Genomic DNA, 72,089 nt, shown 5'->3' on the forward strand with positions numbered 1-72,089 from the left:
ACTTGCCAAGGGAATGGAGGTACGCACATGGATACCCTACAGACTTAATCATTGGTGATCCATCTCAAGGGATAAGAACTCGATCCTCTCTTAGAAATTTAAATGACTATCTTGCTTTTGTTTCACAAATAGAACCTAAGACTTATGAAGAAGCTGAGAATGACATAAATTGGATTAATGCTATGTAAGAAGAATTAAATCAATTCAAGAGAAGCAATGTATAGACATTAACTGAGAGACCAAAGTATAATTCTGTAATTGGAACAAAATGGGTTTTTAGAAATAAACTAGATGAAAATGGAGTAGTTATAAGAAATAAAGCTAGACTCGTAGCTAAGGGATACAATCAAGAAAAAGAGATAGACTTTGAAGAAATATTTGCTCCCGTGGCTAGATTAGAAGCTATTAGATTACTTCTAGCTTTTGCATGCTTCATGGATTTCAAATTATATCAAATGGATGTAAAAAGTGCCTTCTTAAATGGTTATATAAAAGAAGAAGTGTATGTAGAGCAACCCCCTGGTTTTGAGAATCATGAATTTTCTGATCATGTATTTAGATTACATAAGGCACTATATGGATTGAAACAAGCACCTAGGGCATGGTATGATCGACTAAACAAATTTCTATTAAATAATGATTTCAGTAGAGGAAATGTAGATAAAACACTTTTTCTCAAGAAAAAAGATAAAAATTTGCTAGTTGTACAAATATATGTAGATGACATAATTTTCAGTGCCACTAATGATAGTCTTTGCAAAGAATTTGCTGAATTAATGCAAGAAGAATTCGAGATGAGTATGATGGGAGAAATAAATTTCTTTCTCGAATTGCAAATCAAGCAAACTAAGGAAAGCATCTTTATTCATCAAACTAAGTACACAAAGAAAATATTAAAGAAGTTTAGAAATAAAAATCACAAGGGAATAGGCACCCCAATGAACCCCACTAATAAACTAGATAAAGATTAAAAAGGGAAAAGTGTAGATATGAAGCTCTATAGAGGCTTAATTGGATCTTTGCTTTACCTCACTGCTAGTAGGCCAGACATAGTATTTAGTGTGGGAATATGTGCTAGATACCAATCAGATCCTAAGGAGTCACATCTAAGTGTTGTCAAAAGAATCCTTAGATATTTGAGAGGAACCATAAACATAGGATTATGGTACTCTAGAGACTCTTGTTTAGACTTGCTTGCATAATCTGATGCAGATTTTGCTGGATGCAAATTAGATAGGAAGAGCACTAGTGGAACATGTCAATTCTTAGGAAATAACATAGTATCATGGTTTAGCAAAAGCAGAATTCAATAGCATTGTCAACGGCTAAGGCCGAATATATAGCTGCCGGAAGTTGTTGTGCTCAAGTACTATGGCTCAAGCAACAACTAGATACTATGGCTCAAGCAACAACTAGAGGACTATGGAATCAAACTAGACAACATTCCTATAGAGTGTGATAACACTAGTGCCATTAACCTTACCAAAAATCTGGTTCAGCACTCTAATGCTAAGTATATTGAAATAAGATATCATTTCATTAGAGATCATGTGCAAAATGGGAATGTATGTATTGAGCATGTATGTACCGAGAAATAATTAGTTGACATATTTACAAAATCTTTAAGTGAAGATAGATTCTGCATGCTTAGAACGGAACTAGGCATATATGATCCCTTTGATTAAACAAAAAAAAAGAAACAAGTTGTCTCATGATACTCTCCTCCCATTTTGAAAATTCCATGAAACATTAGTAAAATCATTTATTTATGGATTTTTACTCACATATCAATGTCCCATAAAGATTTGGTAAGGATCAGAAAAAAGGAAGAATTAAAAAAAAAAAATAGCCTGAACTGGTGCCGACCCGAGCCAGAATAGGGTCGACCCCTCCTTGAGTTGACCCAAGAAAGATCTGGGATCGACCCAACGGTGGGACTCCATTTTTAAAAAGAGGACCCGTAAGCCATTCTAGGGCATTCTTTCCCCTTGCCCTCTTCCTAAAATCCTATTTTTCACTTTTCAATCCCTTTCAATCGTCTCCAAATAGTACTATATTGCTTCCCTAAGCCGTTAGATCAAGACCTAAGGAAGCACTTGGTGAAAATGGGACCCAAGCGAGCCATTGCTAAGAGATCTGGGAGAGTCTCACGGCCAACCATTATAGAAAGGCATGCTAGAGATTCTTCTACAGTGCCTCCACAAGGTGAGACACGTGTAGGGCCTCCTCCACCTCCTTCCCCTTTAGTTCAACTTGCTAAATATGCGGAGAGACCGGTAACCACGGGAAGAAGGATCCATTCTGAATTTTTGGATCAAGAAGGGTTCTGGTTGGGTGGTTGGATCTGAAGGCAAGGATGGGAGTATCTTTGCTCCCTAGATTTGGTGACCTACCCGGGCTTAGTTCGTGAGTTCTATACCTTCCTAAAAGTTAGACGGGAGGGCTTGTGTCTGAGATCCGAGGAGTGCGGGTTCGTGTTTCAGAAGAAAGCCTAAGTGAGTTGCTTCATCTCCCCTGCGAAGGAGCCACACTAGAAAGACCGAGAACAAGTTGAGGGCTCTACAGATAATTTTTGAGAGAGATGACTTTGACTATTCAGAAAACTTAGTAGCTAGCTCTCTATCAGCTGAGATGAGGTTATTGCATAACTTCATAGGTCGGATATTATTTCTGAAGAGTGGAAGATTCGATCACATATCTGAGGGAGACATGGTCATTATGGAGCATGTCATTTAGGGCATTCCTGATAAGTGCTGAATAATTTATAATTTAGTTATCTTTCCATAGCACTTATCAATATTCTTAAACGGATAAATACTTATTTTACCATGAAATTAAATAATCATTGAAATAAATTTAATATATGTTAAGAAATAAATAATTTCTTTCTTAAGCTAAGTGCAAGTAATCCTAGAGACTCAATAACATTGGGTTTGAGCCCAATGCCAAGCTGCCATGCATGCACCCAACTTCAGCCAACTAGATTGAGATCAAGCATTGACCACTGTCCGTGGCTCTTCCAGGCAATCCAACGGTTCAGAAATTTCCATCTCCGCATCACGTTTCCAAACTAAGCAAAACAGGGGAGACCTTTGCTTTAAATCCACATATTCCCATTTTCATGTCAAAATAGAGCAAGAAATGATTTTTTTTGCTTTTCTCTTTCCCAGCGCTGAAATAGGGGAGACTCTTTGATGCCGATGATTCGAATCCTCCCCCACCGAAGCAACTCGATCCTCCATCCTCTCTTCAAAACAACGGGACCTCGTATCAGCCGCATGCCAGATCCACCTACGAGGCATCTTCATCCTCGGGTATTCCGCCATCAGCCGCAAGTCCTGGCCGCTCGTGAAATCAGCCGGGCGTCTTCCGCACCCAAGCATCTACAGCATCTCCTCTTTCGGATTCCCAGCTCCAAGCTGTGATCAGCTCCTCCCAGCATCGCGTCCCAGCCGCTCGTGAAGTCAGCCATCCTTCCGCATCAGGCATCCGAGGATCCCACGTCCGTTCCTTCCGCGGTCCAAAGAAGGAAGTCGTCCGGAGCGATCCGCCCAGCAATCCCACAACCAAATCTCTTCCGTGATCAACGCTCCCAGCATCCCGTGAGACCAGGCGTGAGCCCAAGCATCTAGCCATCCCCTTCTGCCAGATTTGAGCCGTTCCAGCCATCCACGATTTGTCCTCCGCTTCTTCTCCCGCGATGCATTCCGCAAAGTTTCCGAAGCCAGCCATCACATTGATCCCGTGGCCAGCTCCCATCGAATGAGCATCCCGGATTCGCATCCCCACCAGCGCGATCCCAGGGGATCCATCACCGGGTGAGAGTTGTCTATATGAAGAAGCCATCGGCAAGGGAGAAAAGGAGGGAGAGAGAGGAAGAGCTCGGTTCAAAAAGAAAGAAAGGAAGAACAGAGCATGCTCTGTTCTGAAGAGAAAGGAAGAAAAAAAATAAAAAAATGGAGAGGGTTTGAGACGGATGGCAGAGGAGTTTTTCAGCATACCAATGGAGATGATGAGCACCATGAGCAGCTAAACCTCGGTTTAGGGGTTTGATGAAGCTATGGAGGAGTATTCATTTCGTTTTTATCGACTTGAGTTTGTATTGTAAGATTGTTGCATGATGGAGAATTTATCAATTGATCTTATGATTTATTCAATTTATGTGAATCGTTTATCTTGCATAAAATATTTTACATAGATTGGTCTATTTCATCAAATCCAACACCTGTGATTTGGAGGAGATATTCATGTGACATTGATTTCATGTTTAATGATTTAATGATCAGATGCATCATGCTAGGTTAGATAGGTCATGCTTATCATTAGAGTAGATGGTTTGTGCTAGACTTAGATGATTCATGCTGAGAATTAGTTATAATTTTATAAGATTGCTTTGGCTTGTAGTCGGAAGCAATCAAGTCTTAAATACAACTCAATCATTGAAAGCGTCACGGATATAAATCTATCAGTGGATTCTAGCGCTAAACACCTCTCTCCATAGATAATTCATACTATTACATCCATATTAATTCTTAGTTTTTATCATTTACTCTAACTTTTACCCTTTGAAGTAATTATTTAAGAAAAATAACTTGTCTCCAGTCCCTGTGGACCGACATCCGTAATCACTATCTTACAGGATACGTACTATTGCGTGGTTTATTTTTGAAATTGAAAGAACCGACCAATTTTTGGCGCCGTTGCCGGGGATTGCTAGCATAGTTGTTTTTCTTTTCATTTAAAAAAAACTTTCAAATATATATATATCTCTAAAATAAAATAAAATTATTTTCTATTTTTGTTACTTTTTTTATCTTCTTTTTCTTTCTTACTAATTTTTAATTTTTCTTTTGGTATTATTTGATCAGAAATCGAAGAGAAAATCTGGGACTATCAAAAAGGAATGCTTTAGAGGTTTGCTTAAAAAAAAAAATTGCTGGGAAAATTTTCTTTGGTAACCTCTAAACCTTTTTTGTTTAAATTGATTCCCAATTAGCTTGAAATTTTGTGGTGATTGTTTAATTTTAATTTCAGCAAAAGTGTGAATGCATGCTTGATACACATACACCAATTAATCCGTACATAGTAAGGGCAATCACCCCAACAAGATAAGAGCCGGATTTCATCATCGGATTCTTGCCCAACTTAGGTGAACTCAATCTCACATAGTGTCAGCTTAATTAAAATTAATTAGACATTGGCTCCTAGGGACATTCAAGCTCAATAGGACGAAGATCACCGAAAGTTGCACCAATTTCGCTCTATGGCTCAGTTGATGTCTAGGCAAGCTTTGTCCCTATAAGGGAGACAGTTCATCTGTTCGAGGCAAGTGGTTTTAAGTGGGACCTTTACGAAGGCATCATAACCCCCCCACTTACCTGGAAGCTTACCTGGTCAACTTAGTTCATTAGACCGGATTGGAGGCTTAGGTGCCCTCTTCAAACCAGTTAGGAGCTGTCCAGTGATTTTAGGGCAAATACAAGGATTCGATGTGTTTTTCTTTTATTGCATGCTTGACTAATCAAGTACTAGTTTATGCAAGGGAGTCGTTCTAGAGTGCGTGACCTATTGCCCTTTGACCCTGAAATAGAATGGACCCTTAGGAATATTCGAGCTGAGATCAGAATATTAGAATCATCCCCACCTCCTGAGATGGCTGAAGAACAACCCAAACTCCTGAGGGAGTACTTTACTCCCACCATTTACACTTCTCCATCTTGCATTCGATTACTTGAGGTAGCAGCTGTACAATATAAAATAAAGTCTAGTATGATCCAAATGCTCCCATCTTTTTATGGGCTCACCAACGAAGACCCATATAAACACTTAGATGAATTTCTTGAGATTTGCACCACTGTCAAGATTCAGAACTTCACTGATGATGCTCTGAAGCTTAGATTATTCCCCTTCTCCCTTAAAGATAGATCCAAGCAATGGCTGAATTCTTTAGAAGCCGATTCGATTCGTTTCTGGGATCAAATGTAACAAGAATTTCTTAAAAAATACTTTTTCATAGAAAAAATGAAACAGTTTAGACGTGCCATCACGATCTTCTCCCAAACTGAGGGAGAAGAATTTCATGAAACTTGGGAGAGATTTCGGGACCTAATCCGTAAATGCCCACATCATCAAATACCTAAATGGCAGCTAGTGCAATGTTTCTATGACGGATTGACTGAACGAAACCGTCAGATGATCGATGCCGCATGTGGGGGGACTTTCATGCTTCAAAATGAGCATGAAGCATGGCAATTATTTGAAAATCTCAATAAAAACTCCCTCCACCATGCCTCCTATGTTGGGATTTGTATCCTAAATATCAATCGTCAGCATATTGATGATTGAATTTTGTAAATGAATTGACAAATTAATAAAGTGTTATTTGGCATTATTCATCATTTCATCTTCAAATAAACTCTTATATGATGAAGTCCTTAGGACTTATGTTATGATAAAGGAGGATTTATCTTTGAGTCCTTAAACTTGTTCGCGACCAAATGATATGTTGTTACTAGGACGACAGCATTATCGAGATTAGGTCGTTGTGTGGCATATATGTTGGTTGTCCTCTTAACCAAGGAGTGTGGAGACACTGGTATGCCACACAGGTGAAGTGTAGGAGTACATTTCACTGAACGTGACCAATTCCGGAACGCTCTACTATCGAGAGATGTTCCGAGTGGATATGGGTATAAGTTTGTTCCTCTGACCTGAGACCGCAACCTGTGACTAGCAAGCAACTCACTGTACTTTGGTACCGAACTATCTGAATTTCTAATTCAGTGATGGAAGGTCACTGGGTGCAGTCAAATACTTGCGTAGTCAGTTGTGAGTCAAGATGGAATTGACCCCTCCTGAAAATAGAAGATAATGTCTTGTGATTAATTTAGCAAAACCTTGGCCAGGATAATCCCAGTGAGGAGTCACGGGATATCTAAAGTTAATCATATAATGGATGTACTAATTATAGGGTTGACAGTGAGCTCTAAGTCATTCTGGCATTAGGAGTCAAAGGGATTATACAGTAACCATAGTTCAGGGTTCCAGAATATTTGCTTCGCATATATTCGGCCTATCCGGACGTCGGTACTATTGCTAGATGGTCACATCGATTAGTGTAGGAAATTATTCCTACACTATCGGCTTAGGTTCGAACCTATGAGGTCACGCGCATAGAAGATTCCTGATTGATCAAGAAAGCTGATGAATGATTAAGAATCATTCAGGGGTAATTTGGTCAATTTGATTGGCAAATTATCTTATAAAATAATTAAAGTAATTATTGAAGGATTAATTAGTAATTAAATTACTAATAAACTCAATTTGATTGAGTAATTATGCTAAGGATGAGCCAAATTGAATTGGATTCAAGTTTAGGCTCAATCAGGGTTTTGACCTGATTGGATTAGGTCAGAACCAAAAAGGACTTAAGCTGATCAAATTAATTTTAAATTAATTTGATCTTAATTGGGGATTGACCTAATTAGATTAGGTCCAACACAAAGTAATTAATTCAATTTGATTGAGTTTGGATGAGCCAAAAATTGAATTGGATTCAATTTGAGCTCAATCAGGGTCTGACCTGATTAGATTGGGTTCAACCAAATTGCTTTGTTTTAATCCGGGTTTGACCAAATTTGATTAGGTGCAATCCAAGAGGATTAGGCTCAGATGATGTGGCAATTAGTGGTGACATGGAATTGGATTTCATGAATTTTAAATAAACCAAAATTATTGCATGGCGCATGGACCCATTGCTTGACACATGGCGACATTGTTTGTTGTTTGAATTTGAATTCAAACATTAAGCAATATATTAAATGATTTCATACATCAAATAACTTCCCTAGCTGGCGTGTGAACCTCTGAATCATTTAAATTCAAAATTCAAATGAAATATATGCGACAAGAGGTAGGAAAATGCGACAAGAGGTAGCAATATATGTACTTCTCGTAGAGGCCATTCGTGTGCGTGGCTGCGAAGTCAAGAATCAGATTCATAACTTTCATCCATCATAAAAGGTATTAATCTAACATTAATAATTTATTATGGTGTCAAGGTCTAGGTCCGATTCTCCGAGGTTTTACCCTCTTTTGGGGCTCCTCACGGAGATATCTCCAGAAACCATTCGATGGATATTCAAAGATTAATTGGAATAGAGTTTTTAAGTTTCAGATCTGATAGTTAATCATGCATAAAAGTTTTAGCATAATTGTTTAAACGATTTCGGCATAATCCTATGTGTTCTTAATGTGCTGATTTCTAGATTTGATCTTGTAAGCATGCATGAATTAAATTATTTGATTTATTTTTCCGCTATATTTTTGAAACTTTAAAAGAACTATGTGTGGCTTGATTCTCCTTGTGAAGGAGTACGTAGGCAACCCAATCAGGTTCAGCCATGGTTTTCAAAAAAAAAAAAAATTCAGCATGCTAAACACCGAAGAACCTAAGAATAACTTTCAGTGGTATCAGAGCCAGGTTTATGTTTAAACTTTTATATTTTAGTTCTTGCAATTAAATCTGAAATCATTAACATGTTTAGATTAGATCTAAAGTACTTTTTATGATTGATTTAATTGCTGATTATGCATGATTAAGTAGATCTGAAATTTTGGATGCATATGATGCATGTTTGTGTTAGGATTAGTAACATGAATAATTCTGAAATCATAATATTGTTTAGATTAGATCTAAATAAAGTTTATGATTCATATGATCTTTGATTTTAATGAACAAATCAAATCTGAAAATAAAAGTGAAAAAATAAATACATAAGATGTATGTTGTTTGTTTTAATTCATATTGTTATGTATATGTGATGCATGACCATAAAACATATTGACTTAAACATGAATTAAATCTGATTACATGTGATTAATTACAAAAACTCAGATCTGAAAATGTGTTTTAAGAACTGAAAGATTGTAATTAATATGTAATTAAAAAGAAATATGCAATGATCAAAACTTTCATAAGTCTAAACTTAATTGAGAATTAAGTGTTATGAAATAGAATTGTAACTCAATTAATTGACATTACATAATTCTTTGGGCATATGGGTTAGCTTGAATCAAGTTCTTAGGATTGGGTTAGACCTAAGGTTAGAATCAAACATGGTCTAATTAGAGTTAATTGATCAAATCTAATTAAGTAGTAACTAGATTAGGTCAGGAAAACTCTAGGTTAAATACAATAGTTGTAGATTGATCAATTCCATGTCTTTGATTAGACCAAGATGGAACTTGATTTAGGCTCAAAGGTGTAGCTCGAGTCATTTGAGTAATCAAATCGAAATTGATTAACCAGTCGGTGTCTAAGGTAAGTTTGGCAGTTTTAACCGGTGGTTTTTAATTGGGAGCTACTCGCACTGATTCGTCTTTGTTGAGTTAATGGCATATCCCTTCCACCGATCTTACTTACCTGGCCGACATGGTCAATCACATTTTGATTGGATCACTTAATGATTCGAGTTAGCCCATGCCTTAAGGAAAATCAGTATGACTGATTTAGGTGTCTCCTTAACCGGTTTGAGTCTAATCTGATTTGGTGAAGTCAGTGGGAGAAATTAGACTAACCGGATCTTCTCATCTATCCTAATTATGAAATCCTCTAAAATTATTAGGTCCTTAAAATGAAATGGTTATGGGGATAACTAGGTCATAGCCTCCCATTAAGTTGGGTGATAATGGGTTCAATGTTTTGATAATTATTGGAGGCGCCACACGCCTAGTACTTATCAAGCATTGGAATTATCATTCAATATATGATGAGTTAAGTGTACCTTCAATAGGCGGTCAGGTGAGCCGAGCCACACTCGGGCTTGGTCGTCTATTAGTTGATTAGACTTAACCCTATCATTTAATGGTTGGATTTGACTAGGATATTCGGTGGAGGCGCCACACGCCTGCTGGAAAACCTAGGGCAAAATCATCACTAGAAGTTGCTTGGTGAAGCAAGTGGTTAAGAACCTACGAATAGGTGCATATGGGTTGGCCGAGCCACACTCAGGCCTATATGTGTTCTATTGGGTTCTAGTGCCCACTAAAGAATTAGGAGTAATTTTTCGAATTAGAGGTAGAGGCTACCAATTTGTATAAAATAGTGGAAATACCTTTAGACTAAAGTCCAAGTCTATTGAGTTTAGTCAATTCATGTACTAATAGCCAAATTTTTTTTTAATGCAGAAATGACCACTAATTTGTCACTTCGCTCATTGTTGGACAATGACAAGTTGACTGATCCAAATTTCAATAATTGGCATAGGAAACTGAAAATAGTGCTAGAGCATGAGAGGATTCTTTATGTGATAACGGATCAAGCACCCGAGCAGCCCGCTGCTAATGCATCAAGATCGGCCAGAGACACTTATCAGAAGTGGCTCAATGACCGGATCACTGTTTGATGCATCATGTTGGCAGCAATGAGTGATGAGTTTAGTAGGCGTTTTGAGAATACGCAGCCGGAAGATATCATTCAAGTGTTGAATGAATCATTCGGCGTTCCTGACGACGTTGAGAGGCACAAAACTAGTTGTGCTATCTTCAGCGCCCGAATGAAAGATGGAACCTCAGTAACTGACCATGTACTGTACATGATTGAGTTGATCGAGTGTCTAAGCTCTCTTGACTTTCCCCTTCATGATCAATTGGGGAAGGATGCCATACTAAACTCATTGCCTGGATCATACCGTCCATTTCTCACTCATTTTTGTATGACAAAACCTGTAGTGAATTATCACCAATTGTTGGGGTTACTACAGTCGTTTGAGAATGATCACCAACTTCTTAAGAAGACGGTGAACTTAGTGGGAGGTTCATCCAAGGGTCGCTTCTTTAAGAAAGGGAAAAAGAAAAATAAAATCCAAAAGAAACAGGTGCACCATGCTCAGCCTAGTCAGAAAAAGAATAAAAAGGCTGATCAGAGCAAGGCGGAGTGCTTCTTCTGCAAGAAGCAAGGACATTGAAAGAGGAATTGTCCTCTTTACATTGCATCCCTTGATCCGAACCGGCCTAAGAAAAGTGGGCAACCAGTTGCCAATCAAGGTACTTATATGATAACACCTTGCAATTTTTCTATTTGTGATAATTCGACCTGGGTATTGGATACCGGTAGTCCTTTTAATATTTACAATTCGTTGCAGCGGCTACAAGTCAGTAAGAGGTTTGAAGAAGGAGAAAGGTTCCTGAATGTTGGAGATAGAAGACCAGTTCCAGTTCTAGCTTTAGGAATTCTTAAACTTGAATTCAGCTCTTATGTAAATGTCCTTAGTGATTGTCACTATTGTCCAAGTTTTCTATTGAATATCATTTCTGTAGACCTTTTGGCCAAAAATGGTTATGAAATATCAATAAAAAAGGATTATTGCAATGTCATTTGGAATGGTGTTGTTGTAATGAATGGAATTCTGAGTAATGGCATTTACATTTTGTCACAGCCTGTTCATGTAATGTATAAATCCAATAAGCGCCCTAGAATAGATAATGTCATGGATGTCTACCTTTGGCATCATAGGCTAGGTCATATTAACAAGAACAGGATGAACAGGTTAAGTAAAGAGGAAATCCTTGATGTTAATGATTGTGAATCATTGACAACCTGTGAATCATGTCTTCTTGGTAAAATGACCAAATCATCTTTTACCGGAAAAGGTGAACGAGCCAGTGATCTATTGACCTTTGTACATTCTGATGTATGTGGGCCAATGAGCACAGATGCTAGAGGTGGGTATTCATATTTCATTATGTTTACAGACGACCTTTCTAGGTATGGTTATGTCTATTTAATGAGACATAAATCTGAATCATTTGAAATATTCAAATTATATCGTAATGAAGTAGAAAAACAAACTGGAAAGAGTATTAAAACTCTTCGATCAGATCGAGGAGGTGAATACCTCTCCAGTGAATTTTTGACATATCTAGGAGAAAATGGGATTCTCTCCCAATGGACACCTCCTGGTACACCACAATATAATGGTGTGTCAGAAAGGAGAAATCAAACTCTGTTAGACATGGTTCGATCCATGATGGGGTTTGCTAATCTGCCCATATCCTTTTGGGGATATGCTCTTGAGTCAGCCTGCTATATTCTAAATAAGGTTCCAAGTAAGTCTGTAAATAAAACACCACATGAGATGTGGACTGGACGCAAGCCGATGCTCTCTCACCTTAGGATTTGGGGGTGTCCGGCATACGTCAAACGTTTGAAGACAGACAAACTTGAACCCAAGTCTGACAAATGTTTCTTTGTTGTTACCCTAAAAAAACTAAAGGATATTACTTCTACATTGCTGAAGAACAAAAGTTGTTCGTAAGCAATAGAGCAATATTTTCTTAGAAAAGGAATTCCTTGGTGAAAGAACAAATAGCTCTAATGTTGAGCCTAGAGAAGTTCAACATGTAGAAGATCCGACACCATCTACTAAACCAGTTGAGTCAGATTTGATTAGATCAGATCCAGAACCCATATTAGATGCACCATTAAGACGATCGGGTAGAGTACCACGTCAGCCGGACAGATACTACGGTTTCTTGGTCCGGGATGGGGATCCTATCGAACTTGATGAAAACGATGAGGATCCGATCACATATATGGATGCAATGCAGAGGTATGACTCTGATAAATGGCTTGGAGCCATGCAATCCGAAATGGAATCCATGAAGGTCAATGATGTTTGGACATTAGTTAACCTACCAAAGGAATTAAATCCATAGGGTGTAAGTGGATATTCAAAAGGAAACGGGGTGCAGACGGAAAGGTAGAGACCTATAAAGCCCGTCTGGTTGCCAAGGGTTATCGTCAACGTTATGGCATTGACTATGACGAGACATTTTCTCCTGTGGCAATGCTCAAGTCCATTCGGATTGTGCTTGCGATAGCAGCACATTTAGACTATGAAATCTGGCAAATGGATGTAAAGACCATATTTCTAAATGGAGATTTAGAAGAGGAAGTGTATATGATACAACCTGAAGGTTTTACATCTGCAGATGAGTCTAAAATGTGCAAGCTTCAAAAATCCATTTATGGATTAAAGCAAGCTTCACGGAGTTGGAATATACGTTTTGATAAGGTAATCAAAACATATGGCTTCATTAAGAATGAAGAGGAACCTTGCATTTATAAATGGGCAAATGGTTCAGTTATTATATTCCTTATTTTGTATGTGGATGACATTCTTTTAATCGGGAATGACATTCCTGCATTACAAGGAATAAAGGTTTGGCTATCATCTCAATTTGCCATGAAGGATTTGGGAGAAGCATCTTACATCCTAGGGATGAAGATCTATAGAGATAGATCTAGAAGATTGCTTGGATTATCCCAATCCACATACATTGATACTATACTGAAGAGGTTCAGTATGATTAATTCCAAGAAAGGCTATCTTCCGATGGGCCATGGAATTAACCTCTCTAAAAGGGATTGTCCGACAACCCCTCAAGAAAGAGAGAGTATGGATAGAATTCCATATGCTTCGGCAGTGGGATCTATAATGTATGCCATGACATGTACTAGACCAGACGTGGCATACTCACTAGGAGTAGTGAGCAGATACCAGTCTGATCCAGGTAGTAACCACTGGAAGGTTATAAAAACCATCCTTAAGTATTTAAGAAATACTAAAGATCAGTGGCTTGTCTATGATGATTCTGACTTAAAACTTGAGGGATATACTGATTCAAATTTTCAGTCAGATCAAGATGATAGCAAGAGCGTGTCAGGATATATCTTCACTCTTAAGGGTGGGGTCATCTGCTGGAAGAGTTCCAAGCAGCATACAGTGGCAGATTCTACATGTGAAGCAGAATATATCGCAGCATCTGATGCCGCCAAGGAAGCTGTATGGTTGCGGAAGTTCATCACCGAGCTTGGAGTGACACCCTCCATTGATGGTCCAGTGCCTGTATTTTGTGACAATACTGGGGCCATAGCTCAAGCAAGAGAACCCAAAGCACATCAGCGGACCAAGTATATTCTACGTCGCTACCACCTGGTTCGAGAGATCATCGATCGAGCTGATATTGATCTTCAGAAGATTGACACAAAAGAAAATCTGGCTGACCCATTTACCAAAATCCTCGGCATCAAAGAGTTCGACGAACACAAGTCGAAGATGGGTATTAGATACTGTGCCGATTGGCATTAGGCTAAGTGGGAATTGTTAGGATTTGTATCCTAAATGTCAATCGTCAGCATATTGATGATTGAATTTTGTAAATGAATTGACAAATTAATAAGTGTTATTTGGCATTATTCATCATTTCATCTTCAAATAAACTCTTATATGATGAAGTCCTTAGGACTTATGTTATGATAAAGGAGGATTTATCTTTGAGTCCTTAAACTTGTTCGCGACCAAATGATATGTTGTTACTAGGACGATAGCATTATCGAGATTAGGTCGTTGTGTGACATATACGTTGGTTGTCCTCTTAACCAAGGAGTGTGGAGACACTGGTATGCCACACAGGTGAAGTGTAGGAGTACATTTTACTGAACGTGACCAATTCCGAAATGCACTACTGTCGAGAGATGTTCCGAGTGGATATGGGTATAAGTTTGGCTCTCTGACCTGAGACCGCAATCTGTGACTAGCAAGCAACTCACTATACTTTGGTACCGGACTACCTGAATTTCTAATTCAGTGATGGAAAGTCACTGGGTGCAGTCAAATACTTGCGTAGTCAGTTGTGAGTCAAGATGGAATTGACCCCTCCTGAAAACAGAAGGTAATGTCTTGTGATTAATTTAGCAAAACCTTGGCCAGGATAATCCCAGTGAGGAGTCATGTGATATCTAAAGTTAATCACATAATGGATGTACTAATTATAGGGTTGACAGTGAGCTCTAAGTCATCCTGGCATTAGGAGTCAAAGGGTTTGAATTATACAGTAACCATAGTTCAGGGTTCCAGAATATTTGCTTCGCATATATTCGGCCTATCCGGACGTCGGGTACCATTGCTAGATGGTCACATCGATTAGTGTAGGAAATTGTTCCTACACTACCGGCTTAGGTTCGAACCTATGAGGTCACACGCATAGAAGATTCCTGATTGATCAAGAAAGCTGATGAATGATTAAGAATCATTCAGGGGTAATTTGGTCAATTTGATTGGCAAATTATCTTATAAAATAATTAAAGTAATTATTGAAGAATTAATTAGTAATGAAATTACTAATAAACTCAATTTGATTGAGTAATTGTGCTAGGGATGAGCCAAATTGAATTGGATTCAAGTTTGGGCTCAATCAGGGTTTTGACCTGATTGGATTAAGTCAGAACCAAAAAGGACTTAAGCTGATCAAATTAATTTTAAATTAATTTGATCTTAATTGGGGATTGACCTAATTGGATTAGGTCCAACACAAAGTAATTAATTCAATTTGATTGAGTTTGGATGAGCCAAAAATTGAATTGGATTCAATTTGAGCTCAATCAGGGTCTGACCTGATTAGATTGGGTTCAACCAAATTGCTTTGTTTTAATCCGGGTTTGACCAAATTTGATCAGGTGCAACCCAAGAGGATTAGGCTCAGATGATGTGGCAATTAGTGGTGACATGGAATTGGATTTCATGAATTTTAAATAAACCAAAATTATTGCATGGCGCATGGACCCATTGCTTGACACATGGCGACATTGTTTGTTGTTTGAATTTGAATTCAAACATTAAGCAATATATTAAATGATTTCATACATCAAATAACTTTCCTAGCTGGCATGTGAACCTCTGAATCATGTAAATTCGAAATTCAAATGAAATATATGCGACAAGAGGTAGGAAAATTCTGCAGCTGCTAGCACTGTTGCGGAAGAAGATCCTTTAGGACTTCGCGTGTACTTATCGTAGAGGCCATTTGTGTGCGTGGCTGCGAAGTCAAGAATCAGATTCACAACTTTCATCCATCATAAAAGGTATTAAGGTCCGATTCTCCGAGGTTTTACCCTTTTTTGGGGCTCCTCACGGAGATATCTCCAGAATCTATTCGATGGATATTCGGAGATTAATTGGAATAGAGTTCTTAATTTTCAGATCTGATAGTTAATCATGCATAAAAGTTTTAGCATAATTGTTTAAACAATTCCGGCATAATCCTATGTGTTCTTAATGTGCTGATTTCTAGATTTGATCTTGTAAGCATGCATGAATTAAATTGTTTGATTCATTTTTCTGCTGTATTTTTGAAACTTTAAAAGAACTACGTGTGGCTTGATTCTCCTTGTGAAGGGGTACGTAGGCAACCCGATCAGGTTCAGCCATGGTTTTCAAAAAAAAAAAATAATTCAGTATGCTAAACACCGAAGAACCTAGGAATAACTTTCATCCTATTCTCATCAAGCACCCCCGAGTTCTCAAAGAAAAGGGACCATTTGTGAAATAAGTCATTCTAAGGACCTATCTAGTAAGGGAGATGCATTGTCTCATAAGATTGACCAACTGATGATAGGAGGATATTTCATTAACTCTTCCCAAGCACAAGTATGTGCTATCTGTTCTAGCCCATCCCACCCTATTCATGAGTGCCCCTCAGCACCCCAATTCTCTGAACTCGTGCAAAAATACGTCAATGCTGCTCAAAACACAGCCCAGACCGGGTAATGACCCATTTTCCAATACATATAACCCGGGATGGCAGAATCATCCAAACTTTTTTTGAAAGCAGCAAGCTTCGAATACTGCCCAACCCTACTCCCAAAATTTTCAAAATTCTTAGAATTTTCAAACCCCACAAAATATTCATCCCTACCGTCCCTCGACTCAATTTCAACACACTCCTCCTCCACCCCATAGAAACACTGCCTTTGAGGAGAAAGTGTTGACTGCCCTTCAAGGTTTGGAAACCATTACACAATTAGTGCACTCTCACACACAATCCATCGCCAAGCTAGAATCCTAAATGGGGCAACTAGCTAATGCACTAAACAAGCAAGAGGAAGGAAAGCTTCCAAGCTAACCACTAAGTAATCCTAGGGGACAATACATGGCTCAAGAAAATCAACTAAATACAATTCATCATGAACAAGCCAATGCTTTGATTACCCTAAGGAGTGGACGTGTACTAGACAATAAGATTGGGGAGGATAACAATAAGGAAGGTGAAGAAAAGGATAGAAATGTGTCAAATAAAAATCTAAAACCTTCTTCTTCTTCTTCAGCTAGTCCACCTTCTGCCAAAACTCACACCCCAAAGGCCCCATTTCCTGAAGCTCTTAATTCACCCTCTCCCTTTGGCAAAAAGAGAACTTCACTAGAGAAGATGATGGAGGTTTTCAAACAAGTCAAAATCAACCTTCCGCTTCTTGATGCTATTAGACAAGTTCCCTCCTATGCCAAATTTCTCAAAGTCCTTTGTACCCAAAAGCGAAAACCTAGGACACATGTGCCTAAAAAGGTCTTCCTAACTGAGCAAGTGAGTTCTATTCTCCAACACAACACCCCTTCGAAATTCAAAGATCCTGGTGCTCCCACCATCTCCTGTGTCTTAGGAAATAATTTCATTGATTGAGCACTCTTAGATCTTGGGGCAAGTGTCAACCTTTTACCTTACTCAGTTTATGAGAAACTTGGGTTAGGTAAGTTAAAACCAACCTCGGTATCCCTTCAATTGGCTGATCAATCTGTAAAAATACCACGTGGGATAATTGAAGATGTTCTTGTCAAGGTAGACAAATTCTATTTTTCAGTAGATTTCATCGTCCTTGATATGGAACATGAGCCTAATCCTAAGAAACAAATCCCCGTGATCCTTGGGCGCCCCTTTTTAGCAATAGCCAATGCATGCATCAATTGTAGAACGGGGGTAATGAACATATCATTTGGGAACATGAAGGTAAAATTAAATGTGTTCAATACAGCCGACCAACCCGCAAGGAAAGTTGAGTGTTTTATAATAAACAAAATAGATGTCCTCATAGAAGGATATGCAAAAACCATCCCATTGTGTCTGGTTGAAGACAATAAAATTAGCGCTTGTTGGGAGGCAACCCAATTCTCTTAGATTTCTTTAACATTGAGGACAATGTTAGGTTTAGGTTTGGAAGTATTTTTAAGTATTTTTAAGCATTTTTATTTTGTTTGTATCTCTTGCATTCGTTTTCACTTCACAATGTCATGTTTAGGTTTGGAGGTTTTCATCTGTATTTTCATCATAAAAAAATAAAAAAATTTAAAAAAATCTTTTTTTTAAAAAAAATTGTGTTCATTTTCATTTTTATAAATTGAAAAAAAGATAATAATAAAAAAGGGAGGTTTTAAAATCTAATTTCTATACATTAATGTGAGAATGATAAACACACAAAGTATATAAAATCTAAGCCCAATGACTAGTCGAAAGTAATGCAAAATTGAGTTCTTTCTATTAAGTCTCTCTTAGTAAGTTATAAGCTAATTTTATTACACCCTGGCCGACACTTCTAAGGTCTAGGTTCGACATTATGTTGATAGTATAGTAGCAACCTTGGACCCTGATGAATCATACTTATCTAATCCAAAAAAAAAATATTCATCAATAAAAATAGACTTAGTCAGGAACATCGAAAAGGGCTACCTATTGTCAAAGATCAAGTGGGTTTGTGATGAGGACTCCGAGCATAAGTCTGTAGGGAAGTCTTGATGCCCGACACCTTATACCAGCTGGTGTGAGAGTTGTCGACTGATTGCTCGTTACACGGAGAAATCACCACAAGAGTAAAAGTGCACAATTTATACATCTTTTATATAAAAAAATATTTATTGACCTTGAAAAAGACAATAGTGTGAAAGCCATCGTTGTAAAAAATTCGAGTAAACTGGAATATTACAGATAAAGCCCGTAAGGTCCTAAAGTAAATATCCACGACTCTCAAAATCCTGCAGATAAGATGATTTTGAATCAGTAAGCAGGTCCCTTCGACCAATCCTTAGAAACTACTAGTCTTAGCAATATTTTGGAGATCCGAATCCTTAGCTTGTGTACGGTCCAGATTTCACCGAGCACTCCAGTATGAATAAGTCTTACAACTTCCTAAATGGAAACTTAATGACTTCAACTTAGATTGCATACTAACTTAGAATTCGGGCTGACTTAGTAAATAAAATCGTGTGTGCTTTAAAATTCTTATCATTTATGTATCTTAAATTAGATGATAATAATAATAATAATAAAGGAGACTTATTTTAAGATTGAAGTTTGTGAGTATCTTCACTGAAAACCGTCACGAGACTATAACTCGTCCACTAGGGTAACCTAGGGGTTTAAAGCCTCATTGCATATGGTAAATGCAATCGTGATGCCTGTGAAAGTGAGTTAGAATTTTTCTTTTCTAATTTTATTTTGCTCGAGGACTAGCAAAATATAGATTTGGGGGTGTGATAAGTGCTGAATAATTTATAATTTAGTTATCTTTCTATAGCACTTATCAATGTTCTTAAACGGATAAATACTTATTTTACCATAAACTTAAATAATCATTGAAATAAATTTAATATATGTTAAGAAATAAATAATTTCTTTCTTAAGCTAAGTGCGAGTAATCCTAGAGACTCAATAACATTGGGTTTGAGCCCAATGCCCAGCTGCCATGCATGCACCCAACTTCAGCCAACTAGATTGAGATCAAGCACTGACCACTGTCCGTGGCTCCCCCAAGCAATCCAACGGTTCAGAAATTTCCATCTCCGCATCATGTTTCCAAACTAAGCGAAACAGGGGAGACCTTTGCTTTAAATTCATATATTCCCATTTTCACGTCAAAATAGAGCAAAAAATGATTTTTTTTGCTTTTCTCTTTCCCAGCGCTGAAACAGGGGAGACTCTTTGATGCCGATGATTCGAATCCTCCCCCACCGAAGCAACCCGATCCTCCATCCTCGCTTCAAAACAACGGGACCTTGTATCAGCCGCGTGCCAGATCCACCTACGAGGCACCTTCATCCCTGGGTATTCCGCCATCAGCCGCAAGTCCTGGCTGCTCATGAAATCAGCCGGGCATCTTCCGCACCCAAGCATCTGCAGCATCTCCTCTTCCAGATTCCCAGCTCCAAGACGTGAACAGCTCCTCCCAGCATCGCATCCCAGCCGCTCGTGAAGTCAGCCATCCTTCCGCATCAGGCGTCTGACGATCCCACGTCCGTTCCTTCCGCGATCCAAAGAAGGAAGTCGTCCAGAGCGATCCGCCCAGCAATTTCACAACCAAATCTCTTCCGTGATCAACGCTCCCAGCATCCCGTGAGACCAGGCGTGAGCCCAAGCATCTAGCCATCCCCTTCTGCCGGATTTGAGCCGTTCCAGCCATCCGCGATCTGTCCTCCGCTTCTTCTCCCACGATGCATTCCATAAAGTTTTCGGAGCCAGCCATCACATTGATCCCGCGGCCAGCTCCCATCGAATGAGCATCCCGGATTCGCATCCCCACCAGCGCGATCCCAGGGGATCCATCATCGGGTGAGAGTTGTCTATATGAAGAAGCCATCGACAAGGGAGAAAAGGAGGGAGAGAGGGGAAGAGCTCGGTTCAAAAAGAAAGAAAGGAAGAACAGAGCATGCTCTGTTCTGAAGAGAAAGGAAGAAAAAAATAAAAAAATAGAGAGGGTTTGAGACGGATGGCAGAGGAGTTTTTTCGCATACCAATGGAGATGACGAGCACCATGAGCAGCTAAACCTCGGTTTAGGGATTTGATGAAGCCATAGAGGAGTATTCGTTTTGTTTTTATTGACTTGAGTTTGTATTGTAAGATTGTTGCATGATGAAGAATTTATCAATTGATCTAATGATTTATTCAGTTTATGTGAATCATTTATCTTGCATAAAATATTTTATATAGATTGGTCTATTTCATCAAATCCAACACCTGTGATTTGGAGGAGATATTCATGTGACATTGATTTCATGTTTAATGATTTAATGATCAGATGCATCATGCTAGGTTAGACAGGTCATGCTTATCGTTAGGGTAGATGGTTTGTGCTAGACCTAGATGATTCATGCTGGAAATTAGTTATAATTTTTTTATGATTGCTTTGGCTTGTAGTCGGAAGCAATCAAGTCATAAATACAACTCAATCATTGAAAGTGTCATGGATATAAATCTATCGATGGATTCTAGCCCTAAACACCTCTCTCCATAGATAATTCATACTATTACATCCATATTAATTCTTAGTTTTTATCATTTACTCTAACTTTTACCCTTTGAAGTAATTATTTAAGAAAAATAACTTGTCTCCAATCCCTATGGACCGACACCCATAATCACTATCTTACAGGATACGTGCTATTGCGTGGTTTATTTTTGAAATTGAAAGAACCGACCAATTTCCCTGAATCTTCTAGCTATGATGATCAGGCAGATGCGAGAAGCCATATGCAAATCGAGAGTTTCTTTGCCCTACGGTATGATACTCATCCTGACATTCAGGCAGCATGACATATGTGTGGAGGGAGAGATATCCAGACATCTGCTATTTACCGACACCTACACTGCACGGTCCTTAGTTCGCTTGGGTTATGAGAAGGTGGACGGTCAGTGGGTACGTGGAGGTGCAGGGATATATGCACCAGAGGGTGATGTACCAGAGATTGAAGACTCTATCCCTAAGCCTGAGATATCTGCGGATTATCCTACAGCACCTTCAGAGGCTGGACCTTCGTTATTCACACCTACAGGATGTACATAGGAGTTTTGGAGTAGGATGACATAGCTTGTGTCAGCTCAGGTGAGGACCCTCTCTGATGGCATGATGCGTAGGATGGACAGTATGACTGCTGAGATTAGAGACCTCAGAGACCAGGTGACAACATTAGAGAGAAAGAGAGGCTCATGGTCCATCTGTGCCCCGAGCAGCTGAGTCAGAGGTTTCGGTACAGAGTCACCCAGCTCACCGAGGTCCACGACAGACTCAGTCCCATCAGGCCAGACCTCCCCTCGCCACTTATGCTACGAGAATGAGGACTATATCACAACCCTTAGATTCCTCCTAGGCCCGAAGATAGTACTACAGGAGTCCATCATGATTAGTGCCTAGGATTTATCTAATTCTCATATGCATTTTGCTTTCTTGATGTACTTTGCACCTTAATTAAAAAACATTGTACTTTTGGCATTAGTGTACTATAATGTTTTCTTTTGATCAATGAAATTTGGATTTTATCGTTTATTGCTTCTACCTATCTATTGCTATACATTCTTTTGATGATAACAAAAAGGGGGAGAAGTAAGAAAAGAAAGAAGCTGCGATATAGGGAGAGAAATAAATTTGCAAATTATAGGAAGAGATGATATACACATAAGGGGGAGCAATATGTAACAATGAAAATTTTCAAAACAAGAAATCTGAATTTTCAATCAAAATTTCTGAATTTGGCACATACTTCTTATGCCTCATACATAACCTGAAACTCTTGCTTAATCTCAAATTTTTGAAATTTCATCTTTAATGAAATACAAAAGAAAGGGGGAGAAAATCAAAAGTTCAAATTGGCAATATTTGTATGAAAGAGGGGAAGTCTTCACTTTCAAATTTGAAAAGCTAAAATTCAGCAATTTGAGCTCTTTCTAAAACAAAACTCCTAATTTTAATATAAGTGTCAATCTACTCATGCTCAATGTTTCGTAATCATCAAAAAGGGGAAGATTGAGGATGATAGTGTTATTTCAATGATTAACACAACCATTGAAGGAATATCAAATTAATAATACAATTTAACGTGATACATCACTAATGAATATGACACCCTCAATACATTCATAATATATTAAGAGAATGAGATCAAGACGTCTTCCAATGATTAACAACAAGATAAAATTTGTAGTAGAAAAGGGATAGAGAACTCTTAATTCTAATTCAGCAAAGTTTCAAGTGAAATATACTCTTAAGGGCAAAACAATGATTTTCATTGTTAAGAGTATGTAGCTCTATCGTGGCACACACTCAAAATTGCTTGAAATATGTTTCATTGATTGTATGAATTAGTCTAACCTAAAGATGCAGGAAAGTGTGGATTGAGTCGACCCCAAGCTAAGTGGAGTCGACCCTGGCACACCATGGAACCATCTGGCACACCCATGCAAAAATGGCTCAGATGAACAGTAAGTGGAGTTGACCCCATATATCTTTGAGCCGACCTCAAGTGAGGAGCCGACCCCAAAGAACCTTGAGCCGACCCTAGTTTGAAGCCTTAAGAAAACAACTCTCTGGAATTCACTGAGAGGGCCAACCCCAAGATTCCTTGAGCCGACCCCAGCTGGAGCCGACCCCAGGAACACTTGAGTCGACCCCAATGGAGCCGACCCCAACTGAACATGAGTCGACCCCAAGGTTATGTGTTCAAAACCATGTCTCTGGAATCCCTGAGAGGGTCGACCCCAATGGAACTTGAGTCGACCCCACTGTAGCATGGGTCGACCCCAAGAAAGCTTGGGTCGACCCCAAGAAAGCTTGAGTCGATCCCAGTGAAAACAGCCGAAAATACAAGATTTTGTGATTCCTTAGAAGGCCGACCCCACTGTAGCAGGGGTCGACCCTAGAAAAAATTTGGTCGACCCCAGAGGAAGTTGAGTCGATCCCAAGTCTGATGAACAATAAGTTGAGTCGACCCCAGAAAAGTTTGGGTCGATCCCAGCACGAGCAAAGGCATAACGGCTAGTTCTGCAGAAGTACTTTTTGACCTCCCAACGGCTAGTAATAGATAGTTTTTCAAATCTAACCAATGAGGAGTGACCAATAGAGGTGGGCAAGTATTTAAAGTGATACTATTCATCAGAGGAAGGATCTTTTGCAAAGAAATCAAAGTTCATTCAAGAAAAAGCAAGCCCTATCATTCTTCATCAAGGTTTTCCATTTAAGTCTCAAAAAGGAGGTGGTTGAGCAATCTGAGTGTGCATTCAAAAGCTCCACCAAACCATTATAAAGTGAAGGAACCTTGGGAAAGAAGAGAAGAGCATCCTCAAAGCGATAACTATTTTTTCATCTTTTCTATTAGTGTAAAATTGTTATATTTGCTCTTCTAGGAGTTTCAAACTCTTTCTTCTTTATTACTTTGTAAGGTTTGTTGGTGAGCCCATAAAACCAACGGTGAAGGTTTGTTGGTGAGCCCGTAAAACCAACATAGATTTTTGGTGATCCCGAAAAACCAAAGTGTAAAAGTTTTTGAATTGTGAGCCCGGAAAATAATCCAACTGTAATCCGCGGAATTATAGTGAATTCCTAAGGGAACGCTTGGGGAGTGGACGCAGGTGCTTAGAAGAGCACCGAATCACTATACTTCTTGTGTGTTTATATTGTGTAATTTTTTTAACTTCACTACACGCACTCAATTAATATTAACTAAACCACTCACTCATCAATTGATTTAATTAAAGGATTAAAAAATTTAGAAAAACCAATTCACCTCTTCCTCTTAGCTTGTCACCTTGGGCAACATAAATGAGTGTTCTAGACACATGTTAAAGAATGAAACTTAAAATGTGATTAAGAAAAGCAATTAAAATAGAAGAGAAATATTCAAAATACTTCATCTCTCTATGTTATACTTTACTTATTAATGGATAATTTACTAATGATTAATCAATTTTCGTTGAATATCTTTTTGAGTCCTCTATATGCTTGATTGAGAGTTTTAATATCCATGTCATCATTTTTTACTAAATATAAGCATGAATATGTGTATGTTCTTGAAAAATATGCATTATAAATACCAAGATTAAAGAAATTTTTTTTTAGCATATAAAATTAACTCATGCTAGAATGGACCTAATTCTAAAAGATCTTGTCATTGGCTTACTTAGATTATTTTCTGCAAGTTCAAAATTTGCTATGCATGTTAACTAAGGAAAAAAAATAAGATTCAATTTCTAAATCTAAAGATGTTGTTTCCATCACTAAGTTTTCAAAAGCTTACATTGGATTTATTCTTGGCAAATAAAATTGAAGTATTTTCTGTATTTGCTAAAAATTCAAATGGAAAAGGTTTGCAAACTGTGAAGATAAAGTCATGACACAATGTTGAAAACCAAAATTCTGATAAGGTTGATATAGAAAATAAAATTGAACAGAATATTTTTTGCATCAAGCACACCATAAGTAAAATAGGATTAATAGAATCCTTGAAGAAATAAAAAAGACAATGTAGTATGATAGTCATCTGCTTAAATAATTTTTGTTAAAAACTATCATCACTGCTTGTCATACATATGGTTTTTATTAGATCTATTTTTGATAAAAACTCCTTTTGGTCTTCTGAAAAATAGAAAATGAACAATTACATATTTCTCATGTTTTTCAGTCATACATGTTATGCTTGATATGTCTTTATAAAAAGAATGCCAAATCTGATAAAAATATTCTTGTCATTGGGTATCATTCATCAAGCAATGCATATATAATATTCAATAAAAAGATTCTAGTTGTAGAAATATCAATTCATTTTATTCTTTATGAGACACCAAAATCAGATTATATGATATGTATATGATTAATCTTTTTACTTACATATGACAATCTGAAACTAAAACACCTTAAGAAAAATGAACAAGATTATAATTGGTGAAGTTAAACTAAATCATTTTTAAAAGAGATAGAATTTGAAATCTTGCTGATAAAATCTGAAAACTTATTAATAATTAGAACCAAATTGAGTTTTTCAGAAATGCACTTAATGAAGAAAAATTGGTGACTACTAAAAGATTCAATCAAGAAAAGATGAAATAGATCTTGATGAAATTCTTGCGTGATTAGAAGTAAAGATCACCATTATCATTTGCTTGTTTTATGAGCTTTATATTCTGTGTAGAATGCACTTCTATGTGGTTATTTCATTAAAAAAGATCTATGTAGAATAACCACCTTATTTGAAAACACTTATTACAAATATGATAAAGTAATATATGATTTAGAACAGGCACCAAAAGCATGATATGAAAGCTTGAGTAACTTTTTGATAGAAAGCAATATTGATAAATCTATGCATCAAAAAGAAAAATTTGCAATATCTTATCTGCTTAAAGTATACATTGATGACATCATTTGTGGTGCTACTAATGAAGCTTTATGTGAAATTTTTATTGAGCTCATGTAGGATGAGTTCGAAATGGGTAAAATGGATGAACTAACCTTTTCTCTCGAACTCCAAACTATGACAAACAAGGTAGGGGATCTTCACTGGCCAAAGTAAGTTCACAAGAATATTCTTATAGAAGTTTGGCATGAAGAAAAGTATGCATATGACCCCATGTTGCAGAATTTGAAAAAGATGAGCAAAGTAATTCTATTGTCTGAACCTGTATTATTATAGATCAAATTTTATGCTTATATGCAAAGATATCAAATTAATTCTAATGAATCATATTTAATTGATATCAAAAGACTCATAAAAATCTATTAAAAAAATAAAATTTAAGATTATGAATTAATGAAGTACTTAAGAATTTTGACATCAAGCAAGATTCTCATAAGATGTAATGATTCTAATGTTAAAAATTTAATGAAGAATCCAATTCTGCTCTTTAATTACATGAAAATAAGATATTATTTCATAAAAGATCACACTCAAACTGAAAGGATCATAATTGGATCAATTAATATTGAAGTTACATATTTAAATAGGAGGAGCTTAATTGAAAAGAATTGATTTTGATCCTTGACATGATTATTCCTAATGCTTTAATACATTATGTTATGATTTAATGCATATTATGTTTTGCATATAACATGTGACATTCAAAATTTGAAATATGTTTTTAACTCTGCACACAAGTTTTTACTTCATTTTTATCTTTGAAGTAACTTGTGTTCCAAAGCTTAATGAAAATCATTTTCACTTGCAAAACATACTCCTCAATGATATGTATTTCTGGATTCATTGATTCTCCTTGTACTTTTCTAATTTTAATGAATATCTTCTTAAAAATAAAAAGAAAGAATAGACCGAATTTGCAATTTAGGTAAAATGAATTGATTTTGAATTATCTTTCAACTTGCCTAACTTTGGTACATAATGTTCTAATACTTGTTAAAATATCCTCCATTTTGTACCGAAACTCAATATTAAATACAAAGATTCTGAATGTGCTCTAATGTGTTTGAAATACGTATTTTCAATCGTAATGATTTAAGAGGAGCTACAATGTGGAAGATACATATCTCAATTTATAATTTTAAAAGTCTTCTTGAAAATCTTTATGAAATTCACAATCTGATTTTGTATAAAAACTTAAACTTAATTTAAAAATGCTTATATCATTACATCTTTATAACTTTAGTTATATGCTTCAATGATCGCATTATTCAGAAAAATAACTCAATATGATTCCTAGATGAAAATTATAACTTAAGAAAAATAGAATTAATTTTGATGCCTTGGTTGATTGCTCCGATACACATCCGAAACATATCATTTTATAAGTGTACTAAAATTGGTCTAAATGATGTGTCTTTCAATGATCTTGATTACGAACAAATGTTTCTAAATATATATTTTTATTTTGAAATTAAGAAGATTTATTGTGTCTCATATACACATTGCTGTGAATCTATGAGTAAGAAATTAAATTCTATAAACATTCACTTGAATGATCTTATATATCCCTTTTTGCATGATTATTTGCTTCCATCACTAAAAAAAAAAGCTATCTTTAAAAGAGAGTGAATGCTCCTAAAGCTAGAAATATTTTAACTCACTCAAATGACTCTTAAAAGAAAGAAAATATTATTGCTTTTGAAAGAAATTAAGCTTCAAAAGAATTATTTTCTGATTAATATTTCAGTACATTTTCTCAAAGATTAAGAGGAAGCATAACTTGTTCTTGAAAGATTAAAAAGAGTGATTGCTATAAATTTTGAATAATTCTAGATCACTCTACATTCTTGATATCATAGAATTTCAGTTTTATTCACACTTATCATTAAAATCTAAAACTCAACAAAAAGAAAAGAATGATTAGAGAAGAATGCATCTTTTGAGAGAGAGCTTTAGATATTCAATCTAAATGCATTCTGTATCTTATCCAAAAGTTACGTTCATTTGATGAATACCTTGAATGTTTTATGGACTGATTTTGATGAACATCTTTATATTGCCTTACTTGCCTTAATTACATAATAGGCCTATACTTTGAGTTTAGTTCTATAAAGTTTTTCTTATCTCAAACTTTAAGTTTTATAGAAATATGCTCTCACTAGTGTAAGCTGTGCTGAAACTTATAGAAAATATATTTTTGAGATTGAAAATTTGAATATTTATAGCACATTATCTTCAAATTCTAAACTCTTAAATAGAATGTATAATTAAGGGGAAGAAAGAAAATTTTTAGGAGGAGAGATCATATGGAACTTAATCGCAAAAATTCATAACTAAAGAAGAGAGAAATAATACTAAATGAGAAGTGATCCTAATACTCTCCAATATGTATCATTTGAAATTAAAATCTGAAAATCTTTATGATACACCTTGAAGCTTGCTATTTAGTTAATATATCTTGTGCATCCATCATGAACCAAATTGCAATTCAAATAGTTGATCTTACGTACTTCTAATTTAATAAAAAATAGGGGGAGAAAAATAAAAGTGAAAAGTCAGCTTAAAATGTAATGTTGTATGTCTGATTCATAAATAGAACTCAAGAGGCTTACATAAATGAAAGAAAAATGAATGCTCTTAAAGCCAAATCATTAAAAGTTACTCTATGTAAATTTGACAATGATTTTACTATGCTTTTGATGTCTAATTGGTTTAAAACTGATATCAATTTGAGAATATTTTGGTATCAACCTTGTGCTTCGTTGAATATGGTGGAATCAACCTTGTTGCAAAATTTGGATTTTCATCTGCACTTCATTGGTAAATTATTTGTTTTGAAAATAAATTGAAATGTATTCTATTTGTCTTAGTGTCGAAAATTTATTTTGGAATCCACTAATGAGCTCTTGTTGGCTTGCACTTTAGTGTTTCAACCCTATGCCAACTCATCTTGCTTGATTTTCATGCCTTGATTTTTAAAAGAAGCAAGAACTTTTGAACTTTATGTGTGCCCCAATGCTTTTATTATCATAAGAGAACTTTGAAGTCATTAAGAATTAATGATCCAACATGATGGTATATTTTTCAAGTATATAAGTTTTGATCTTAATTAGATTGATTTCATGTTGCTAAATACTTAAAATATTGGCTAAAGATCTTTCAAAAAAAATAAGTTAGATTTTCATTCGTGCTTTCTTTGAATATCATTCTTGACACTTCTTGAATTAACTTAAAAGGTTTCACCTGCACTTGATTTGAAAACTATCTTTGGAATCTCACTCGATGTGCTCTCATTATAATTTGCTTTGAAATCATCTTAATTAGCTCTGATCTATGCTCATTAATCTTACCCTGACACTATTGCCTTGAATGATATGATTCATATTCTTGCAATAATTTGACATGCTTTGAATGAAAATTAAAGTACAATAAGGGAGAGAAATTAGATTATATGTTCCTTCATGTTTCATTATCTTATAACCTTTTTGATGTTGTCAAAAAGGAGGAGAAATATTTAAGTATATGCTCATAATACTTTATGTATTCTCAATTGAATATAAATTAGCTTAGATTGAAATGTATTGATTGGGTTAAGCTGATTAAATCTAAAGCATTATCGTGAAGTATATTCTAAATATGCATGTTTTCTACTTCATGCAACTTAGCTATGCATTAGTTCTAGAACACAATCTATTGTATATTGCATATACTCCAAGTTTTGTCATCATCAAAAAGAGGGAGATTGCTGACCCAAAAATTGATTTTGATGATCACAGAATCTTGAAGTATAATTACTAATGTTTGTGTTGCAAGAAGAAAGATAATTTGTTTTGCAGAACATAGCAAGTTAAAAAATACAAGAAGGTCTCAAAAGCTCTCAAAAAAAGTTGGAAGAAAGCCACACTTTATTGGCCCAAGTTTCAAGTTCAAAGGATTCAAGCTGGAGGAGCAAATTCTAAGGAGAATTCAGAAGAACAGTCTTCGAGTTGACTCCCAGGAAGTTCGAGTCGACTCCGGCACAAGCATAGAATATTGGCACACCTTCAAGCCGTCTCCACCAAGCGTGAGTCAACTCTCTCAGAAAGACAGAAAGAGGTATTTTCGGTCGCAAAGCGCGTGTCGACTCGAGTCAAGCGTGAGTCGTCTCCTATCCCGCGGACGAAGCGCGAGTCGACTCCCAACTATTATGAGTCGACTCTCTCAGACAAGACAGAGAACTCGTTTTCAATATACCAAGATGCGAGACGACTCCCGAATCGCACAAGTTGACTCCAACGAGAATCGACCGATAATCTGTCAGAGGGATCCCGAGCCAGAGCCGACTCCAAAATCATGCGAGACGTCTTTCACTTGAGCCGAGCCGACTCCTGGACGGGCGAGACGACTCCACTACGACTGGGATGCATAATGGCTAATTTTTTTCAACTCCAACGGCTCTATTTTTGTCTCTACCATCTAGATCTTTGTTCTCACACCATCCAAAGCTATAAAATTAAGGGGAGAAGTAGGAGAAGTAGGAGAGAACACATAGGAAAGAGATTTCAAAGAGATTTTAAGAGAAACCTCTCAAAAGCACAAAAGGGCCATTCAAAGAAAAAGAGAGAGAAGAGAAGCATCTGAGTGAATCCCAAACTTTCTCTCCAACTGTGTGCTGCCTCAGTGATCCTCTAGCTCGTGCGAAATCAGAAGAGGGTCAAGTAAAGGAGAAACCGAGTTCTTTCATCTGCAAACCTTGTTTGAGGGCTTCTTCTCTTTACTCTATTTGGTTATATTGTTATATCTGCTTATTTGAGAAGCTTATACTTATTTTAAACTCCTATTCTAATATCTTGTAACTTGATTCAATCAAGGGATTGAATCAAGAGGTTAAGGGTTGTTGGTAAGCCAGTGAAAACCAACGTTTTAAGATTTTGGTTGGTGAGCCTTTGGGAAATTTCACCAACTGGATTGATTGTGAACCCGAAAAACAATCAGGATAGGTTTTGGGTTGGTGAGCCTGGGAAAACCAACTTGGGTTTGTTGTGATCCCGTAAAAAAACAAATTAGGTTGTGAGCTTGCAAAACAACCGGACTGTAGTCTTAGGATTATAGTAAAATTTTCAAGAGGTCTTGGGGAGTGGATGTAGGTGCTGGGGTGCACTGAACCACTATATATCTTTGTGTTTATGATAACTTATCTCTTGTGCTTCATGCCTTACATTCATACTTGACTGTGTAATATCTCTAGCTTAATTTTCCACTGCTTTATTTGTAATTGCCTAGAGCTTAAGTAAGATAACATCTTATCATTCCGCTACATCCAATTCAAAGTTAATTAGGGAACATAATTTTTAGAAAATCCAATTCACCCTCTCTCTTGGGTTGTCACCTTGGGCAACAATTGTGCTTAATCAGGGTTTGACCTAATTGGATTAGGTTCAACCCAAGGAGATTTAGCTTGCCTTATTGATGGGACTTAACCCAATTGGATTGAGTTTGATCTGAATCATTCGGATCTCAAAGTCCACATGTCACTGTCTCAAGCATGGTGCCATGATTGAACTAATCTTAATGAGATTAAAATTTAAATTCAAACTAATGGTGCATGGGACATGTGGCAAACATCAAGAAGCTTCATTTGATGGGGCGACATGAAGGGATGAGATCATGAAAAGTTAGGATAAGATCAAACATTCTCTCTTCATGGAGCCATGACACATGTCATGCACTTCACCCGCCCATTGCCTTTTGAATTTGGATTTTGAATTCAAACTCCACATGATCCTCTAACTAATCAGATGGTTGGCGTGGGAAGTGGAGGGGAGTGTGCAATGGGGCGACAATAAGAAGGGGTCTTTCTTAGGGATGAAAGATATACAAGCCTAGTCCATGCATTCAAATTTCAGCCTAGGTTTTAAGGTCCCTTGAGAAGTGTTCTTGGGTGGCGCATCCCTTGCTGATTTCAAAGGTGGTGAAGTCTTCTTCCTATCCTCCAAATCCTCCATCTTCTTCCTCCCTAAAGCATCAAGTGTTGGTGACTTCAAGAACAAGGAAGATCTTAGGCCAAAACAGTGTTCTGCGCAAGCTAGCACTCCCGCAGAAATAAGATCAATCTGGAGCTTCGCGTGGATCATCCGTAGAGGCCAGACGATTGTGTGGCTCCGAAGCACGAGCATCAGATCCGTTTGTCTCTGTTTTCATAAAGGTATAAATCTGGAGATAATTATGTGCTAGTATTTAATAGGATGCAATCCCCCAAGGTTCATACCTCTATTGGGGCTCTCCACAGAGTAATCTCCAGATCTTAATCAATGAGCATTTGGAGATTGTTGACACATTCAGAGATTAGTTGAATCTAACTTAGTTAAGTTTAGATCTTAACTGGGGTTGTTCCTTTCAGATCTTATATTAATCATGCATAGTTGTTTTTTGCATAATTGTTTAAATAGTCCTTATATTTGAGATATTATCTCTCTTGCATGCTAGAATTAAAATGTTTAATTTGATCTTTCCACTTGTTACGGGGGAACTTAGCCACCATGCCCCACGTGACCGGCACGCGCGCCCGGGAAGACTACGGCTGCCCCTTGATCCAGCAATCCGACCTCGGGTCGGATATCTTCGGCTCCGCAGCCCGACCCCGAGTCGGCTGCCCCTTGATCCAGCAATCCGACCTCGGGTCGGATATCTTCGGCTCCGCAGCCCGACCCCGAGTCGGCTGCCCCTTGATCCAGCAATCCGACCTCGAGTCGGCAATCTCTGACAACAACAGACTGTTCCCCTGAGGCACGCCGCGGCCCCCTGCTCCACTACTCCCTGCAACGGCCGTATCCGACGCTGTTTCACGATCCCCTGTAACAGCCGTACAAAGCGGAACTCCACTACGCCCTGCCATAGCCGTACCCAGTGCTGTCCCACGACGCCCTGTAACGGCCATGTCAGTGGCAACCCCATCGCGCCACACGATGACCAATCCCCAAAAGAACCCCCCAGCCTGGTATATATGCGGCTGGGGGGGAAGGAGGAGGGTAAGCAAGATTTTCCAGAGTATCATCTTACCTGCTACCTCTCCTTCTCCTTCGATCTTCCCTAACTTGATCGTCGGAGGGCCCCCACTACCCCGATGGTGGTGCGAGGCTTGCTTGCAGGTTTCCCGGCGGAAGGTGGAGCGCAACCGTAGCAATTCCAAGGGAACCCCGTTCACACCGCTGTGCCAATCGTTCTCGGTTTGAACCCCCAGCAACAGTTGGCGCTAGAAGGAGGGCCCGGATCTCAGAGCGATCGGAATGGCACGGCGAGGTGGTCGTGGAGCTTCCAATGCTTCCGGTCGCGGGGCCTCTCACGCCTCTGGCCGGAAGGCCGCTGCATCTCCAACACACTCTCAGCAACACTCCACCTCCCCACCGCCCGTTCAGACGGTCGAAGCCGCCCAGTTCGACCAACTAACCCAGCAGGTTCGCACCCTCGCGGAGGCAGTGCAGAATCTGCAGGGTGCGATTTCCCGGGCGCCGCAGCGGGCTCAGGAGCCGCCGCGGCCTGAGCATTCGCCTGTCCTCCTCAACCCGCGCTCCTTCCTCTCCCATGGGGATGAGCGCCGGCGCGAGGAGGATTCTCGAGCACGCTCCATTCTGCCGGGACCTTCCCACCGGAGCCGCGCGGGGTCCGAGAGGCGGGCCCGGGCGCGTTCCCAGACCCCCCAATCCTCGAGGAACCCACGCTCCAGTCGGTCTCCCTCTCGCCGCTCCTTGTCTCCCACCCACCGGTCGCGCTCCCTGAACCGGCGGGTGGACGATCTCCACCGACAACTCCAGGTCCTGAAGGGCCATTCCAAAGATCCCTTCGCCGACTTAGAGATCTCCTCCCAGCCGGTGCTTGCCTCGAGGATCCTGCGGACCCCGAATCCACCGGGGTTCAAAATGCCGGCGATCGAGCCCTATGACGGGGCGGCGGACCCGCGGGATCACGTCGAGAGTTTCAGGACCCTTATGCTCCTCCACGGAGCATCAGATCCCCTTCTCTGCAAGGCTTTCCCGGCAACCCTCCGTGGCCCGGCGAGGGCATGGTTCGCCGGGCTGGAGGCTGACTCAATCCGGTCCTTCGACCAGTTCACTCGCCTCTTCGTCACTCATTTCGCCGTCAGTAGCCGGCGGCGACTGGTCTCCGACTCCCTCTTTGATGTCCGGCAAAACGAGGGAGAAAGCCTGCGGGATTATCTTACCCGCTTCAACAGGGCTACGCTGGAGGTCCGGAGCCTGAGTCAGGAGGTAGCTCTTTCAGCCCTGAAGCGTGGCTTCCGGAAGGGCAGACTCACCTTCTCCCTGGACAAACGCCTGCCGCGGAGCTTCCCAGAGCTGTTGTCCCGGGCGAACCAGTATGCGGACGCCGAGGAGGCGGCCGCCCACCGGAGCAAGGAGGCCGCCGAGATCCCTCCAAAGCTTGGGAAGAAAAGGCGGAAAGAGGCACGCCAGAGGAGGAGCCCGACGCCCCAGCGTCGGCGCAGAAGCCCGTCGCCGGCGAAGAACCACGGCGCCCCACGCCCTCGTTCTCCGCCCCGACGTTTCAACCGGTACACCCCTCTCCTGACTCCCCGGGCCAAGATCCTTATGGAGATCAAGGGGCGGGAGGACCTCCCGGCCCCGAGACAGATGCGGAAGATCCCTGGGAAGGGGCCCTCCCGGGCGTACTGTGAGTACCACCGAGACCACGGCCACAACACGGAAGACTGCTTCCAGCTTCGGGACGAGATCGAGGCTCTCATCCGCCGGGGGCGTCTCGGTCGATATGTGAGCGACCGACGTCCCCCCGCAGACCCGCGTCCGGCCGACCCGGCTCCTCCGGGGCCTCGGGAGCAGAATCGACCCGTTGCGGGCATGATCCACACTATCACTGGGGGCTGCCCCCGACCCGTGAGGAATGCAGGGGGCTCGACGGAGGCATCGGGGGCGGCCATCGCAAAGAGGCAGAGGGTCGGCAACGTAATCACTTTTTGTGATGAGGATGTAAAGGGGGTTCAGACCCCCCACGATGACGCCATGGTAATCTCCCTCACCATGGCAAACTATGATGTAAGGCGTGTTCTTGTGGATAGTGGAAGCTCAGCTGATATCTTGTTTTACGAGGCCTTCCAAAAGCTGGGCTTGTCCAGACAATTGTTGCACAAAATGTCCACCCCCCTCGTAGGATTCACCGGTGACGCTGTCCCGGTGGAAGGTGTCGTTGAGCTGCCTGTGACTGCGGGCGTCGCACCCGCAGAAGCCATGGTGCGACTCGGATTCTTGGTCGTCCGTGTTCCCTCGGCTTACAACGCTATCCTCGGACGACCCGGGCTGAACGCCCTTCGTGCGGTGGTCTCCACGTACCACTTGCTCATGCGGTTCCCCACGACGGTCGGGATCGGGGAGGTCCGAGGTGACCAACCGACCGCACGGCAATGTTTCTTAGCGACCCTCAAAGGGAAGAAGCCCGCAGAAGCCCTAAGTGTCGAGTCCCTTGATGCCAGAGACGAGGTGGCCTTGCGGCAGGTGGGGCCGGCCGAGGGTGTGGTCGAAGTTCCCCTCGAGGAAGGCCGCCGGGACCGGGCGGTCCGGGTCGGCGCCAATCTCGACCCGTGAGCTCGGGCCCGGTTGGTGGAATTCCTCCGAGCCAATGCCGATGTATTTGCCTGGTCGGCGGCCGATGTACCTGGGATCGACCCGGAGGTCATCTCTCACGCCCTCAACGTCGACCCGACCCACCGGCCAGTGAAGCAGAAGAAGAGACACTGTGCCCCGGATCGGATCCGGGTGATCGACCAGGAGGTAGACAAACTCTTGGAGGCAGGATTCATAAGGGAGGTGAGTTACCCCGAGTGGCTGGCAAATGTCGTACTTGTCCGGAAGGCGAGCGGGAAGTGGAGGATGTGCGTCGACTATACCGACCTGAACAAGGCGTGCCCCAAGGATAGCTTTCCGCTTCCGCGGATAGACCAACTGGTCGACGCGACTTCCGGACATCAGCTGCTGTCTTTCATGGACGCCTTCTCCGGTTACAACCAGATAATGATGGCCCCACAGGACGAGGAGAAAACTGCCTTTATAACAGACCGGGGGCTGTACTGCTACAAGGTAATGCCCTTCGGTCTGAAGAATGCTGGCGCCACTTACCAGCGCCTCGTCAACAAAATCTTCAAAGAGCAAATCGGCCGGAATATGGAGGTGTACGTGGACGATATGCTGGTGAAGAGCCGCCAGGCAGACCAGCACATCGTGGATCTGGAGAAGACTTTCACCACCTTGCGGAAGTTTCGCATGAAGCTGAACCCAGCGAAGTGCGCCTTTGGCGCTTCGGCCGGGAGGTTCCTCGGTTTCATTGTCAACCAGCGGGGTATCGAAGCCAACCCGGACAAAATCAAGGCCATCCAAGGTATGTCCCCTCCGACCAAAGTGAAGGTGGTTTAGGAGCTCGCTGGAAGGGTTGCCGCGCTCGGACGATTTGTGGCAAAATCGGCCGAACGCTGCCAACCATTCTTCAAGGTGTTAAAATGCCCGAAAGACTTCCTCTGGACGGCCGAATGTCAAGCAGCATTCGACCAGCTCAAGGAATACCTGGCGTCTCCTCCCCTGCTGTCCAAGCCGCAAGAAGGGGAGATGCTCTACCTCTATCTGGCGGTCTCCCCAATCGCGGTCAGTGCGGTGCTGGTTCGGGAAGAGGCAAAGCTCCAGAAGCCCGTGTACTACATCAGCCGGGTCCTACGGGATGCCGAGGCGCGGTATACGAAGGCTGAAAAGATCGCCTTCGCGCTGCTGACCGCGACCAGGAGGCTCCGCCCCTATTTCCAGGCCCATTCTGTCACCCTCTTAACTGATCAACCACTACGATAGATCCTCAGCAACCCCGAGAATGCGGGACGGCTGGTGAAGTGGGCAATAGAACTCGGTGAGTTCGACATCCGCTACCAGCCTCGGCCCGCCATCAAGGCCCAGGTGCTCGCGGACTTCCTCGCTGAGTGCACGGTGCAGGTGGCGGAACCTAGACCGCCGGAAACGCCCAGCCTCGACCTCCCGACCTGGACGCTTCACATCGATGGGTCGTCGAACCCCGAGGGTGGAGGGGCCGGGCTGGTCCTTACCAGTCCTGATGGAGTGATAGCCGAGTATGCCTTGAGGTTTGGATTTCCAGTGACCAACAACGAGGCGGAGTACGAGGCCCTAGTCGCGGGACTCAAACTCGCCGGGGAGCTCGGCATCCGGCGTTTGAAGGTCTTCACCGACTCCCAGCTGGTGGTCGGGCAGGTCCGTGGGGAGTTCGAGGCCCGGAGCCCGACCATGCAGAACTACGTCCGGAAGGTGCAAGCACTCATTCCCGACCTCGGCAGCGTCGACCTCCAGCAGGTCCCCAGAAGCGAAAATGCCAGGGCCGACAGGTTGTCCCGCTTGGTGGGCGCAGAGGCGCGCAACCTGTCGAGGGCAATCTACCTGGAGACCCTGGATGCCCCGAGCATCGGCGAGGCTGGGGCGGTGATGGCGATTGATCCGGAGCCGTCTTGGATGGACCCGCTCGTCGCCTACCTCGCCGAAGGGATCCTCCCTGAAGACGAAGATCAAGCTCAGCGACTTGTCAGGAAGTCCGCCCACTACGTACTCTATGAAGGGAGGCTGTATCGGACCTCGTTCACCGCCCCCCTCTTAAGGTGCCTCTGCCCCTTGGAGGCGGCCTACGTCCTCGGCGAAGTCCACGAGGGCGTCTGCGGATCGCACTTGGGGGCTAGGTCCTTGGCGCACAAGATCATGAGGCAAGGCTATTATTGGCCTACCTTGTTGGAGGACTCAAAGGATCACGTACGGAAATGCGACGCCTGCCAGCGCCACGCCAACGTCTAGAGAGTCCCTTCTGTCCCCTTGGCACCAATCACCGCACCCTGGCCCTTCTCACAGTGGGGAATGGATATCCTCGGACCGTTCCCCGTCGCTTCCGCCCAGCGGAAATTCTTGATTGTTGCAATCGACTACTTCACCAAGTGGGTGGAGGCGGAGCCGCTGGCCACTATCACGGAGGCGCAAGTCCGGAAGTTCGTAAAGAAAAACATCATTGTCCAATTTGGGGTACCCCGGGTCCTCATCTCGGATAATGGTCGACAGTTCGACAACAAGCATTTCCGTGACTTCTGCGAGGAGTTCGGGATCGAGCATCGGTTCACATCTGTGTCGCATCCCCAAACCAACGGTGAGGCCGAAGTGACAAATCGGACAATCCTCCAAGGAATTAAGGCGCGAATCGGTCGGACGAGGCAAGCTTGGGTCGAAGAACTCGAGAACGTCCTTTGGGCGTATCGGACCACGCATCGGACCCCTACCGGGGAGACGCCTTTCGGCCTAACCTATGGCACGGAAGCGGTCGTCCCCGTGGAGCTCGGACTCCCCTCGCCCCGGGTGGCCGCGCACCGACCTGAGGCCAATTCGGAGCAGCTCCGAGGGAACCTGGACCTCTTGGAAGAAGCGAGGGAAATGGCGCAGGTCCGGATGGCGATGTATCAGCGGAGGGTGGCCCGGTATTATAACTCCAAGGTCCGACCAAAACTTTTCAGAATCGGAGATCTGGTGCTAAGGCGGGCCAAAGCATCTCAGCCCGCGGAAGGTGGGAAGCTGGCGCCAAATTGGGAAGGCCCGTATAGGGTTCGCTGGGTAAACCGACCTGGCTCCTACCAGTTGGAGGCACTAGATGGTCGAGAAATTCCAAGGAGCTGGAATTCCGCTAACCTGCGGGTATATTACCAGTAGAAAGACAAAGCCAGAAAGACAGCTCAAAAAATATATAGTTCTTTTCATTTCAATAATTCCTGGTTACAATGGCGTGTTCGTGTGATTACAAAGAATTCCCAGAGGGGGATTGGGGAGTAAAGAAACTAAGGAAGAGGTGGGGACTCCGTGGAGCTGAAGATCTGGGATCCCGAACCCTCCGCCCGAAGCAGCTGCAATCCCACTGGCCGTGGGTGCTTCCCCGCGGAGGCGCCATCGACGCCTCACGCAAAAGACGAAGAGCCGGCGCGGACGAAGAAGAAGTTCACACTGCTTCTAGAGGAACGCCACCTCCAAGGGATATTCCGATCCTCCCCAGGAGAAGGGGAGGAAAGGAATATAAGGGAGAAGAGCGCGAGGAGGCGTGATCCCGGATGAAACGCCTAGAGCGGAGTTCCACCGGGGAGAATCCTCCCGTTGATCCCAGATGAAATGGCTAGTTGGTGGAAGTCGCGAGGGGCGCGCCTCCCGTTCCTCCGGCTGGGATTTCCCAGCCACGCGCCGGAGAGGAGGTCCACGATCCATGGCAACCTGAACAGCTCCGGCTTGGCAGGCTCCACCACACCTGCGCTTATATTTATAGCCAAACTATGGCCCCCCGGTCGTTCCGATGCGGGTGGCTCCAATAAATGCGGGCACATCGAATCCGGAGCCGTTCCGGCTCTCGAGGTTTATCCCCCCACGATCTCCTAGGCATCATTCTCCTTAATTGCATTCTTCGTACAGGACACTCCGGACGGCGTGTATCCCGCGGCCCACGTATCTCCGCACGCGCCCAGGCCGCATCCACCTCGAAGAACGCGCGTATCGCGGCCGCTTAACTGGCACTCCTCGCAAGCAGCAACTGGCCGGTCCGATTTTCCAGGTAACGCCTCAATTAGCATTTAATGGCCTTCTAGTGTTCCCCAGGCGACGCTTCGAGAGGGGGAGAAACACGATCGCAGCTGGCCACGGAGAAATCCCGTCGAGCGGCAAGTGACAGGCGCGTGGCCAACGAGCCAGCGGAAGAATTTCCTGAGGCCTAACCCTCGGATGCCTGGCCTAGCGCCGGAAGAATTTCCTGAGGCCCAACCCTCGGATGCCTGGCCTAGCGCCGGAAGAATTTCCTGAGGCCTAACCCTCGGATGCCTGGCCTAGTGCCGGAAGAATTTCCTGAGGCCTAACCCTCGGATGCCTGGCCTAGCGCCGGAAGAATTTCCTGAGGCCCAACCCTCGGATGCCTGGCCTAGCGCCGGAAGAATTTCCTGAGGCCCAACCCTCGGATGCCTGGCCTAGCGCCGGAAGAATTTCCTGAGGCCCAACCCTCGGATGCCTGGCCTAGCGCCGGAAGAATTTCCTGAGGCCTAACCCTCGGATGCCTGGCCTAGCGCCGGAAGAATTTCCTGAGGCCTAACCCCCGGATGCCTGGCCTAGCGCCGGGAGAATTTCCTGAGGCCTAACCCTCGGATGCCTGGCCTAGCGCCGGAAGAATTTCCTGAGGCCTAACCCTCGGATGCCTGGCCTAGCGCCGGAAGAACTTCAAGAGTCAGGAGTCGGCGAGACGCTACCAAGAGTTAAGAAGAGAAAGGACGAAAGTGAAATGAGGAAATACTCTGTTTGCATTAACTTTCGTTGCATCAGGGCCGAGACCCATACAACATGGCAAAACGCCAACATACAAAGAAAAGAACAAAGAAAAGTACAGAGAGTCAGTTTGGAGGAACCCCTGAGTCGGGAACGGCGAGCACGTCCACGAAGGGTGGGGAGACGGTTGGAGAATCGGCAGGCAATGGCATCGGAGGGGAGTCGAGGAGGGAGACCCCACTCAGGTCAATTCCGGGGTATTTAGCGGACACCCTTGCCAGGCCTTCATCGAAGCCTAAGGCAAAGGAGTCGGACCCCGCGTCCGACATGTCACGGATGAACTTGGCGGACTGACGATAGGCCTGTACCGCCTGACGCCCGATTTCCGCGCTCTTCTCGGCCAGCGCAGCCTCCGCTCGCTCCGTAATCTGAGCTTTTGCTTCCATGACCTTCGCCACAATCCGGTCGTCCGCCTCGGAGGAGACCCTCAGCAGATCGGCCCGAGCCTCCATGTGCCTCACCTCGGCAGCGACGCGAGCAGCCTCAGCCTCCTCCAGGCGCGAATGAAGCTCCTGGTTGCTCGCACGAGTCCCCTCCAAGGCCGACTCCAATTCGGCCAGCTTGGCTTCAAGAGATCGGGTTCGGTTGCGGGCGTTGTCGGCCGACTGCTGGGCCTTCTTCCACCTCTCCCGGAAGTCGGCAGCCTTCCGGGACTGCTTTTCGGCCCGCTCCTCCGCCTTCCTGATCTCGCTTTCGAGACCCGAGGCAACCTTGAGTTGCTCCTGAGCATCCAACAGTTGCCTCTCGAGGACGGCGAAGCCGAGTGCCCGCTCTTCGGCCACCTGGAGCCTCGTTTCGAGGTCCCTGGTCGTCCTCCCCGCCGCAGCCTGGCCTCCCTCCTCTACAGCTTTCAGTCGGCTCTCGGCCCTCGCCAGAAGCCTCGCCTGTTCCTCGTGGCTCTCCTCCAGGCGGATCATGTACTGGGCGAGCTAAGAGATAGGAAAAATGAGAGCGTCAGACGGGGATCAACAGAGCCTATAAACGACGAAAGCGACCAAAAAAACACTCACCGACATGAGACAGACGCAGCTGGCAGCTCCGACTTCAGGGATGCTCATCTGCCGGACCTGCCTACGGTCCCTCTCCAGCAGCACCGTCTCAACGAGGTTTCGGGCGCCGGCGAAAGTGAAGGCCGACCCCGACTTCGCCCCGGAGCCGGACGGTGGTTCTGCAGCCTTACTCTTACCCATCGCTTGGGAGAGAGTCATGCCAACCGTGCGCGGGGCAGGGGCCGCGCCAGAGATCGACAGGGTCCCGCTCGGCCGGGGCCTCGGCGCGCCCCCCGTTCTCATATCATCCGAAGCCGACCGAGTCGAAGATCGGGCTGGGGACCGACTGCGTCCGACCCGGCCGCCCCGGGCGCGCTCGGATGACACCTCCGGAAAAACGATAGTCTCATCACCGGAGGGCTGATACGGCGTCAACTGTCGGTCCGAGCCCGCGGCGTCCCACTGATCGATGGGCCCGGACCCGTCTGTCGGCGTCGGAGTCGCCTGCTGGCGGGGCTTCTTCGCCGGTGGGACCCCGCTCGGAGGAGTCCGTTTCTTCCTCCGGACCGCTTCCAGTAGGGACGCCCTACTAACATCCATTGCCTTGTCCGACTGCATGACGTCGTCGATTTCTGCAAAAAGGACGAGATGGTTAGAAACTAAGAAACCGATGGAAAGAAGAAAGGAAAGAGGAGAAAAGAGCTAAAAAAGAAGAAGTGGTGGCGGGCTCACGGTCGGCGGGGACCGAGCTCAGACCGACGTTCACCAAGGCATCCTCGAAAATAAGGCTAGCTACCGGGGGGAGCCGGCCCTCGGCAACCAACCCCCTCAAGACGGCAACGCCATCGGACTCCTCCCTCGACAACCTCGATAGGCCGATCGGGGACTTCATCGGCGTCTCCCAGGTTGTCCCGATTCCCTAAGAGGGATCTACGTCGATGAAAAAGAAACGCTCCTTCCAGCCATGAATGGAGGAAGGAGCCTCCTTGACGAGGCCGCACCCTCGCCGCGCCGCAAAGCACCACCACCCTCTGTCCCGGGGGTGGCCGTTCAGGCCATAGCATTTCCAAAAGACGTTCAGGGTGGCGGGAACCTCGTGCATGCGGCAGAGAACCTGGAAGGCCGTCAGGGTACGCCATGAGTTCGGCACCAGTTGCGTCGGCGCCACTCTTAAACCTCGAAGCACCTGCACGACTAAGTCCGAGAGGGGAAGGCGGAACCCAGCCCGAAGGATGTCCTCATTGATGGCGACCTTCCCTGGAGGAGGATGGGACATCCTCTCCTCAGGCCCCGGGAGCGTAACGTTGCAGGTTTCGGGAAGGTGGTACCGGGCCACGAACCTATCTAGGTCTTCGGGGACCAGCTCCGACTGAATGCGGTCTGCTCTTACTTCGTCCATCCCTAACGGCCAGTGAATCTACGGTCAGGACGGGGTCAAGAGGAGAGAAGGGACCGGAATGACTGGGGTACACTAATACGAAAGGAGAAAGTACGGAGGGCCCTAAATTGCAGAGTGGGGCAACTCACCGGAAGGGAAGGAAGAACGGCTCCGAGAGCGCCAAAGGAGGAGCGAACGAACAGTCCGACGGCAACGGCAGCAGCACAAGGGAGAAACTCGAGGATGCCTGTGAAGAGAAAGGCGGACAGGGGAGGGGCCCCGGCTAAATAGGCGGAAAGGCGGGTGACGCCTCGGTGACGCCAGAGGACGCCTGGCTGCCGAAGGTTCGTTCGCGCCCCAAAGGCGAATCGACGCCATTAAGGAAGGATGTCCGCCGAAATCCGCAGACCGCCAGATCAGCGACAACCGCCATACGCCGTAAAGAAGGCGGGAAAATCGAAGCGCGCGCGCCTTTCCGAGGGATGGCGGCAATCTCGAAGCATCACTCCCTTCACCCGTTCCCCTCCTGGTTTCAGGCTCGGAAGTGGGGGGCTACTGTTATGGGAGAACTTAGCCACCATGCCCCACGTGACCGGCACGCGCGCCCGGGAAGACTACGGCTGCCTCTTGATCCAGCAATCCGACCTCGGGTCGGATATCTTCGGCTCCGCAGCCCGACCCCGAGTCGGCTGCCCCTTGATCCAGCAATCCGACCTCGGGTCGGATATCTTCGGCTCCGCAGCCCGACCCCGAGTCGGCTGCCCCTTGATCCAGCAATCCGACCCCGAGTCGGCAATCTCTGACAACAACAGACTGTTCCCCTGAGGCACGCCGCGGCCCCCTGCTCCACTACTCCCTGCAACGGCCGTATCCGACGCTGTTTCACGATCCCCTGTAACAGCCGTACAAAGCGGAACTCCACTACGCCCTGCCATAGCCGTACCCAGCGCTGCCCCACGACGCCCTGTAACGGCCATGTCAGTGGCAACCCCATCGCGCCACACGATGACCAATCCCCAAAAGAACCCCCCAGCCTGGTATATATGCGGCTGGGGGGGAAGGGGGAGGGTAAGCAAGATTTTCCAGAGTATCATCTTACCTGCTACCTCTCCTTCTCCTTCGATCTTCCCTAACTTGTCGTCGGAGGGCCCCCACTACCCCGGTGGTGGTGCGAGGCTTGCTTGCAGGTTTCCCGGCGGAAGGTGGAGCGCAACCGAAGCAATTCCAAGGGAACCCCGTTCACACCGCTGTGCCAATCATTCTCGGTTTGAACCCCCAGCAACACCACTGCATTTTCAAAATATAAGAACTACGTATGACGTGATCCCCCTTTTGAAGGGGTACATAGGCAACCTGAACAGGTGCAACCATGGGTTTGGAAAAAAATTTAATTTTCAGCATGCAGCGGCTTTTAGATACTTTCAAAGAGAAGAATCGGTTAATCTTGATCCTTCCACTGACTTCACCAAATCAGATTAAAAAGGAACTAGATTCAACCTGGTTCTTAGGCACCTAAATCAGTCACACTAATTTTTCTTACAGGCATGGGTCAACTCGAATCATTAAGTGATCTAATCAAAAATGATTGACCAAGTCGGTCAGGTAAGTGAAATCGGTGGGAGGGATATGCCATTAACTCGATAAAGACGAATCAGTGCGAATAGCTCCCAATTAAAAACCACCGGTCAAAACTGCCAAACTTACCTTAGACACCGACTAGTTAATCAATTTTGATTTTGACCATCCTAATGACTCGGGCTCAACCACTGAGCCTCAATCAAGTTCTATATGGTCTAATCAAAGACATAGACTTGATCAAGTACAACTATTGTATTTGATTGAGTATCCTTGACCTAATCTAATTACTACTTAGTTAGATTTGATCAATTACTCCAATTAGTCCATCTTTGATTTTAACCGTAGGTCTAACCCAGTTCATTAAAACTTGATTTGAGCTAACCCAAAAACCCCCAAGATTTATTGAATGTCAATTAGATTTCAATTCACAATTCTAAATTACTTAATTCTCAATTAAGTGTAGGTTTATGAAGAAATTCATATCATTGTATAAGTCTTGAATCACATATTAATTACAAACTTTTAGTTCTTAAAACTTATTTTCAGATCTGAGTTTGTCAATTAAACATGCTGATTTCAGATTTAATTCATGTTTAAATCTTATTTGATTTATATTCATACATCATATATACAAACTAATATGAATTTAATCTAAACAACATACATCATATGCATCTGATTTTCAGATCTGATTTATCATATAAAAACAGCAATTAAATTAATTATAAATATCTTTTAGATCTAATCTAAACATATCTATAATTTTATATTTAATTACAAAGATTAAAACTATTTTTAATTTTCTTTTCGTCGTTCATCTTCAAGGATTGGATCACAGTGGCACCTCTACACGACATAAGAGATCCCATTGAATGGAAAGAGAGGGTTATGAACCCTTCTTTCTCCTATGACCGGATGGCCTGGTGATCATTCCAATCGGATTGCTTGACTACTAGAATTAAAAAACTTGTTTTAGGCATAAATATTTAAAGTACTTTGAACATATGGCTCTGATACCACTATTGAGAATCCTAGTGGTCGCATGCATATATTTTTAAAAATTTTACAGTGGAAGCATGAATTAAACTATTTAATTTCTATGCATGCTAGAGATCAAATCTCTATAACAAAAATAGATCCAAAATTTTAAACATTTATCCTAAATTAATATGCATGATTCTATGTCTAACATGTAGTCATACAGAATTTCAGCAACCTAGTTGATTTCTAATCCTAACTTCTAATGAGATCAAATCTCATACCTTTTTGCTTTGAGAACTTTATTGATACTTTGATCACCTTCTGTAGCCACACATGTGTCCGACCTCTACGGACAGTCCACACGAAGCTCTAGGATGATCCACAACTGCAGGAGTACTAGCTTGCACAGAAATGCTATAGTGGCTGAACTTTTCTTCTTCAGAGCACTCAACTTTTGATTTTTTCTTCAAAGGGATGAAGAATGGAGATAAAGGAGAGGAAGGGGAAGAGGTGGGCAGCTAATTTCTGAATTTTCAGAACTATATCAAAACTCCAAAGAAGGCTAATCATAACCTTAGGCGTGTGGGGTCTTTTAAAAGCCAAAGACCCCATGCCATAAGAGGAAAATCATGCCACCTTGTGGCATTTGGAAATCCCTAAAAATTAGGGATTTCCATGGCTGAAGAGAGGGAGTCCAACTCCCACTTTCTACTCTTTTATACAGTCCATTGACTCCCTAGAAAATAGGGAGTCATGCGCCCAAAGAAGGAGTGCTGCACCCCCTTCTCTCTTTCCTACAATTTAGGGATTCAATGTTATCTTTATTGGAAATTTTGTGGCGCCACCTCTTTGGAATCTTTCTCCCACGCCTCCTCGGATTTGTCATGCCAACAATTGGCCCAAAAAAGAAGTGAGGCATCATGAGTCTAGGAAGATATGACGAGGTGTCAATCTTCTCCAAGAGATAAAGCTAGACTCCTAAAATTTAGGAATTCTTCTCCTTATCTAATTCTGAATTTTTGGACTCATAATTCTTATCAAATAAGGACTTTTAATTCACTTGGGTCAAGCCTAATCCAATTGGATCAAGTTCCATCAATTGGGTCAAGCTCAATCTACTTGGGTCGAACCCAATCCAATTAGGTCAAACCCTGATGATGTAGCTCAAATTGAATCCTATTCAATTTGGCTCAACCTAAGCCCAATCATTCAATCAAATTGAGTTCATTAGCAATCTAATTGCTAATTAATCCTTCAATAATTCAATAATTATTTTATTACAATTTTTGTTTAGGGTCATTTGTCAATCGAATTGACCGATGTACTCCTGGACGATTCTTAATCGTTGATCAGCTATTTGATCAACCTAGAAACTTCTATGCGTGTGACCCCATAGGTTCGAACCTAAGCCGGTAACATAAGAATAAGTTTCTGTACTAATCAAAATGACCATCTAGCAATAGTATTCGACGTCCGAATAGGCCGAATGATTGCAAAGCAACATTTAAGAACCCTTGGACTATGGTCACTATATAATTAATCCTTATGACTCTAAATACCTAGAATGACTTCAGAGTTCTGTCACCTTTTTAATCAGTGCATTCAAAATGTATTTCAACTTTATAAATTCTATGACTCATCACAAGGATTACCCTAGCCAAGATTTTGCTAAATTGAATACAATGGCATTATCTCCTGTCACCAGGAGAGGTCAATTTCATCTTGACTTATGCACCGATTTCGCAAGTATTTGACTGTACCCAGTAGCCTTCCATCACTGAATTAAAAATTCAGATAGTTTGGTACCAAAGTATAGTGAGTTACTTGCAAGTCACTGTAGTGATCTCAGGTCTGAGGGATACTTATACCTATATCCACTCGGAACATCTCTTGACAGCAGAGCATTCTGGAACTGGTCATGTTCAGTAAAATGTACTCCTACACTTCACCTGTGTGGCATATCAGTGTCTCTACACTTCTTGATTAAGAGGACAACCAACGATATGGCACACAATAACCTATTCTTGATAATGTTATTGTCCTAGTAATAACATATCGTTTGGTCGCAAACAGGTTTAAGGACTCATAGACAAATCCTCCTTTATCCTTTAAAAGAGTCTTAAGAACTTCATCACATTACAAGAGTTCAAAAAGATTTACAAAATATATGTGATGAATAATGCTAAATAACCTTTTATTAATTTATTAATTCATATAAAATTCAATCATCAACAGGCTGACGATTGTCTTTAGGATACAATTCCTAACAGTGAATGCCTTCGAGTCTCACAATCCACTAGTGACACCTAGCAGTATGTAGTGGCAATCCAGTAGAATAGAATGTCTGAACCTCTAGGTACAGTTAGCATATAATACAGTCCCTCTATCATGGATCCCGACAGAACGGAGATTATGGATAACTCGTCAAACTCCATCGTCCGTCATATATCAAATTTATTCGACTTTCAGTTCGCGATATGGAAGACTCTTTTTCTAAAATACCTGACCAGAAATTTATCGAATTTAGTCTTATAAATCATATAGGATCACTCCTAATCTATCAAGGTCGATAGATCCCATCTAAATGCAATCCTATTCCAAAATGAACCTACTGCAGCCAATCTGCACCACAAGGATCCAAAAGGCTAGAACCCAAGTTTATATGCTTGTCAAACTATAGCAACCTGATAGTTAACTTTAAAGACCACGCAATAGCACGTATCTAGTAGGATAGTGATTACGGGTATCGATCCACAGGGATTGGGGTATAGTTGTTTTCTTAAAAATAAAAATATTTAAAAGAATGAATTTGTGAAGACTATTAAATTAAGCAATTTAATAAAAGAAAATGCAATTAAAATGATATCAGTTTGGGAGAAATCTAGGACAAGGAATTCACCATTAACATCGGAATAAGGGTTATTTATAATTTATCTTATTCTTGGATTAACATGCAAATTGGCTACAAGCCTAATAAGCATTCGAATAGAAATTCACAGAAGTAATTTGGGCATAATCCATCTTCAGTTGGCATGTAATGTCTACCCTAAACTAATGCGGTAGCACACCACATCTTCCTTAAGCATGGACTATCTTATATTTACCTAGTGATCATGAAGAACAGTTGTACGAACATCATACTTAAAATCACAGAAATTAAATATGATTCAAAAGAAGATATCCATTAGAAACAATAAGTTCATACAACCCCAAGAATATAAAATAAAATACAAAATCCATGTCCCTTTTGTTAGGGCTGCATCCAGCCCTAGTGAGAAGATCAGCCTTCCATGGAAAATTGAACAGCTGCACTGCAGGGGGACTTCATGATGATTGGCTCCTTCCTCCCGTCGGCTCTCTCCTCCCTTCTCTGTCTCCCATGAGAACTCCTCCGAAGGATGATGGGATCCACCGGATCCCATTGAATGGTTCCAAAAGAGAATACCCCCTCTGTTCACGTCTGGGCTTTTTATAGGCTGCAAACTCCCTCTTTCCTCCTCTGTTTCGAGTGCAGATAAGGATGAAGACGTGGTGGGATAAGGATGCGGTTGTTAACTTGATGTGGCTGAGAAGGAATCCAGATTGGGATGAAGGTGGATCACGGACGACAAGGATGATTTGTTAATCCAAATGCTGGGAAGTTGGGGAGCAGAGGATGCTGGGAAAATCCGGAACGTTCGGAAAGCTCATCCCGCCTGACTATGGGATAAGGATGAAGCTTGGACGTGGAGTGCGGAAGATATGTAATCCGAATGGGAGAAAATCTGGGAGTATTCCGAAAGGGAAGAAGCTGGGAATTCGGTTGGATTGGATGATGGGATGAATCCGTAGATGATTCGGCTGATGGTTGGGAGGAAACCGTGGACTAAGTTGGGATGCTCACGGAGGAGAATATCATGGGAGAGACGTTGGGAGGAGCTGGATCTTACGAATGGATTGAACGTGAAACAGGGGAGATAAGTTGGGATCTCGACTGGAGCTGGGAAGTCTGTGGGATTAATCTGGGAGTTTGGATTAAGCTCAATCTATTAGACGTTGGGAAGATCTCGGAGTAGATGATGGGTTGGTTCAGAAGTAGAGGAAATGGGCGAAGAAGATGGGCACAGGCGCGAGGGATTCGAAAGAGATGAAGCTGCGTTCAGAAGATGAAGATAAGATCCACGATGCAGGGGAGAGAGAGTTCTTCCGTGATGCTCGAGGAAGGAGTGCTGGGAACAGGGGAAGTGAACCAGACGTGTGGGAAAAAAATCATGGGATTCGGCTGGCAGTTTAGATGAAACAGGGGATTCGGAGAGAGGATTTGGTTGTGAAGAAGAGCCGTGAGCTGGAAGAAGATAAAGATGCTTCTCTGTTCCGAAACAGAGGATGATGCGGATGAAGTTCGCGGCTGGCAGCTGGGAGTCCGGTTTTATTCCGTGAAGCTTGGAATGGCTTGCGGATGGAAGCTAGGGAGCTGAAATGCGATAGAGATGAAGCTGGGACTTAAGGTTGAGCTGGGAGCGAAAGGAGTTGGTTCATTCCTTGGGAAGATAAGCTCGGAAAGGATGTGGAGGATGTCACGGAGAAACAGGGATGCTTTTGTTCTAATCTAGATTCGGTTTGAGAAGGAATCGGAAGAAGAAATGAACTTGGGAGCGTGGAGTTGGGAGGTTAGGAAGATGACGAGAGGATCTCGGCTGGGAGTTATCCGTGGGTGGTTGTCATCGCGAACGAGAGGATAAGCGGGGACCGAGATAGAAGGAGAGCTGAGATCCATGTTTGGGAGTTTGAGGATTCTGCCGATGGCTAAATGCGGCTGGGATCTAGCAGAAGAATATGAGGCTGGTGGTTGTTCGGCTAGGAAGTCATCACGAAATATCCAGACATGGAGGATGGAATGAACGAAGTGAAGGATGCCTGGTGACGTGGATGCAAGATGAATGGCTGAGATGGGATGAGGCTTTGGGATCCGTGCAACTAGATGGTATACTTTGAGATCGGAGAAACAAATAATTTGAAGGGATTTTATTAAAATAGGAGAGTTGGATTATGTGGAAAAAGTTGGAATGAGTGGGAAGAAATTTAGGTAAACGTGTGAAGAGTCAGAAATTAATGGGAAGCACTGGGTTTTGGAGAAGAGTTCTTGGAGTCGACTCTGGAGGATGTAAAATTGTGAAATAATGCAGTGTAGTTTAGGCTTTACCTAACTATGCATGACTTGACCTGCATACATTAAGCTCAATCAGTAAATAAGTAAAACTCGAATTACCTTTAATAATTTATTAAAATGCAATGATGATGGTAACATAATTTTTTAATTGAATTTCAAAATATGTGAATTAAAATAATGATAAGTGCTATGAATAAGATATTAATTTATGCATTATTTAGCACTTATCACACCCCCCAACCTACATTTTGCTAGTCCTCAAGCAAAATAAAATAAAAAAAACTAACTCACTTTCGCAGGAATCGCGATTGCATTTACCGTATGCAATAAGGCTTTAAATCCCTAGGTGGCCCTAGTGGACGAGTTTTGTCTCGTGAGGGTTTTCGGCTCAGATACCCACAAACTGCGGTCTCTACCCAGTTTATTTTATTGTTTTATAAAATCTAATTTCAAATGCATAAGTGCCAAGAATTTCAAAAGCACACAAAGTTTTATTACTAAGTCAGCCCAAATCCTAGGTCAAGATGCAACTTAAGTTGAAGTCATTAAGTTTCCGTTAGAGAGTTGTAAGGCTAATTTATACTTGGGTGCTCGGTGATGTCTGGACCATACACAAGCTAAGGCTTTAGATTCTCCAAAATACTGCTAAAACTAGTAGTTTCCAAGAATTGGTCAGATAAGACCTAATCACTGATTCAAAATCATCCTACCTTGCAAGATTTCGAGAGTTGTGGATGTTTACTTTAATACCTCATGGGCTTTATCTGTAATATTCCAGTTTACTCGAATTTTTATAACGACGGCTTTCACACTATCGTCTTTTTCAAGGTCAATATTATTTTCTCTTTTTTTCTTTTTTTTATTTTTTTATTTTTTTATTATTTTTTTATTTTATATTTATTACGCACTTTTACTCTTGTAACGATTTCTCCATGTAACGAGTATTCAGTCAACACTCCCACACCAGATGGCATAAGGTGTTAGGCATCAAGACTCCCCTACGGACCTATGCTCGGATTCATCATTGCAAGCCCGCTGACCTTTGACAATAGGTAGCCCTTTTCGATGTACCTGACTAAATTCGTTTTTTTTTTTTTTTTTTAATAGCGAATTAGATAGGTATGATTCATCAGGACTCAAGGTTGCTACCAGACTTAACAACATCATGTTAAACCTAACCCTTAGAAGTGCAGGCCATACGTGTTGTGAAATTTCAAAGTAAAAATTATCTTACAACTTGCTAAAAGAATTTTTAATGAAAAGAACTCAAATTGACTTATTCCTGACTAATCATTGGGCTTTTTAGATTTTATATACTTTGTGTGATTATCATTTCAGCACTAAGGCATAGAAATTATGTTTTTTTTTTGAAATTCACTTTTTTTTTTTTGAAATTCACTTAAAAATGTGAAAATGCAAAAAATTCCTTTAAAAATTTGAATCCTATACCCCCCAACCTAGATCAGACATTGTCCTCAATATTTTTTTTGAATATTATATTATTATTTTTATTGTTTAATATATTTTTTTATTTTGGACGAAAATATGATGCATATGGAGGATAGAAGCATTTTACCGTAGTTGCATCAGTAATATGAGGGATCCTGTTAAGAAAATAAAAAAAATGCGACAAGAAAATATGCAAAAATAACCTACGAGAATTGGGTTGCCTCCCAACAAGCGCTAAGTTTAACGTCTTCAGCCAGACGCAGTGCATCCTTATCAAATCATACCGGGTTCATGCGGGGTTCTCCAAGGAAGAAAATTTGTGGAAGACTGATTGTTGGGCAGGAAGTTGACTGCTTCTATGGCCTTGTCTATATCAAAGTCAAAATGGGCCAAGTATGTTTTCAGAGGGTTATCTGCCAAAATATAGGGAAGGGTTTCTTCTACAAGATCGTCCCTTTTGTCTATTAGGAAGCACTCAACTTCCTTTGCAGGTTGATCAGAGGCACGAAATATATTTAACTTGACCTTCATATTCCCAAAGGATATAATCATCACCCCAGTTCTACAATTTATACTCGCATTGGCTGTAGCTAAAAAGGGGCGCCCAAGGATTACGGGGATTTGTTTCTTAGGATTAGGCTCATGTTCCATATCAAGGACGATAAAATCTACTGGAAAATAGAATTTGTCTACCTTGACAAGAACATCTTCAATTATTCCTCGTGGTATTTTTACAGATTGATCAGCCAACTGAAGGGATACCGAGGTTGGTTTTAACTCACCTAACCCAAGTTTCTCATAAACTGAGTAAGGTAAAAGATTGACACTTGCCCCTAGATCTAAGAGTGCTCGATCAATGAAATTATTTCCTAAGACACAGGAGATGGTGGGAGCACCAGGATCTTTGAATTTCGGTGGGGTGTTGTATTGGAGAATAGAACTCACTTGCTCAGTTAGAAAGACCTTTTTAGGTACATGTGTCCTAGATTTTTGCTTTTGGGTACAAAGGTCTTTGAGAAATTTGGCATAGGAGGGAACTTGTCTAATAGCATCAAGAAGCGGGAGGTTGATTTTGACTTGTTTGAAAACCTCCATCATCTCCTCTAGTGAAGTTCCCTTTTTGCCAAAGGGAGAGGGTGAATTAAGAGCTTCAGGAAATGGGGCCTTTGGGATATAAGTTTTGGCAGAAGGTGGACTAGATGAAGAAGAAGAAGAAGGTTTTAGATTTTCATTTGATACATTTCTATCCTCTTCTTTACCTTCCTTATTGTTATCCTCTCCAATCTTATTGTCTACTACACGTCCACTCCTTAGGGTAGTCAAAGCATTGGCTTGTTCATGATGAATTGTATTTAGTTGATTTTCTTGAGCCATGTATTGTCCCCTAGGATTACTCACTGGTTGGCTTGGAAGCTTTCCTTCCTCTCGCTTGTTCAGTGAATTAGCTAGTTGCCCCATTTGAGATTCTAGCTTGGCGATAGATTGTGTGTGAGAGTGCACCAATTGTGTAATAGTTTCCAAACCTTGAAGGGAGGTCAACACTTTCTCCTCAAAGGCTGTGTTTCTTTGGGGTGAAGGAGGAGTGTGTTGAAATTGAGTCAAAGGACGGTAGGGATTAACATTCTGGAATGGTTGAAAGTTTTGGGAATAAGGCTGGGAAGTATTGGAAGTCTGCTTCTTCCAAGAGAAGTTTGGATGGTTGCGCCATCCCGGGTTATAAGTAGTGGAATATGGATCATTACCCGGTCGGGACTGTGTTTGAGCAGCGTTGACTTGTTCTTGCACAAATTCAGGGAATTGAGCTGCCGAAGGGCATTCATGAATAGGGTGAGACGTGCTAGAACAGATAGCACACACTTGTGCTTGGGAAGAGTTAATGAAATGCCCACCCATCATCAGTTGGTCAATCTTATGGGACAATGCATCTACCTTGCTAGACAGGTCCATAGAATGACTTATTTCACAAATGGTCCCTTTTCTTTGAGAACTCGGGGGTGCTTGACGAGAACAGGAAGCATGGTGGAGGGAGTTTTCATTGAGATTTTCAAATAATTCCCATGCTTCATGCTCATTTTTAAGCATGAAAGTTTCCCCACAAGAAGCATCAACCATCTGACGGTTTCGATCAGACAATCTGTCATAAAAGCATTGCACTAATTGCCACTTGGGTATCTGATGATGTGGGCATTTACGGATTAGGTCTCGAAATCTCTCCCAGGTTTCATGAAATTCTTCTCCCTCAGTTTGGAAGAAGCTTGTGATGGCACATCTAAATTGGTTCGTTCTTCCTATAGGAAAATATTTTTTCAAAAATTCATGTTGCATTTGAGCCCATGAAAGAATGGAATTGGCTTCTAATGAATGGAGCCACTGCCTAGCTCTATCCTTAAGAACAGCCTAAGTTTCAGAGCATCATCAGTGAAGTTCTGAATTTTGACAGTAGTGCAGATCTCAAGGAACTCATCTAAATGTCTGTATGGGTCTTCATTGTTGAGTCCATAAAAAGAGGGAAGCATTTGGATGACACTAGACTTAATTTCAAACTGCACAGCAGCCATGGTATCAGGTAGTCGAATACAAGATGGAGAGGTATAAATGGAAGGAGTGAAGTACTCCTTTAACAGTTTGGGTTGCTCTTCAGCCATCTCGACAAGTGGTGTAGATCCTATGGTTCTATAGGTATGGATTTCGGCTCGAAGGGCCCTAATAGAACGCTCTATTTCAGGGTCAAAAGGTACTAATTCCAGAGATCTGGAACGACACCCTAGCATGCACTAATACCTTTTTAATCAGTCAAGTACAGTCAAGCATGCACTAAAAGAAAAACACATCAAATCCTTATGTTTGCCCTAAAATCACTAGACAGCTCCTAACTGGTTTGAAGAGGGCACCTAGGCCTCCAATCCGGTCTAATGAAGTGAGTTGACCAGGTAAGCTCCCAGGTAAGTGGGGGGGTCGCGATGCGTTGCAAAGGTCCCACTTAAAAACCACTTGCCTCGAACAGATGAACTGTCTCCCTTGGGACAAAGCTTGCCTAGACATCAACTGAGCCACAGAGCGAAATTGGTGCAACTTTCGGTGATCTTCGTCCTATTGAGCTCGAATGTCCCTAGGGGCCAACGTCTAATTGATTTTAATTAAAGTGATAGCTATGAGCGAATTGGTTCACCTAATTTGGGCAAGAATCTGGTGATGAAATCCAGTTCTTATCTTGTTGGGGTGATTGCCCTTACTATGTGCAGATTAATTGGTGTATGTGTATCAAGCATGCATTCACACTTTTGCTGAAATTAAAATCAAACAATCACCACAATATTTCAGGCTAATTGAGAATCAATTTAAATAAGAAAGGTTCAAATGTTACCAAAGAAAATTTTCCCAGCAAAATTTTTTTATTTTAAAGCAAACCTCTACAGTCTTCCTTTTCCAGCAGTTCACTTTTTAATTGTCCCAGATGCTCTCTTCGATTCCTGATCAAATCATACAAAAAGAAAAAAACCAAAAATTAGTAAGAGAGAAAAAGGGGATAAGTAAAGTAACAAAAATAGAAAATATTTTTATTTTATTTTAGATATATATTATTATTATTATTATTATTATTATATTTTTATCATTTTTTTAAAAAAAAAAATTTATGAAAAGAAAAACAACTATGCTAGCAATCCCCGGCAACGGCGCCAAAAATTGATAGTCAACTTTAAAGACCACGCAATAGCACGTATCTAGTAGGATAGTGATTACGGGTATCGATCCACAGGGATTGGGGTATAGTTGTTTTCTTAAAAATAAAAATATTTAAAAGGATGAATTTGTGAAGACTATTAAACTAAGCAATTTAATAAAAGAAAATGCAATTAAAATGATATCAGTTTGGGAGCAACCTAGGGCAAGGAATTCACCATTAACATCGGAATAAGGGTTATTTATAATTTATCTTATTCTTGGATTAACATGCAAATTGGCTACAAGCCTAATAAGCATTCGAATAGAAATTCACAGAAGTAATTTGGGCATAATCCATCTTCAGTTGGCATGTAATGTCTACCCTAAACTAATGCGGTAGCACACCACATCTTCCTTAAGCATGGACTATCTTATATTTACCTAGTGATCATGAAGAACAGTTGTACGAACATCATACTTAAAATCACAAAAATTAAATATGATTCAAAAGAAGATATCCATTAGAAACAATAAGTTCATACAACCCCAAGAATATAAAATAAAATATAAAACCCGTGTCCCTTTTGTTAGGGCTGCATCCAGCCCTAGTGAGAAGATCAGCCTTCCATGGAAAATTGAACAGCTGCACTGCAGGGGGACTTCATGATGATTGGCTCCTTCCTCCCGTCGGCTCTCTCCTCCCTTCCCTGTCTCCCGTGAGAACTCCTCCGAAGGATGAATGGGATCCACCGGATCCCTTTGAATGGTTCCAAAAGAGAATACCCCCTCTGTTCACGTCTGGGCTTTTTATAGGCTGCAAACTCCCTCTTTCCTCCTCTGTTTCAAGTGCAGATAAGGATGAAGATGTGGTGGGATAAGGATGCGGTTGTTAACTTGATGTGGCTGAGAAGGAATCTAGATTGGGATGAAGGTGGATCCCAACTTGAAGTTGAGTAGGGCTTCTTGAGCTTCGGGTCTCCTCTTGAATGTCTGGTCGACTTGAATGCAGGAGGAGGCTTCTTTAAATGCTGGGAAGAGGAAGTTGGAGGGAGTTAATGCCGCTCTTCCCTCTTTTCGTTGAAAACCAACTTGCAGAGAATGAAAGCTTGATCTCTTTGAATGGAATGGTGCTTTTCTACCTTGCTACAGTCCTCTATGGCTATTTAAACCATCCCCCACGAAAACTAGCCGTTAGACACCTTTTTCTGCCCGTTCTGCACACTCTGCACAACCTGACAATATGTCCGTTGGGGGGTCGGAGTCGACTCGCGCGATCAGGAGTCGACTCGGCTGTAGCGGGAGTCGACTCATGCTTTTCTGGAGTCGACTCGGCAACTGTTCCGGATTTGAATTAAAGTGGCCTCTTCGACTGGGAGTCGACTCGTCTTGACCCGGAGTCGACTCGCCAACTTCTGGAGCTGTGTTGCCCAGTAGATACAACCCAAGAGGGGGGGTGAATTGGGTCTTTTAAAACTTTTATGCTACTTCTAAAACTTTTTGATTAACTATGCTAAGTTGTATAGATGCACGGTGAAAGTTAAACTTAGCAAGGGTTTGATGTATAGACTGCGACTTGATTAAATATGCTTGCAACTAAAGGATGTGCGGATAAGAATTAAGCAAGCAATTTATCTAAGTAAGTAAGTGTGTTAGTTAGACAATAACTAGAGGCATTACAAACACAAAGGACATATAGTGGTTCGGTGCACCCCAGCACCTACATCCACTCCCCAAGACCTCTTGGGAATTTCACTATAATCCTACCGATTACAGCCGGTTGTTTTACAAGCTCACAACCCAACTTGTTGTTTTACGAGCGCACAACGAACTCGGTCGGTTTTCCCAGGCTCACCGACTAGAACCTCCCCGATTGTTTTCTCGGGATCACAATCAAACCCTTACACGTTGGTTTTACCCTCGGCTCACCAACAAACCTATCACCGTTGGTTTTCCCTTTGGCTCACCAACAAACCTTAACACCGTTGGTTTTTCTTTGGCTCACCAACAAACCTTAACCCCTTGATTCAATCCCTTGATTGAATCAAGTTACAAGATATTAAAACAAAGTATAAAACAAAACAAAGCTTCTTAAACAAGCAAATATGACAATATAAACAAATAGAGTAAAGAGAAGCCCTCAAACGAGTTTTGAATATGGAGGAGCTCGGCTTCTTCTTTACTTGATCCTCCTCTGATTTGGCATGAAGTAGAGGATCCCCGAGGCAGCACACGGATGGAGAGGAAGCTTTCGGATTCACTTGGATGCTCTTCTTCTCTCTATTTCGTTTTGGATGGCCCTTTTGTGCTTATGGGAGATTTCCTTTGTAATCTCTTTGAGATCTCTTTCCTAGATGATCTCTCCCACTTCCATAAGTTCTCTCCTAGCTCTCTTCTTGTTTTTATAGCTTTTGATAACGTGGAAACAAGAATATAGCCGTTAGAGACAAAAATAGAGCCGTTGGAACCAGTCTGCACCTCCTGACAATATGACCGTTGGGATCGGAGTCGACTCGCGCGATCAGGAGTCGGCTCGCCTGTTGCAGGAGTCGGCTCGTGTTTTACCGGAGACGACTCGGCCACTGTTCCAAATTTGAATTAATGTGCTTGCCTCGACTGGGAGTCGACTCGTCTTAACCTAGAGTCGACTCGCCAACTTCTGGAGCTGACTTGGCAATTTCGGAGTCGGCTCATCCACTGAAGTCCGTGGATCCAATTTTGAATTTTGTCCTCTCGAGTCGACTCGACTGTCCTGGGAGTCGACTCGAATCTCAGAGCCCGAACTCCCGATCCTCTGTCTTTTGGCTCGTCCAGTCTTGGAGTCGACTCGAACTTCCTTAGAGTCGACTCGGCTCTCAGTTTGCGAAACACAGCCTTCTGCCATCTTGGTGTAGCGCTGCCTTGGAGTCGACTCGAGCTGTCTGGGAGTCGACTCGAATCTCAGAGGCAGTAACTTGGTTTTTCTGTCTGTTGATGGTCGCGGAGTCTCGGAGTCGACTCGTGCAATGCGGGAGTCGACTCGAATCTCAGAGTCCCAAAAATGCTCTCTGACTTTTTCTTTGTGTTCCGCTGAGAGTCGACTCTTGCTTTCTTTGGAGTCGACCTACCAACCATCGGAGTCGACTCGCGTTCCACTGGAGTCGACTCGAATCTCAGACCCGAAAACTGCTCTCTGACTTTTCTGTCTGTGACTCCTAGGAGTCGACTCATACTTCCCCGGAGTCGACTCGGTAAACATTGGAGTCGACTCGAATTCCTCAGGAGTCGACTCGAAGACTATTCTTTCGAATTTTTCCTTTGATTTTACTCCTCCAATTTGAACCTTTTGAACTTTAAACTTGGGCCAATGAATTGTAGCTTTCTTCTAACTTTTCTTGAGAGCTTTTGGAGGCCTTCTTGTGTTCTTCCAACTTGCTATGTTCCTTGCAAAATAAATATCTTTCTCCTTGCAACATAAACATTAGTATCCATACTTCAAGGTTTTGTGATCATCAAAATCAATCTATGAATCAATCTTTGGGTCATCAATCTCCCCCTTTTTGATGATGACAAAACTTGGAGTATATGCAATATAAAAGATATTGTTTTCTAGAAGTAATACATAGCTAAGTTGCATGAAGTAGAAAACATATATATTTGAAACATACTTCATGATACTGCTTTAGATTCAATCAGCTTAACACAATCAATTTAAGCTGATTTGTACTCAATACAAAAAGCATTATAAGCATATACTTAAATATTTCTCCCCCTTTTTGACAACATCAAAAAAAAATAGGGAAACATTAAGCACAAATATTTCTTTTCCTTATTGTACTCTGATTGGAATGTTGAATTATTGCAAGAATATGAATCATATAACTCAAGGCAATAATATTGGAATCAGATTAGTGAGCACAGATCAGAGCCAATTAAGATAATTTCAGAGCAGAACACATTGAATGTGATTTCAAGAAGTTTTCTAATTTGATACCACAGATAGTTTTCTAATCAAGTGTGGGTGGAATCTCTCTTAGGTTAATTCAAGAAGTACCACAAATGATATTCAATGAAAAGCACGAATGGAAGTCTAACATCTCTTCAATAATAAGTATGAAAGCTTGTTCATTTAAGATCTTTTGCCCAATCTATTAAGTGTTTTATCAACAGGAGAGCAATTTAATTAATTTTCAGAGTAACAGGTCAAAACCTATATATGTAAAAGACACATCATCATGTTGGATCATTAAGTCTTAATAACTTCAAAGTTCTTTAATGATAATAAGATCATTGGGGCACAAACACCAAAATATGAAATCATGCAACATGATTTCTTTAGAGACTTTCTTTTATCTCTGTAGAAAGTAAGCACAATTTGATACATAACAATATGAATTGGCACACAATTTAAGTTCTAAAGTTCAAGTCAATTACACGTTATTCTCCCCCTTTTTCATTAAGTTAGAGGCTCTCAAGATTTGTAATTTGGTTCATGAGTGATGCATAAGATATACTAACCAAATAACACGCCTCAAGGTGTATCATAAAGATTTTCAGATTTAAATTTCAGATGATACATATTGGAGAGTATTAGGATCACTTTTCATTTAGTATTCTTTCCCTCTCCTATAGATTCATGTAATTAAGTTCCATAAGACCTCTCCTTCTGAAATTTTCTTTCTCCCCCTCAATTGATCATTCCATTTAAGAGTTTAGAATCCTAAGATAATGTTCAACAAAATTGTCAATCTCAAAAATATATTTTCTATAAGTTTCAGCTTATTTTCATAAGACTCAAGGTTTGAGATAAGACAACCTTTATAGAACTCATCTCAAGGTAATTAAAGCATGTCTTGCAATATAAGGAGGTTCATCAAAATCAATCCATAAAGTTCAAAGCATGCATCAAAATAAAGTGTCTTTGGGATAGGATACTGAATATCTAAAGCTCCCCCTCAAAAGATGCATTCTTCTTTAATCATTTTAAATTGTTGAATTTCAGATTATAGTGATAAACGTGAATAACACTGAAATTCTATGACATCGAGAATGTAGAGTAATCTAGTATTATTCAAAATTTGTAGCAATTACTCTTTCTAATCCTTTAAGAACAAGGTATGCTTCCTCTTCAACTTTGAGAAAATGTACTGAAATATTAATCAAAAATGATTCATTTGAAGCTCAGTTTCTTTCAAAACCATTTACATTTTCTTTCTTTTAGACTCATTTGAGTGAGGTGAAATATTTCTAGGCTTTAAGATCATTCACTATATTAATGGAAGTCTTTTATAATGTAGGAGGGAAAAACATATAGATGATCATTGAGGTATATATTTTATAAACTTCAATTTCTTAATCACAGTTTTTCAGCTATGTACACATGAAGCTCAATAAAATTTTAAATATTAAAATAAAGTCATATATTTAAAAATATTTGCTTGTAATCAAGATCATTGAAAGACACACCATTTAGACCAATATGAGTACACTTTGAAGATAAGAAATGATATGTTTCGGAAGTGTATCGGAGCGATCAAAATAAATTCTGTTTTTCTTACATTAACATTTTATTTAGTAATCATATGGAGTTTAAACTTTTATACAAAATCATATTCTGAATTTCATAAAGATTTTCAATAGAGGCTTTTTAAGTCATAGTTTGAGATATGTATCTTTCACATTGTGGCTCATCTTAAATTATTACAAAATAAGGATATTTTAACAAGTATTAGAACATTATGTATCAAAGTTAGGCAATTAGAAAGATAGATCAAAATCAATTTATTTTTCCTAAATAGAGATACTCTTCTCTTCTCCTTTCTACAATTTTATTCGACTTTCAGATTTTAGAGATGATTATGAATGACAAATCTGAAATTTCTTTTCAATAGAACCAAACAAAAGATGTTATGTAGCAATTCAAACATTCAAACAAATTGTCCAAGGATGAAGCATTACAAAACATTGAGAATCAATAAATCAAGACATCATACCATATGCAAAATATACCATGTGTTAAGTCATGCATTAAAATACTAAGTACAAGAATGTCAAGGATCAAAATCAATTCTTTTCAAATAAACTCCCCCTATTTATATATAATCTTGCACTGAGTTCATCCTTAAAGTATGTTTTCAAGTGTTTAAAAAATTGACTTGATTCTTCTTATATACTTTTATTAACTTTGTCTTTCATTTTTACTTTCTTATGCTCTATACTCTATTTGCTCCCTATCCGGTGGAGTTGGGAAGGGGCACGAGGTACTACCACTAGCCTCCCTCTTGTGCCGTCCCTAATATGCCCTACACCGAATAGTTGGGTCAAATAGTGCCGGGTACTACCACTAGCCTCCCCATTGGCACCATCCCTATGATGAGCAATATAGAAAGGTTAAAATGTTCACTTCTAACTTTCCCTGTTTGAGTGTAATTAGTTACAGATTTTATCTCTTCCAAACGTCTCACAAATGTTCCGAGTATACTATGTTTGTTTTGCTTTTCCTTAAGATTGGAGTATTTGCCTTTACTCAGATTTTTCATCTCTTGAACAATGTCCATTTTCTTTTCTTTATCTCTCTCCCTTTTTGTCATTCTCAAGTAATTTACATGAAAGAGTAGAATAAAGAGATAATCTTATGTATCATATAGATGTATATTATGCTAACAACATTTTCATTGTGCTCAAGGATTCATAACTTCTCACAAGTTATTTTACATCAAAATTTTAAGCATATACTTGTGTATTTCATGGTTATGACATAGGCAAAGATATATTTTAGTTTGGGCAAACCATGAAATAATTTCTAAAAGTATAAGTCAGTCAATACACATATAGACATGATATCAAAAATTAATAATTAAAGACCTTAATCATGCCATAATAAGATTTAAGTTATTGACTTTGCTCAATTAATTTGTGAGAAAGGTGTCTAAAATTACCTATTCATTATATGTTCTTCAAGCCAAACTAGATTTCTTATGTGTGAACTTTTGGCTGAAGAAGATCCTCTCTCTTGTTTGCATGTGAATGTTTAGTGTATCTTACATGAAGATATCCTTCAAGTTGAAATTTCTCATTTTTCTTTCTTGAAGGAAGGTCATTAGTTTCTTTAAGATACAAAGCATTCATCCAACATATATATATTTTTTTTTAACTAGATGACTCAATATAAGATATGACAATAGTTGCATGTTGAGTCACTTTACTCAAGAGATTCCCTAAATATAAGCAAGCACATATCACTTGAACTAAAGAGATAGTTTCATTAAATCAGATGGTTCAAGGACAAGCATGTGAGGCAATAGGTAGATTTATCAAGGTCAAATCAATTTCTTATTTTCAAAATCAATTTAGTTTAGATTTTATTCAATAAGGCACGCTAGCTAAGTTTTAATCAACTTATCTTAAACAGTTGTTTCTATCACAATTCAGATTATGATTTATTTGTTTATCAATAAAATATGATTCATTAAAGTTAGATTGATGTCTTGCACAAGGTCACATAATGAGCATACAACCTGGTCTACTAGCTGTATGATAAAATAATTATTCTATCATGCTTCAATACAGCTTTAAACAATAGATCTATTTTGCTCATTCTTTTCAAATTCTACAAGATGGGGTCATAGACATACCTTCTTCATGCCAATCTTCTATGAGAGTTTTCTTGTGGACTAACATTGGTCAATGAAGATCCCCTTTCCTGTTTGTCTTAATTTGGAGTTTGAGAGAAGATGTTAATTCATTCATCATACATATTTCAAACTCACCTTGCAATATAACTCTTCATTAGTAGAACCAGAAATGATGTCATTAATGTACACTTTGAGCAAGTGAGGTGTCACACATTTTTTGATGCAAAGAATTATCACTATTACCTTCTATCAAAAAGGTTATTTAAGCTTTTATATCATGCTCTTGATGCTTGTATCAAATCATATATTGCTTTATCATATTTGTAATGAGTGTTTTCAAATATGGTGGTTATTTAACATATATCTTTTTTAATAAAGTAAGCACATAGGAGTCCATTCTACACACTCATTTGATGGACTATAAAGCTCATAAAGCAAGCAAATGATGATGGTGATCTTTACTTCTAATCATGCAAAAATTTCATCAAGATCTATTTCATCTTTTCTTGATTTAGTCTTTTAGTAGTCATCACTTTTTCTTCATTAAGAGCATATCTGAAAAATCCAAGTTGGCTCTAATTATTAACAAGTTTTTCAGATTGTTATATGTAAAAGATTAACCATATACATACATAATTTAATTTTAGTATCTTGATAATAAATCATTAGTCTCATAAAGAATAAAATACCTTGATATTTTTGTAACTAAAAACTTTTCATTGAATACTCTATATGCATTGCTTGATGAATGATATCCAAGGATAGACATATCTCTATCAGATTTGGCATTATTTTCATAAGAGCATATCAAGCATAACATGTACGACTGAAAAATATGAAAGATATGCAATGGTTCATTTTTCATTTTTTCAGAAGATCAAAATTTTCATCAGAAATAGATCTAATAGAAATCATATGTATGACAAGCAGTGATGATAGTCTTTTAAAAATTATTTAAGTAGATGACTATCATACATAATTGTCTTTTTCATTTCTTCAAGAATTCTATTAACCCCTTTTTACTTATGATGTCCATGGAGCTGAAATAATTGAATTTAATACTATTTTCTGTATAACCTTAATCTGGATTTTGGTTTTCAACACTGTGCCATGATCTTCACAGTTTGGAAACCTTTTTCATTTGAAACGCTTCTACAAGATTTAGTAAATACAGAAAAATACTTCAGTTTTATTCTCCAAGAACAAGTCCAATGTAAGCTTTTGAAGACTTAGAGATGGAAACAACATCTTTAGATTTAGAAATGATTTTTGTTTGTTTCCTTAGTTAGCATGCATAGCAAAACTTTGACCTTTAAGTAGATAATCTAAGCAAGCCTATGGCAAGGTCTTTTGAGATTAAGTACATACTAGCATGAGTTGATTCTATGTGCCAAGGATGGTTTCTTTAATCTTGGTATTCAAAAGCATACCAAGTACACATTATCATATTGATGATCAATAAAAATAATGCCATGGACAAAAATTCTTAATCAAGCATATAGAGGGTTCATAGAGTTATTTTTAATGAATTAATTAATCATTTAGCAACTTATCCAATAGTGAGTGGAGCATACAAAAAAAATGAAGTGATTTGAATATATTTTCTTTTCATACCCAAAAAGACAAATATCACTTATATCACAAAAATGATTAATACTTTCAAGTTATGTTTTAATCAACTAATAAAGTAATTTCAATACGAGAAGATGTAAGAATTACTTATTTCATCCTTTCTTTTATTTAAATCATTCTTTTTAATTACATTTTAAATTCAATTCTTTAACACATGTCTAGAGCACCCATTGTTTAGATAACATCTTTCATTAGAACCTTGGATAGCTAGACATGCTTGCTGAAAGAATAATCATATTTTCAACTTAGGAACCCAAGCTCTTTTGGGTCCTTGTAGGTTAGCTATAATTGTTCCTTTTGGAACCCATATTTTCTTAATAGCTATTTTGTCCATGAATTTACAGATTTTAGGATTACAAGGGATGTATTTCTGTATCCTCTTGTTGAATTTAACAAACTTAGATCGAACATGAGTAGTAGGAAAACTTTTAATGTTCTGTTTCTCCCTTTTTGGTTCATCAAATTTGTAATGTATAGATTTAGGAACAACAGAAGAGATTTTACTTAGCTTTTGTTTATGAGAATCTGTTTTAGAGTAATTAAAAACTGTTTTAACAAACATATTCTTAAAAGGTTTTTGGGTGTACCAAGGTTGATATCCTAATGTAACTTTATCAAATTCAGCTCCTTGATCATTTATCATTAGGTTCAATTTTTCAGAGCTGAGGGTAAATCTTTCAACAACAGGTTTTAATCTGTCAACTTCTTTAGTTAATCTTCTGTTATCTTCTGAAAGTGACTCATTGTTTTTCTTAAGTTTATCATGACTTTCAGTGAGAAGTTGATCTCTTTGATTTAGTTCTTGATTTTCTTTAATTAAGATTTCAGTTTTACTGGTTAGTTTCAGTTTTTCATCTATTAGAATTTGATTTTCAATCTTCAAGTTTTTGTTCTTACAAATAAGTTTCTTATATTCTAAATACAAATCAGAAAAGGCATCATGGAGTTCATCAAATGTAAAATTGCTTTCAGTTTCAGCATGTACCTCTTGTGCCACCAAGCATGGATTTTCAATATGATACTGCTCTCCTTCTACACATGATGTTTCAGATTTGTTAGTGCATTCATATTTGTCTTCAAGCATATTCCATATTTCTTTAGCAGTCATGCAAGAAGATATGCAATTAAACTCATTCCTATCTAATGCACAATATAAAAGGTTCATGGCATCAGCATTCAATTGTGCTAAATCCTTTTCATTAAAAGTTTGAGAGAGTGTGTGAAGATCATTTATTATGATTTTCCATAAATAATAGTTTTGTGATTGAATAAAGATGCGCATGCGTATTTTCCAATGTGTATAGTTTATGCCATTAAATAGTGGTGGTGTATCAATTGATTGTCCTTCTCCTAGAAAACTATCTATTTGAGTTGTCATGATCTTTGGCTCTAGTCGGTTAAGACTACAAATAATATTTGAGCACCTGCTCTGATACCACTTGTTGCCCAGTAGATACAACCCAAGAGGGGGGGTGAATTGGGTCTTTTAAAACTTTTATGCTACTTCTAAAACTTTTTGATTAACTATGCTAAGTTGTATAGATGCACAGTGAAAGTTAAACTTAGCAAGGGTTTGATGTATAGACTGCGACTTGATTAAATATGCTTGCAACTAAAGGATGTGCGGATAAGAATTAAGCAAGCAATTTATCTAAGTAAGTAAGTGTGTTAGTTAGACAATAACTAGAGGCATTACAAACACAAAGGACATATAGTGGTTCGGTGCACCCCAGCACCTACATCCACTCCCCAAGACCTCTTGGGAATTTCACTATAATCCTACCGATTACAGCCGGTTGTTTTACAAGCTCACAACCCAACTTGTTGTTTTACGAGCGCACAACGAACTCGGTCGGTTTTCCCAGGCTCACCGACTAGAACCTCCCCGATTGTTTTCTCGGGATCACAATCAAACCCTTACACGTTGGTTTTACCCTCGGCTCACCAACAAACCTATCACCGTTGGTTTTCCCTTTGGCTCACCAACAAACCTTAACACCGTTGGTTTTTCTTTGGCTCACCAACAAACCTTAACCCCTTGATTCAATCCCTTGATTGAATCAAGTTACAAGATATTAAAACAAAGTATAAAACAAAACAAAGCTTCTTAAACAAGCAAATATGACAATATAAACAAATAGAGTAAAGAGAAGCCCTCAAACGAGTTTTGAATATGGAGGAGCTCGGCTTCTTCTTTACTTGATCCTCCTCTGATTTGGCATGAAGTAGAGGATCCCCGAGGCAGCACACGGATGGAGAGGAAGCTTTCGGATTCACTTGGATGCTCTTCTTCTCTCTATTTCGTTTTGGATGGCCCTTTTGTGCTTATGGGAGATTTCCTTTGTAATCTCTTTGAGATCTCTTTCCTAGATGATCTCTCCCACTTCCATAAGTTCTCTCCTAGCTCTCTTCTTGTTTTTATAGCTTTTGATAACGTGGAAACAAGAATATAGCCGTTAGAGACAAAAATAGAGCCGTTGGAACCAGTCTGCACCTCCTGACAATATGACCGTTGGGATCGGAGTCGACTCGCGCGATCAGGAGTCGGCTCGCCTGTTGCAGGAGTCGGCTCGTGTTTTACCGGAGACGACTCGGCCACTGTTCCAAATTTGAATTAATGTGCTTGCCTCGACTGGGAGTCGACTCGTCTTAACCTGGAGTCGACTCGCCAACTTCTGGAGCTGACTTGGCAATTTCGGAGTCGGCTCATCCACTGAAGTCCGTGGATCCAATTTTGAATTTTGTCCTCTCGAGTCGACTCGACTGTCCTGGGAGTCGACTCGAATCTCAGAGCCCGAACTCCCGATCCTCTGTCTTTTGGCTCGTCCAGTCTTGGAGTCGACTCGAACTTCCTTAGAGTCGACTCGGCTCTCAGTTTGCGAAACACAGCCTTCTGCCATCTTGGTGTAGCGCTGCCTTGGAGTCGACTCGAGCTGTCTGGGAGTCGACTCGAATCTCAGAGGCAGTAACTTGGTTTTTCTGTCTGTTGATGGTCGCGGAGTCTCGGAGTCGACTCGTGCAATGCGGGAGTCGACTCGAATCTCAGAGTCCCAAAAATGCTCTCTGACTTTTTCTTTGTGTTCCGCTGAGAGTCGACTCTTGCTTTCTTTGGAGTCGACCTACCAACCATCGGAGTCGACTCGCGTTCCACTGGAGTCGACTCGAATCTCAGACCCGAAAACTGCTCTCTGACTTTTCTGTCTGTGACTCCTAGGAGTCGACTCATACTTCCCCGGAGTCGACTCGGTAAACATTGGAGTCGACTCGAATTCCTCAGGAGTCGACTCGAAGACTATTCTTTCGAATTTTTCCTTTGATTTTACTCCTCCAATTTGAACCTTTTGAACTTTAAACTTGGGCCAATGAATTGTAGCTTTCTTCTAACTTTTCTTGAGAGCTTTTGGAGGCCTTCTTGTGTTCTTCCAACTTGCTATGTTCCTTGCAAAATAAATATCTTTCTCCTTGCAACATAAACATTAGTATCCATACTTCAAGGTTTTGTGATCATCAAAATCAATCTATGAATCAATCTTTGGGTCATCAAGCTGACTTGGCATTTTCGGAGTCGGCTCATCTCATGAAATCCACGGAGCCAATTTTCAACTTGGCCCACTCGAGTCGACTCGATAATCCTGGGAGTCGACTCGGCGCTCAGAGCCCGAACTCCCGATCTTCTGTCTTTTGGCTCGTCCAGTCTTGGAGTCGACTCGAACTTCTCTGGAGTCGACTCGGCTCTCAGTTTCCGAAATATGGCCTTCTGCCTTTTTGGTGTCGCGCTGTCTCGGAGTCAACTCGTGTATTGCGGGAGTCGACTCGAATCTCAGAGTCCGAAAACTCCTCTCTGACTTTTTCTTTGTGTACCACTAAGAGTCGACTCTCGCTTTCTTTGGAGTCGACCTGCCAACCATCGGAGTCGACTCGCGTTCCACAGGAGTCGACTCGAATCTCAGGGTCGAAATAACGCTCTCTGACTTTTCTGTCTGTAGCTTCTTGGAGTCGACTCATATTACTCCGGAGTCGACTCGGTAAGCATCGGAGTCGACTCGCGCACTTCAGGAGTCGACTCGCTGACAGGTTTTAAGTTGATGCTTTCTGTTCGTCTGTCTGTTCTCAGTCGGAGTCGACTCGTACTGATCTGGAGTCGACTCGAGCCCGTGCCAGTGATTCTGATACGCTTGGAGTCGACTCGTAATATCCTGGAGTCGACTCAAGTCTCAGACTTTGGTTCAAACTGACTTCATACCTTATCCAAAATATCTTGAACCAAGTCTAGAAACACTTAGACACGATTTTCACTGAAACACTTAATTGAATTCATTAGTAAACATAAGATATACTCAAACGCTTTGAGCTCATCAAAATCAAATAGGGGTTTTAATCAATCACTCCACAATCTCCCCCTTTTTGATGATGACAAAACATTGAGTATATGTAAAGTGAATTGCTCAATAAACAAGGAAATAAAATCCATAAATGAATTCAAGTGTCTCGTTATTTGATTTATCCAAACTTGAAAGGTGTGAAACAATAAATTTTGGAGTTAAAGCTCCCCCTTTCATTTGGAATTATATAAGCCTTCATATCATGCAATCAATTGTTTGGCTTATATATATTTAATGATTTAGCTTTCTTAAAAATTCAGATTCTCTCCCTCAACATATGCATTCAACTTTGTTTTGATTCTCTGAATTTCCTTTTAATGCATTGAAGTTTTTGAACTGAAATTTTTGGTTTTTAGAGGGAAAATCTGTCAATTTGTTCTTGAGTAGGATTCAACTAATCTCCGAATATCCCTTGAATAGATTCTGGAGATTACTCCATTAGGAGCCCCAACAGAGAGATAATGAGCCTCGAGGTACCAAATCCACTAAGAACAAATTATGTTTTAATTTTCATTTGATTCCTTTTATGTTGATTCCATTTACATATCTATTAAGTATTTCTCCCCCTTTTTGTCATCGTATCAAAAAGGAGGTAAGCAGAACACACAATCAAACAGAGATGAATTGGCACAGAATTGCAGAAAATATGGCTACTCATTGTATTGATTTGTATGTAAATACATTTGAGAATACAATAAGTAAAGGAAAACAATACATATCCAAATACAAAACGATATCTAGGGCTTCCTCGAAGAGGATGTGGCTCCCCGAGGCATGCGCTCAGCGAGTGCTTGGACTGCATTGGTGACGTGCTCTAGCTGTCGGATGATGGCCGAGGTGGCCCTGCTATGCATCGTGTCGAGCTCGGTCACCGACTTCTGAAGTGTGTCCAGCTTGTCGATGAGCACATTCGCCAAGCGCTCGGCCCCCTGAGTAGTGGTGCTCATGTCCTTCCGGATGTCATTGCGCATCTTCCGAGTGATACCCGTGACCTCACTCATGCTGGAGAACTGAGCCTGGATCAAGCTCCGGACATTGTAGATCTCTTCCCGTACATGGGCCGTCATGTCAGTCACGGCAGTCAAGAAAGGGACCAACTCAGAAGATGTGGGTGCAGGAGTGGGAGCAGGCATTGAACCTTGGAGCTCCCGAAGTAGATCATCCCGCAGGTCTCTGACAATCTCCTGCCGCAACTCCAGGAGCTGCTCAGGAGCGATCCGGACCTCCATGGGTGGTGGAGCTGAGGAGGAGGGTCCGGCTGAGGTGGAGGGTACTGGAGTGGAAGGCTGAGTGGGATAATCAGAGTCTGGGTCAGGACTAGGAGAGTGTCTGGTGGTACGTGTGGAGGTAGAAGACTTCCTAACCCATGTCCCCTCGACCTTCCGAAACCCCATCCTGTGTAGGGTCCCCGGACGCATGCGATCTGTCCATCGCAATGCGCGAGAGGGTTCCCCCTCAGGAATAGGGATCTCGGCCTCCCTAAAGATAAGGGTGAACATCATGCCGTAGGGGAGGGTGAGCCTAGGTCTATCTGTTGGAATCCCTCGCACGCCGCAGAAAATTTCAGAAAAATTCTGCGTGCAGCGGAATACATGCGCGAGATTCCGTTCATCGCATGAACATATTTTAAAACCGTCGTTCGTAGATAGATTAGGATTAAATACTTTTACATAATATTAGGAAGATCAGATCTTCACCTTGTGCGGGTAGATATTCACCGCAATCTGATGATCGTGGTATTTGTTGAAAGGTTCACTTGAAGCCGCACACGCGTCCGGCCTCTACGGGTATCCACACGAGGCAGAGAACCAATCCAAACTCTCTAATCTCCCCGGGGTGCTAGCTCCCTTGCAGAGATATGTTTTGATGGCTGAAATCCTCTCTTGATTTATCAACTCTTTGATAGATCTCAAGAGGAAGAAGAAGGACTTGAAAGGGAGGAAGAAGATCCCATCTTGCTGCCTCCTTTTTCTTTTATTCTTGTGGATGGAAGAAAGGTGAAGAGAGAAAGCCATACACCACCCTATTTTTCTTTGATGCTCATGGCTGAAAACCCCAAGAGGAAGGAGGCTTGCCCATGGCACAAAAACCAAGAGGGGAGGAGGCACTCTCACGGCACAAAAAGGAGAGAGGAGAGGAGCTCTCACAGCACAAAAACCAAGAGAGAGGGGAGGAGCTCTCACGGGAAGAAAAACCAGAGATTTTGGGCCGCCCCTTTGTTTCCCCTTTTCTTCTTTTTTTTTTTGTTTGTGTGCGGCTGATAACCATCATTGGAGAGGGGGGCTGCCGTATCCTATTTCTTAGATGAGAAGAGGGGGGCCACATGCTCCCCTTTTTTTTTTTGTTTGAACCCTAGGCGTGAGCTCCTACAAATTAGGAGCTCACGTCTATCTTTTGGCAAGAGGAGGGGCGTACGCCCCTCCCTTTAATCCTCTCATGTCCCACGCCCAAGCCTCATCTCATGAGGTGCGTGGGCCCCACTTTCAGCCCCTTTTAATTCCCTCACAATTGAGGTCTAATCTAATTAGATCTCAATCAATTTATGAATCAATTAGGACTTATCCATATGAGTCCTAATCCAATTATGACCCAATTGAATCTTGACTCAATTAAATTCTTCAATCCTAATCCAATTAGGAGTCATCTTAATTTATTAGATCAAAAATAATTAGGACTTTAGGAATCCTAAACTGATTAGGACTCATATAATTTTAGTCCTAATCCAATTAGGACTTTAGGAACCTACTCCAAGTAGGACTCTAATTTAATTTGAAGTCCTAATCTAATTAGGACTCTAGGAGTCCTACTGCAAATAGGACTCTTATTAAATAAGATCAAATTCAATTAATTAAGTCCAATTGATTTAATTAAATTGCAATCCAATTGCAATTATTCCTTC

General features: G+C 41.2%; 1 protein-coding gene and 1 non-coding gene across 2 annotated transcripts; both read right to left on the minus strand.

Moving 5' to 3' along the window:
• Positions 1-6,028: 6,028 nt before the first annotated feature.
• LOC113461788 (small nucleolar RNA R71) lies at positions 6,029-6,134 on the minus strand. Its single transcript, XR_003384062.1, has one exon. It is a non-coding gene; the product is annotated as a small nucleolar RNA R71 (small nucleolar RNA).
• Positions 6,135-31,865: 25,731 nt separating this feature from the next.
• LOC149753342 (uncharacterized) lies at positions 31,866-41,472 on the minus strand. Its single transcript, XM_089923724.1, has 3 exons — positions 41,390-41,472; positions 40,688-41,308; positions 31,866-32,174 (listed from the first exon to the last, which is right to left on the minus strand). The coding sequence occupies exons 1-3, from the start codon at positions 41,435-41,437 to the stop codon at positions 31,866-31,868; spliced, it is 978 nt and encodes a 325-aa protein (XP_089779850.1). The 5' UTR covers positions 41,438-41,472.
• Between the last annotated feature and the right edge of the window lie 30,617 nt (positions 41,473-72,089).

Source organism: Phoenix dactylifera, chromosome 6 (genome assembly GCF_051530095.1).
Source record: "Phoenix dactylifera cultivar Ajwa chromosome 6, Ajwa_hap1_PhDact_Kaust_v1.1, whole genome shotgun sequence".
Taxonomy (NCBI): domain Eukaryota; kingdom Viridiplantae; phylum Streptophyta; class Magnoliopsida; order Arecales; family Arecaceae; genus Phoenix; species Phoenix dactylifera.

Bases quoted from the DNA above. Each gene is read 5' to 3' on its own strand.
- LOC149753342 (XM_089923724.1), bottom strand. From the start codon at position 41,437: ATGAGCATCCCTGAAGTCGGAGCTGCCAGCTGCGTCTGTCTCATGTCG. The intron at 41,309-41,389 runs GTGAGTGTTTTT...CCTATCTCTTAG, and splicing joins GCTGCGTCTGTCTCATGTCG to CTCGCCCAGTACATGATCCG. The intron at 32,175-40,687 runs GTACAGGCCTAT...TTATGAAAACAG, and splicing joins CGGAAATCGGGCGTCAGGCG to AGACAAACGGATCTGATGCT.